The 62917-nt window shown below is 39.9% G+C and overlaps 1 protein-coding gene across 1 annotated transcript; it reads right to left on the bottom strand.

Moving 5' to 3' along the window:
* Positions 1-2368: 2368 nt before the first annotated feature.
* LOC306894382 (uncharacterized protein) lies at positions 2369-48410 on the bottom strand. The gene is made up of 13 exons (XM_079456885.1): positions 46443-48410; positions 46207-46299; positions 45971-46045; positions 45680-45793; positions 45448-45579; positions 42515-42595; positions 35509-35607; positions 6599-6694; positions 6085-6180; positions 5794-5892; positions 5606-5634; positions 5437-5502; positions 2369-3976 (listed from the first exon to the last, which is right to left on the bottom strand). The coding sequence occupies exons 1-13, from the start codon at positions 46597-46599 to the stop codon at positions 3923-3925; spliced, it is 1191 nt and encodes a 396-aa protein (XP_079313011.1). The 5' UTR covers positions 46600-48410; the 3' UTR covers positions 2369-3922.
* Positions 48411-62917: the final 14507 nt, after the last annotated feature.

The raw sequence follows: 62917 nt of genomic DNA, 5'->3' as shown, positions 1-62917 counted from the left end.
AGCATCTTAAACCAGCACAAACCTGCAAACCAGCACAAACCAGCAAACCAGCTTTTTTAACAGGGGTGTCATGGAGAAGCGAACAGGGACCACACAAGCAGACAAGCAAACATTTGGAGAGGGCTTTCATCTGAAAATGTATTAATCTAGATAGAAATATATTGTAACAATATATTATTACATATTTATTTACAATAAAATATTATAAAGTAAAAGTCATCTTTTTGGGAAATATTTTATTACAAACAACAACAGAAAATACATTTGGATTTAGTCATTTAGCAGACGCTTTTATCCAAAGAGACTAGATGAGGAAACATTGGAAGCAATTATTACAACATATGCAACAAAATGCCCATTAAAGCTTAGCACAGTATACAAAGCTAAGAATAGTTTGGTTAGTACAACGAAGGGTTTACTTTAAGGTTGTTTTCTTCTTTTTTCTCAAAGACAGAGACAGAAAAGAATTAGAGATTAAAATCAATCAGCTACATCCTGACAGAAGAGATGTGTTTTCAGCTGATTCTTTAAGATGACTACAGAATCTGTTGATGTTGTAGTAGCAGGCAGATCATTCCATAAATGTGGAACAGATCCAGAGAAGGTGCGTGAGAGAGATTGTTTCCCTTTTTGGGATGGCACCACATGACATCATTCGTTTGCAGAGCACAGGGATCTGACGGGTACATAAGTCTGTATTAGGAAGTGAAGATAAGGCGGTGCTGAACCAGTGGTGGTCTCGTAGGCCAAGAGCAAGTGCGTGATGTGGCTCGAGTTACCGGAGTGACATATACGTCAAATACATTTTGAAAATAAATGTAAAGATATACATTTATAAATATTTATAAAAGGAAGTATAAAGCAGGTTTTTTTACTCAAACTGTTGATGGATGATGAAACAAAACACGAAAAAAGAACGCCCAATTTTATAATTGAAAAAGGAGCGCATATTCTTATATTTACTACTATAATACATTTAACCTGAAAACTATATTAACTTCAATCAACAACATTATTTAATATAGGCAGTAATTTAGAGAGACTTCTTTACTTAAGGTATACAGCCGCTTCAGAGTGAGGTTAACCTCTGATCTGAGATCAGAAACTCAATTTGTACTACTTATGTGTGAAAATGCGTCTATTTCCGGTCGAAACAATTTACAGCAGTTTTAATAAAAAGTTTTTTGACTCGACTCGTTCCAGACCAGAAATTGTTTTTTAACAAACTCTTTATTGAACATTGCACTTAACATCAAAAGACATTAAAAACACAATTTGTAAGGGTTTGGAGAACGTACGAGGGATACATCAAGCATCCTGTTCATTTTTTGTTCCTTTTTTTTTTTTTTTAATCCCAATGAGGATCAGTGAGTTATTTAGGAAAACCACAAGCCACAGTATCAAGCGCTGTGGATTATTTGTGGATTAATAGGTGTAATAGTTGTGGGTTTATAGGAGTAAATTGATCATTTGTTTACTATTCATTATATTTATTAAAGTTGAATGATTTATAGCATTTATTGGTCATACTGTAGGTATAAATATTGACACCCCACCTCGGACCTCACTCAGTTTCAAACCCTGGTTATGGCCATGCCAGGATATAATAATCTTTATCTCTTTTCTTCCATGAAACCTCTTCAAGGTCTTCAGGTGGGATGTGAGAGTCCACAGAGCGGTTCAAAGTCACATCCTCACTCACATACAGATAAAGACTGATCTGATCCAGACACCATCAGACGCTCTGAAAAACAGTCAAAGCATACAAAGTAAATAGGAAGAAAAATGTAAACAAGATATGAGGAAACAAATGCCTCCCAGAGGAACAACCTGACCAACCCTTCACTATAAACCTTAAGTACAAAAACATTGCTGAACTCATGAGAACACGATTCAACGCTCAATATCAAATAGCTTTGTAGCTTTAACAATCAGAAAGTAAAAATTTATAGTTTTCAGTGTAATTCAGTTGCATTCAGCGTTGTTTTTCTTCACGTTGAGCTCAATCTCCTCATTTGAAACATAGAAAAATAAGATACATTACAACCCATCAGACTCGAGCTGTTATAATAAACAAGCTCATTTTCACATCGAACAGTGATCTTGTTATGTTCTTGAAGTAAACTGACATTTCCTTTTGTTTTCATCATGTGGAGATAAAACTGCTGTACCAGATCCAGATGAACCTGTTCTTATCACATGACCTTTCCTCATTCTTAACACCTGACATTTATAAGATGCATTACAACGCTCGAAGGAAACTTTGAGTCTTATTACAATCAGAGAGATTTATCAAATTCCTACAACACACATCTACACAAACACTCTTCTGTTATGAGACGTTTATATATCTGAAGAAATTCGAGTTACATTCAATAAATGCCTCTTTATTTTATATAACCAAAATAAAAAAATGCAATGCAATTCAATACAGATGCAGTTCACATGAGCATCAGTACACAAACCCTGGCAGGTATAGATCTGCACACACTGAACTTTATACTCTAATAAACATTATACAAAGTGAAACATTATTTATTCTGTGCATCCCATAATGAAGATGTAAATGTAGCTATATTTAAGTCATGATTGAACACATTAAACCATTTTTCACATCTAATACACAAAGTTTGTGTAACATGTTAAATGTTGAGGAGCCGTGAAATCCTAAACTCAACTAAAGCCTGAAAACATGACTTAAATATGGTTTTAAACAAATGTATGAAAATATGACTTATAAGTTTAAATGACACACAATATTACGATGACTGTAATGGTTAACATCATTATCTCAGCACAACTCATCAAAGTAATGAATGTAAACATGATTCATGACATCAATAGATAAGAAGTTTGACCTTACAACAATGAATTCAACTAAGCAGTGGAAACAGATCCTGTATACAGTGAACAAGCAGAACAAACCTCCACACAAATAAACATTCATGTCATAATAATGTTGTGTATGATTGTGAGTTGTTGAATGCTTGCTAAACACACTGATATGAATCTTCAGATGACGCCTGAACACTTGTGAAGAGAAGATGCTGTAACACCAGCTCTGGATCATCACACAATTCTGTCAAATTATATATTTAGTTTTCTTTATGATCATCGTATCATTGCTTTAAAATGCACATTCACAAACACACTTTCTGAAATGACCTCTAATAAAAGACTGATCTGATTCTGTCTGATAACAAATAAACTTGCATTTTCTGTAAAGCTGCTTTGAAACACATTGTGAAAAGTGCTACACAAATGAATGTGAATAAATATAGTGAACAAAATACATTTGAGTTCAGTTATATTTTGTGTTTAAATGAATTTATATGAAATAATAATCCACAACATTTCACCTTGAAGACATTTTTAATAATTCAGCATCAAAACATAAAAAACTATTACAGCTTCAGGGTCGCAAACGGATTAAAGACTGATTGTTGTGACACGTGCGTAAATATTTACAATATTAATAATCTCTCACTGAAATGATCAGTATGGATGGAAATGAGCCAGAAACTAAAGATGTATTGATCCTGTAAAATCCTGTCGTGACATCACTGTGAACTTGAGACCTAAACCATGAACTCTGATAATATACAGCGACCTCCACAATGTTTGGAAAGTCTGTCGATGTTGAAAGATTTGAACTAATGTTTTGTTTTTATTTATACTGGTGAAATTCACAGCTAGAATTAGTCTTAATGAAAAACTCAAAACAGCTCACAGTACAAAAGGACATGTATATTATAAATAAAGAACGAGACTGAACTGAGGTCAGTTCTCAGCTCACGAGAGTTTGATCTAACAGTGTTCATGAATGATCTTCTCTCATGTTTGTGAGATCACTGACTCAGGCTCAGTTTCTTCTGTAACTTTACGTCCTCCAGCGTCCTGATCTTCATCGTCATGACAGGTTTCAGTTCTGTTGGGTTCTGGTCTGATCCAGTAGCTGTAGACTCACCTGCTCCTGCTGTTAAACAATATGAATAATTAAGAATATTAAATAGATCAGGCAGGGCTGCATTTCCCAATAAAGTCATTTAGCAGAGAGTTTACACATTAACTCAAGTTAAACCTTTTCTGGGCATGTTCACCGATCTATACCTATTGAGGTTACTTAAAGTAAACCTTCTTAAGTGCGACGTTAGGTTCATATCGATGCCTCGAGAATCGATTGTTCGCTCTAGCTTACGTTATAGAGTGGGTGAAGTATTGAGAAAACAATGTTTATTATAAAATACATTTATGAGGGATCACTGAAATAGGTAAAAAAAAAAAGAAATATGTGTGTGTGTGTGTATTTATAATTTAGCAAGTGTCCGATCCGCCACCCTTAGTTAACCAGCTACATTAAATGGCTGTTTGGTTTCGCTTGTTTTTGAAAGGGTCATTTATATTCTCATAGTTTGCAATCGTGTTTTAATGTTTTTCATGATTTGTGTTGATTCACATTATTGGTGTAAATCACATATTTGTGTATCGGGATAAGTGTCCCATCCAGAATGCCAATAACTCGCGGGACACCCACAATGGCATTGAAGCCTTGATGTGCCTCCATCACGTCGGGCCTGGTGAAAGGCATACGTATATAACCGGTGGCATGACGGAGCAGGATGTTTGTCACTGAGTGAACGCACCGTCACACCGAGGTCTTTCTCAGCCCATATTCATCCCCAAACCCCTCCAGAAAACTCCCTACGGCATAAAACGAAGAGCCGCCATGCAGCAGCTGATTCTCGGGACTGAGGGTGTAGCTCCGTCCAACAAGATTTTTGTCCAACAAGAAGTTTTCTCTTCTGACATACTGACTAACATGTTCTCTAATGAAATTGTGCAAATACACTTATTAACTGGCTCCTCGGATGGCGCGTCTTTGATTTAAGACAACTATTTGCTGTCTCGCTGCCATAGTTTGACCAATCTCCCCATAACATCCATTCACTTTAAATAGACTCCTAAGCCTTTCCTGTCAAATGGTTTGCCAGCTGATGTGCTTTGGGATAATAGACTGTGGTTAAAAACGCAAACAACCATCAGTGTATGACAATTTTATTCATGAAACACTTCAATAGCCTACACTGAGTGTGTTAAACCTGAGTATTTTATTAAAAACTAAGTTAAAGCAAAAATGTAAATTTAATACTAAATAGAATTTTATATTAAATTATTATGTTTATATATCAAATTAACTGCGATGTAGAAAAGCGCTATGAACCATCAAAGGCGATAAGGTATAGCTAAGAGCGCTCCAGATCAACCTTAAGAAAGCATGACTTACAGAAGGTATACTGAACTAAGAAGGCTTCAGGAAACACGTATTAGCGATAAGATACAGCTTAAGGTATAACTTAAGTACGACGTAACGTTCAGAAGGTTTAGGGAAACACAGCCCAGGTCAATAAAATCCATGAAATCTTATAAGATTCTCACCGGTGAATGTTGATTCTGCTCCTGCTGTGATCTGTTGGCTGAAGTTTTACAAGACCTCATTCTCGTCTGTGTTAAGAGCAAAACATGTTATTTAAAGAGTTTGATTTCCAGGAAACATGTATGAAGCTAAAAGTCTCACATTAAAGCTGATTTATTACATGATACTGACCTGACAAGACTTCAGACACGCTTGAATCTCTGTGAGATCAGAGAGAAGAGTGAGAGAATTTAGTGAAGATATTTAGTGCATCAATCATTACTTCATTACCACACGCACACACACACACACGCACACGCACGTACACACACACACACACACAGACACAAACAGACACACACACACAGACACACACTCACTGGATGAAAGTTGTCCTGAAATCACCACAGACAATAAGAAGAAACATTCAGAGGGAAAGAGAATAAATCTCAGATCCATCACTGCACGCTCACCATTAACTGATCAGAAACAAAGAGAAGACATTTATATTGATATATTATCATCACAGGAAATATTACACATTTTACTACAGATGAGAAATTATAACTTCAATAATTTGAGATGAAAAATCTATTCAGTGTCTCAATAAAGACCTACAGCACTGAATCTTGTTTAGAAACACAGATATGAAAGTGTTTGTGTTTTCTCGCCTGTTTTCAGTGTCAGTTCTGTGATCAGAACAACAGCGCCGATGAAAACAACACCGACTGATCCAAACACATACAGAGAGACAAAACGATGAAAATCTGTAATGAAAGACAAAGATCAAGACGTTACTGCACAAATCAACAATACTTTAATAACATTATCATTTATACACGGACGTGAAATACTTATTCTACTATAAACTGATGAATGGATTTTGAGGCCACAGCCAATATATAGATGCAGAAAAACATCACACAAATAATTTCTGACTCTTATGTAATAGGCTTTTATTAGTTCATGTTACGTTTCATCTGTGTGATATTTCAGTCCTTTTAAAGTCAAATAAATATTTGAATGTGTTACAGTGTGAAAACACAAAAGATCTGTTTATAATAACACTGATCTCTGATATTATAAAGTCTATAACTGCACATGTAGACAAACTGATGGAGATTAAAGCAGAGAAACACAGAGTCACACAGAGAAGATGTCTGAAGTAGATCATCAATACTGTACCCAGAGAAATAGAGAGCCAAAAGCTCTGATCTGAGAATCTGACAACTGCCCAGAGAATCTGCAGAAACACCATCACACAGGCCCATCCAACAGGATCTGTGAATTAAAAACAACAAGATATTTATGACTTCATAAGATTGACAGATATACAGCGAGAGAGCGAGAGCGAGAGAGAGAGAGCGAGAGAGCGAGAGAGAGAGAGAGAGAGAGAATGAGAGAGAGAGAGAGAGAGAGAGAGAGAGAGAGAGAGAGAGAGAGAGAAAAATACTTCGCACTTTTATGTCTGTATTGATATAGAGTGAGAGAGAGAGAGAGAGAGAGAGATTTTTTTGATTTTTAAAAAAATACTTTATTACAATTTTCCGCATAAAACACTTTCAACAAGTGTTCACAAGTCAACCTTTATCACTTTACATCTACCTTTTTTTTTTTTTTAAACCACAAGGAAAACAAAACAAAACAAATCCTTTTTTATACTAACAAAAGAGAAAAGAATATTTTTCCATCAATAACAGAGCACAGAGCCCCATTCTTACACCATTTCATTTCAAATGTAAGAACATCATCCATGGATGTATAGAAATGGAAATCAATGAGTATTCTTGATTTTACTGTGGCTAAAAACAGAGTATTAATATCTTGATCTACACCTTGTTCTATCTTGTTTTTTCTACTCATATAGATTGCTAACTTTGCTTGACCTATAATAAAATTTAAACACTGACACATAAATCTCTTTCTTCTAACATATTTAAAACCACCAATAAATATATCAATAGAAAAAGATTCATTAAAACTATCAAATAAATTGTGTAACAAATCAAACAGTCTTTTCAGTCTAAAACAGTCCATATAAGCATGAAAAACAGTTTCTCGCTTCAAACAAAAAAGGCATTCTGCAGTAACAGATAAAAGCATTGACTGCTAATGCACCATGTAAAAGTCTCCACTGTATGTCCCCAACTCTTTTACTTAAAGGTGGCTTATACAATGATCTCCATTCTATTTTCTCATCATCACACAATTTTAAAACAGCACGCCATGGTGTATCAACCCTTTTATCAAGCGTTTTTTGGTTAAAAACAAGAACACAAGCTTTATAAAAAGATTTACTAGTACTTGAAAAAAAATTAAGACATAGGGATTTTCCAGAGCTTAGAAACTTTCCTGAGACATCATCTAACACAGGTAAAAGAAAAAAATCTGATAAAACATCTCTTTCATTAGGCACATTTTTGCCTTCACAGTAGTCCAATAAAAGTTTCAGTTCATCAGGAGTGAGTCTTTCTTTCCATCTTTCTAATAAGTGAAACACAAATCTTCTTGACCTAATCTTCAGACTCATAGCAACTCTTTCCACATCTCCAAAAACTGGTCCAGATAAATTAACTAGACTCCCCATTGTACATATTTTGGAAGCCACAAGTGTTTCAGTTAGTCCAGGAAATGTACAGTCACTGTGCGTTAAATCAAAGCATGCTCCATGTATTAGGGGTTCTTCAAGGAGCCAGTAAAGCGATTCAAAATGTCCTTCCCTTTGTACTTTGAACATGTTCCACACTCTAAAAAGATTCTGATAAAAAATAGGCATTCCATTGATGTTCAGTTTCGACAGGACCATAAAAAAGAGATTTCTGTCCAATTTCAAATTTCCAAGATTTTGTAGTATTTTACACGCAACTACTTTCCAGCTTGAAGTTACTGATCCACTAAGAAGTCTTTGCAAAAATTGTAAACGGAAAGCTGCTGTTCTACTTCGAAGATGTACCAATCCTTGACCTCCTTCTTTCATGGGTAGAACCAATATACTCTGAGGAACCCAGTGTAACTTGTCCCAGAAAAAATCAACTAAAATCGCTTGAATCTCTGCCAACAAACGCAAAGGAGGATCTATACAGGTTAATTTATGCCATAAAGATGAAGCTATTAAATTATTTATAACTAAGGTTCGACCTCTATATGACATATTTGGGATTAACCACTTCCATTTCTCAAATCGACCTTTTACTTTCTCAATAACTCCTTCCCAATTTTTTTGTACAGTTGCTTCATCTCCTAGAAAGACTCCCAGATATTGAAACCCTCCTTTCTTCCATACTAAACCAGGGGGAAGGGAAAAACACCCTCTTTTCCAATTCCCTATTAGTAGAGCTTCACTTTTTTCCCAATTAGTTTTAGCAGAAGACAGTTTTTTTAAATCCTCAAGTACACTCATTAAAACCTTTACATCACTCTGTTGGCTAACAAACACTAAGACATCATCAGCATATGCAGAGAGACTTATACTTTTTCCCAGCATTGGCACATTAAAACCTTGTACATTTTTTCTTAATTGTTCTAAAAAAGGTTCAATTGCCAATGAATATAACATTCCAGAAAGCGGGCATCCCTGCCTCACACCTCTAAGAACTTTAAAAGGAGTGCATAAGCCACCATTAATTTTGAGTATACTCTCAACATCACTGTACAAAACTTGAATTTTATCTATAAAACTTTTACTGAAACCAAAAGCTTTTAGCGTTTCCCATAGGTACATATGTTCAACCCTGTCGAATGCTTTTTCTTGGTCTAGCGAAATCAATCCAATGTCACTATTTGATAACCTAGAGACATCATAGATATCCCTAATAAGGGAGATATTATCAAAAATAGACCTTTTGGGGACACAGTAGGTTTGGTCCGGATGGATCACCTCATTCATGACTTTTGATAATCTGTTTGTTAAAATCTTGGAAAGAAATTTATAGTCACTGCACAGAAGTGAAACAGGTCTCCAGTTTTTTATCTCTGTGAGGTCTCCTTTTTTGGGAAGGAGGGTTAGGACCGCTCTCCGGCAACTCAAAGGTAGAAGACCTTCGTCCAAACTACCATTGAGTACTTCTAAGAGATCCTCTCCCAAAATATCCCAAAAACATTTATAGAAGTCTATTGGTATGCCATCAATTCCAGGCACCCTTCCTGATTCCATGCTCTGAACGGCCTTATGCAGTTCTCCCAGGCTGAGCACCCCTGAAATCTCTGCATTAGCTTCATCAGACACCTGTGGTAAATCCTTGAAGAATACACTCTCGCTGATTTTGTCTGGTCCTAATTCACTTCTGTACAGTTTCTCATAAAAACCAATTGCCCTCCTCCTAATAGCTACAGGGTTGGACAACAGAAAACCTTCCTCAGATTTCAAAGCGTGAATTATTCTCTTTTGTCCATTTTTCCTTTCAAGATTAAAGAAATACTTTGAAGGTGCATCCATCTGGTCAAGACTTATAAATCTTGACCGGATCAAAGCTCCCTGTGTTTTAACCCCTAATAATTCTGCCAATTGATTCTTTTTTTTGGAAAGAATTTTTAAAAACCCTTGTTTTGATTCTGCCAATTCCTGTATCTTAATTATATCAGTCTCTAAGTCTCTCATTAACTGATTTAAAACTTTAGTGCTGTTGTGAGCATACTGCTGACAATACTCTTTAATCTGTATTTTTCCAAAATCCCACCATTTTTGCACTGATTGGAAAGATGCTTTTTTTGATCTGTGATCAGCCCAAAACAGTTTAAAAGTGCGTATAAAATCCTTGTTTTCTAACAAAGTTAGATTAAAATGCCAATAAGCACTTTTAGGCTTGACAGAATTCAATATAAAAGAACACTGTACCATACAATGGTCCGAAAGACCAACAGGAAAAATACAACAATTTTTAAAAATACCAGCATGATGCTTAAACACATAAAATCTATCCAATCGTGCCAGAGATAAAACATTATCACGTGCATGTGACCAAGTATATTGTCTCTTATCCTCATAGAAAGACCTCCATACATCAGTTAACCCATGTTTATTAATTATTTGAATGAGACGTTTTCTTGAAAGCATATGGGGTTCGATATGATTCCTGTCACAATTACTCACTGTACAATTAAAATCACCTCCCAAAAATAAATAATCATCATTGGAGACATCTTGTAAAACAGAACATAGTGTATCTAAAAACAACATCCTATCAATGGTTGAGTTGGGGACATACACACAAATAAAAACAAATTTATAATTGTCCACTTGTGCCCTCACTTTTAAAAGTCTACCCTTCAAAACCTCCTCAACTTGGTATGAGATCGGATTAAAGGTTCTTGCAAACAAAATTGCTACTCCTCCACTTAACGTGGTATTGTGGCTAAGAAAAGATAACCCTTCCCATTCTTTCATCCAATCATTTACATTGTTCACATCACTATGCGTTTCTTGAATCAAAGTAACATCTATTTTTTTCTGCTTAATAATTTCATACAGCTCAGCTCTTTTTCTATGATCTCTAGCACCATTAATATTCAAGGAGGCAATCTGCACTTCCGCCATACTGAAATAAATAAACAAACAAAAAAAACCAAGCAAACCCAAAATACTTATATTCTTAATCCTCATTTTCACTTAACTCCATGCCAACCTTCCTCACAATTTTTTTTAAACGGTAAAATTCCTTGTTTGAAAGGCACCCTTCTGCTATAAGACTTTTGGCTTTGTCATAAAACTGCTTTAGATCAGTGAAATATTCCTTTACAATCACACCTCTTTTGTTTTTTGTGATACTAAGAAGGCGCTTTATTTCTTCAGCATCATAGCTTCTGCTTATACCTTCAGTCTGAGACAACACTACACTTGAATCAGACATTTCACTTTCACTTTCTGACTCTTCCTGTTCTTCAAACGCTTCTCCTTTTTTAAAACACTTTGCACTACTGATCCTTCCCACATTTTTCCTTTTTGTCGGTACTTTGAACATCTTATTTTCCGCTTCTGTCTCAGGCACAGCTTCTTCCCTCATTTTTTCTACTTCACTGTTCAACAATTTAGTTTCAGCATTTAAGTCAGTTTCTGAAATATTCCTACCTTCACTCATTGATTCTGTTGAGGTCGATCCAGCTTCAACAGGCCCCACAACAGATGTTCCTTCCCCAGCAAGTTTGTCTACGATCAGCACTGCTTCGGCCAGACCGACCTCAGAGGATTTTGCAGTAGGCCCATCTTTCTCATTTGCAACACTATCCTTACTGCCTCCAGCTGCATTACTCTTGTCAAGGCATGAACGGATTAAGTGCCCTGATTTATTGCATCCGAAGCATTTCATTTTATCAGTGGTTATAAACACTACATATTCAAAATCATCCACACGGAAATTTAGTGCCAAATCAAGTTCAGCGTCATCTTTGATTACCATGAAAGCAAATCTCCTAATTGAGACAATATGTTTCAATAAAGGAGACTCGCACCCGATCGTAATCGTTCTAATCGGCGAGACCAACTTTCCATAACGTGAGAGCGCCTGTGTCACAATATCATCACTAAGAAACGGAGGGATATTGGATATTGTGACTTTCTTTGATGGTAAAATAAGAGGCAAAACAGGTGTCAGTATTTCGTCAATGATTATACCTCGCGCAACCACCTCGTTTGCTCTTTCCACTGTATTCAAAAAAATCATGGTCGCGTTATTCATTCTGGATGCAGAGAGAATATTTTGATGGCCAACAACTTCTCCGACACCCAGACAGCAAGCCTCCACATTCGCCACGGATAGCCTACTATCTTAACTCCGTGACGCCGTGTGAGGAGATCAAGCCCATTCCCACCCTGAGCTGCCATGCTTTCAAAGAAAGCAGGCAGCACGAACAAAACAAACACACTACAATAAACAATATAAATAAACACAAACTACGGATAAGAAAACAGAAAAAAGAAAAAAGAAACAAATACACGCGCTCACACTCGCTAAGCTTTCGCACACGCTCCACAAACGCCCACGCATGCGCAGAGGGAGAGAGAGAGAGAGAGAGAGAGAGAGAGAGAGAGACAGAGAGAGAGAGAGAGAGAGAGAGAGAGAGAGAGAGAGAGAGACAGAGAGAAAGCGAGAGAGACAGAGAGAAAGCGAGAGAGACAGAGAGAAAGCGAGAGAGTGATAGAGACACACAGAGAGAGAGAGAGAGAGAGAGAGACAGACAGAGAGAAAGCGAGAGAGTGATAGAGACACACAGAGAGAGAGAGAGAGAGAGAGAGAGAGAGAGAGGGAGGGAAAAGGGAAAGATAGTGAGTGAGAGAGAGAGAGAGAGAGAGAGAGAGAGAGAGATCGATAGAAAGAGAGAGAGAGAGAGAGACAGAGAGAGAGAGAGAGCGAGAGAGACAGAGAGAAAGCGAGACAGTGATAGAGACACACAGAGAGAGAGAGAGAGAGAGAGAGAGAGATACTTTTTTGACTTTTACACCCACTTTATTAGACCATCTATTAGCCATTGTATTGTAACCTATCTACTCAAGAAACACGAACAAGGGGAAAGAATGTTAATAATAATAAATAAATAAATAAAAATAATAATAATAACACGTTGAACATCTCCAATTAAACAATATCTCTCCATCTTCACAAAGTGACAATATAACACCATTTACACACCATTTGAATTCAAATTCAAAGGCGTATTGCACGCCTGGAGGGGGAAGAACGAACACGGGCCCGCCAAGCAGAGCTTGATCTGCGTCTGCAAGTCCGTAAGCTCGCAATTGAAGCTGATAAAGAGGTGTAGCTTCGTAAATTGGAGATCGAAGCTGCTAAGGTTACTCCGGTCTCCTCTGAGCAATGGAACTTCTCGTCGGTGAGGGATAATTCGGGCAATTCGGGTTCTACCACATTTGATGTGGGAAGGCATATTGCATTGGTTCCGAATTTTAGAGAATCTGAGGTGGATAGTTATTTTAACGCTTTTGAGAGAATCACAACTTCTTTAGGTTGGCCGAAGGATGATTGGCCATTACTTTTGCAATGCAAATTAGTCGGTAAAGCATTGGAAGTGTATTCTACCCTGTCCTTGGAAGATGGCCTTAAATATGATGTAGTTAAATCGACTATTCTCCGATCTTATGAATTAGTACCAGAGGCTTACAGGCAACATTTTCGAAATCGCAAGAAAACTGCTACTCAAACTTTCGTAGAATTTGCACGAGAAAAAGGAATTCTCTTTGATAAATGGTGCACTTGTAGTAAGGCTGACGATTTTAATTCACTCAGAGAACTTCTGTTACTTGAGGAATTTAAGCAATGCCTCCCTGAGCGGATGGTGCTGTATTTAAATGAGCAGAAGGTGGCGACACTTTCGCAGGCTGCTGTGCTGGCAGACGAGTTTGTGCTTACGCATAAAGACGTTTTTCATGTAGCAAATGCTGAAAGGAGTTCCTTGTCCAGGTCTTTAGTGAATGGTCCGACGCCTAAGCTAAATAATGAGAAATCTAAAGAGACTTGTGACTGTTTTTACTGTCATAAGAAAGGACATGTGATAGCTGACTGCTTATCTTTGAAGCACAAACAGAATTTTCAGAGGAAAGAAGTTGCATTGGTAAACTCTGTGAATTCATGCTTGCTTTATGAAAAGGGAGCTGTTATGCCAGACCCTACTTATTTGCCTTTCTTACTAAAAGGGTTTGTTTCCTTAACAGGCAAAAAAGAGGACCAGGTGGAGGTCCAGATGTTACGTGACACGGGAGCTGCGCAGTCTTTTGTATGTGCTGACGTGTTACCCTTTTCAGGTCAATCGTCAGTAGGATCTAGCAGACTCGTGCAAAGTTTCAGTATGGAGATTACGAAGGTACCTGTACATCGTATCCATCTCCAGTCTGACTTAGTGACCGATTTTGTAGAGGTAGGAGTACGTCCAGCATTGCCGGTGAAGGGGGTGTCTTTCATTTTAGGCAACGATTTAGCTGGGGGGAAAATAAAACCTTTACTTGAGGTGATGGATGCTCCGTTGGTCCATCTTAAGACAGATGAGCTAGCTCAGAAATATCCGAGTGCCTTTCCTGTGTGCGTCGTCACACGCGCCCAATCTAAGAAAGACCATGATATAGTTTTATCTGACTCTTTCTTCTGTGCAGATGGGGAGACTAGGGAGGTTGTGGAAACCCAGTTTCATGACAGTGACCAGGTGAAGGATGTCGGAGTGAGTGATTCTTTGTCTTTAACTCGCGAACAACTCATTGAAGCTCAGAGAAATGATCCCTCTTTGGCAAAATGTTTCAAATTGACAGAAAATGAGAAATTGGACAACGTTGCGTTCTTGGTAAAAGACGGTTTACTGATGCGAAAGTGGCGTAAAAGTAATACCTTAGAGGATGAGTGGAACGTAGTCTATCAGGTAGTGATTCCCACTACCTTTCGCCAGCAAGTGTTGTCGTTGGCCCATGATCATTTGTTGACGGGACATTTAGGTGTAACAAAGACCTATAACCGTGTCCTGCAACATTTCTTTTGGTACGGGCTTAAACGTGATGTAATTCAGTATTGTAAGACCTGTCATGTGTGCCAATACGCAGGAAAACCTAACCAAGTGATACCACCAGCTCCGTTAATTCCAATCCCTGTGTTGGGGGAACCTTTCGAACACGTAATAGTGGACTGTGTAGGGCCTTTACCAAAGTCATAATCTGGTAATCAATTTTTGCTTATAATCATGTGTACTGCTACCAGGTATCCAGAGGCTATTCCATTGCGTAATATTACAGCCAAGGTAGTTGTTAAAGCTTTAACCAAGTTTTTCTCCACCTTCGGATTACCAAAGATTGTACAAACCGATCAAGGCACTAACTTTCTATCCAAGCTGTGCTCACAGGTTTTTAAGTCACTAGGCATCACACACCGTACATCTAGTGCATATCATCCCCAAAGTCAGGGAATGCTGGAAAGGTTTCACCAAACCCTAAAAGCAATGTTACGGAGGTATTGCATTGAGACGGGAAATGAGTGGGACGAAGGAGTTCCATTGCTTTTATTTTCAATTCGAGAAACTGTACAGGAATCTCTCAAATTTAGTCCATCCGAGCTGTTTTTTGGTCATACGGTTAGAGGACCGTTGAAGGCTCTGAAAGAGAGGATTTTAGGTATCGAGAATGAGGAGAAAACCAATGTGCTAGTTTATGTAAGTAAGTTCCGTGAACGACTACAGAAAGCTTGTGCACTGGCTCGAGAATCCTTGTCTAAAGTTCAGGGACAAATGAAAGTTCGTTATGACAAACATGCTGTGTCTAGATCTTTTTCAGTTGGAGATCAAGTGTTGGTCTTACTTCCCATCCCTGGATCTGCATTATCGGCACGATTTTCTGGACCATATGAGATTCTAGACAAAAAGAGTGAAACTGATTATGTGGTGAAAACTCCTGACCGGAAACGTCAGAAACGAGTATGTCATGTTAATATGATAAAAACTTATTATACTAGAGGTGTCTCTGAGGTAAAACCTCTTTCCACGAAAGCTGAAAGTCCGGTTGTCTCGTCAGTTGGTGTTGCGTGTGAGACGAATCCAGTGGTGGAGCATCATGGGTTTGATCTGGATGGAGTCTTGGAGGCCGATACACCGTTATTATCAGCTAGGCTATCAAACTCTGAAACTCTGGCAGATTTACCGAACTTCTTAGCACATTTTGAGGTGGATCAAAGGCAAGATGTGGTCGAACTTCTGGGCAGATTTACTTCTGTGTTGGGGGATGTTCCTACACTTACACACGTGTTGCAACATGATATTCAGATAAGTAAGACGCAACCAATTAAACAACATCCTTATAGAGTTAATGCTTTTAAAAGAGCTATAATGAAGCAGGAGACCCAGTACTTGTTGGAACAAGGATTGGCCAGTCCTAGCATTAGTCCTTGGAGTTCCCCGTGTCTTTTGGTGCAGAAATCAGACAGAACTAAACGTTTCTGTACTGATTATCGACGGGTGAATGATATAACTATTCCAGATTGCTTTCCGTTACCGAGAATGGAAGATTGCGTGGATAGTGTAGGTTCGGCAAAGTTTGTGAGCAAACTCGACCTACTTAAAGGGTAATGGCAGGTTCCATTGACCCCTAGAGCATCAGAGATTTCGGCATTTGTAACACCAGATTCCTTTTTGCAATACAACGTTATGGCATTTGGATTGCGAAATGCCGCTGCTACGTTTCAGAGGTTGGTCAATTTCGTACTTGTTGATGTTCCTAACTGTCAGGCATATCTGGACGATGTGATTGTTTTTTCACAAAACTGGTCAGAGCACATGGCGCTATTAGAAACTGTGTTAAAGCGTCTAGAGAATGCGTCTTTAACACTAAATCTTGCTAAATGCGAGATTGGAAAGGCAACGGTGACCTATTTAGGTAAACAGGTGGGGCAGGGTGAAGTGCGCCCTTTGTCAGCCAAAATTTCGGCAATTAGCGATTTTCCTGTGCCAATTACCAGACGTGCGTTGCGTCAGTTTTTAGGCATGGCCGGGTATTATCTGTGTTTTTGCCGGAATTTTTCTTCTGTTGCAACTCCCTTAACCGCTTTACTTAGCCCTGCAACTTCATTTGTATGGTCACCTGAGTGTCAGAATGCTTTTGACAACATTAAAGCGTTGCTATGTAGTGAACCCGTGTTGTCTGCCCCAGATTTTTCCACACCATTCAAGTTGGAAGTAGATGCCAGCGAGGTGGGAGCAGGTGCGGTATTGTTGCAGGAGCGTAAAGATGGAATCAATCATCCTGTCTGTTACTTCTCAAAGAAGTTTAATAAACATCAGCGTAACTATTCAACTATTGAGAAGGAGGCTCTAGCGCTACTGTTAGCACTTCAACATTTTGATGTGTACGTTGGTTCCACCGTTCTTCCTGTAACCGTTTATACCGACCATAATCCACTTACTTTCCTTCTGCGCATGTACAATCAGAACCAGAGGTTGATGAGATGGTCTCTCATCATTCAAAATTATAACCTGGAAATAAAGTATAAGAAAGGTGTGGATAACGTGGTGGCAGATGCTTTATCTCGTGTTTGAAGAGAGTTTAGTTTCTTGACCATGTGTTTTGTCAAATTCTATATTATGTATAGAAGTTTGTTCTTAAGGGGGTGGGTGTTGCATCCGCTATGTATTTTGGTTGTTTCCTTTTTCTTTCTCTCTATCATTCTCAGCTGTCATTAGTTCTTAGGTCCGCGATTGGCTGATCCGTACATCAATCATCGCCAAAGAACCAATTGGAGCTCACCTTCCCTGTATAAAGTGGAAGTGACCAGAGGAAAGAGGGAGGAGCGGATTTTCTTTTGTTTGCATTGACATTCTTGTTGTTTGTTTGCTAGCCTTCCCGATTGATGTTTTGTTGATGACACTGTGTTTTGGGGGATTCTTTTGACTACATTTTTAAGGTTGACTGTTGGATTGCTTGCGACGTGTCTACTGATCATTCACAATCTCGGACTCAAGAGTGATGGGACAGTAGCATGTCACGTGACCTACATAACACAACACTTAGAACCTAAGTTTGTAAATACACACCAGGTAAGGAGCGGGTGCTACTTTATGTATTTATGTTAGTTAGTTAGGGTAGCTTAGTTGTGTAAGGTGTTTATTTCTGTCTTTATTTCTAAGATAGTTAAGTACGTTATTTTGATAAGTTAGTAGATGTTTTGTTTTGATGATTTCTTTGCTTTAGCCCCGCTCATAGTCCCTCACTTTTGTGTTCCGTGTATTTGTTTACAAGTTGAGTATACCTTCTGTAAATATTATTTTCTAAGTTCACAATTACTTTGTAAATCGATCGGGTGTTTTCTTATGATTTTGAATTACTAAATTAATTATTAATTCAAATTTGTCTCTGCCTGTTTCATCACATCACACAATTTTTCAGTAACTGAACCCGTTCATTTATTTCATTTCAATTTATTTTACTTTAATAAATATGTTACAGACCCTATTTTCTCCTAGATATATTTTAAATAGGGAGACGTAACACCATTGTATTGTAACCTATCTACTCAAGAAACATGAACAAGGGGAAAGAATGTTAATAATAATAAATAAATAAATAAATAAAAATAATAATAACACGTTGAACATCTCCAATTAAACAATATCTCTCCATCTTCACAAAGTGACAATATAACACCATTTACACACCATTTGAATTCAAATTCGAGCAAGTTATCAGTCATTTGAAAAAAGCTGTGCTCAACCCTTATTCTAGATTCCACCAAAGCAGTGAATAGTTGAAGAACATCAACATTTCGCCCTTCAGCAGCTAGCCTGCCAGACTTCCATATGGCTAGTTTGGCTTGCCAAGTAATGAAATTAGCCACAGTGCACTGTCGTATGTGTGATCGTGAGTACTTGCAACCAAAAACAAAAAGGACCTTATTAAAAACAAAACCCAAATTGCCGATTAAGCTTTCTAACAAGGTAAATAGCGGCACCAGTCTAAAACACTCTGTGAAAACATGAAAAACTGATTCCAAAGCAGGACAGAAAGGACAACCCGCTGAAACATCCGGATTAAACTTGGAAACGTGAGTGTTGGTGGGCAGCACACAATGCATTATCCTCCACTGTAAATCTCCTGACCGTTTAGGAAGAGGACCCTTATAAAAAAGCCTCCAAGAAGGAGAGATATCCGAGGAAACAGTGAGAAATTCTCTCCATTTTGTGTCACATCTGTTTTGAATAACATCAAAATACTCAGCTTTAACGCAAATGTGATAGAGATCTCTTTTTCCAGCAACCTGGAAATCAACTTCTAGTAGACTAGCAAATGTCAGCAGTTTCCCGTCACGATCATCTTCTGTAAAAATCCTTGGAGAGACAACAAGCTTTGGGAAAGAAACCCTAGAAGGACCCCCAGACAGAAAAATGCTTACAAACAAGCGGAGGGTTGCAGGAAAAGCCGCTTTCAAACTGCCTACAAACCGCTAAATGGTCCTAACTGACCTATAGCCTGTTTGATTACAAATGTCTGCCATTGAGCTCCATGTTTTAGATGAAAAATCTATTAAATCAGAAATTTTAGTCAATCCTTCATCCATAAAGGATTTAACAATTGTGTTAGATGTGCCAGTATTACTACTTAAAAACGAGTTAAAAAACAGTGGTTCATCAAGGCCGAAATGATGGTTTTCCTGGCGAAGTAGTTTAAAAACAGACCAGGAGTTTAAAACAGAAGCATAAAAAGTTGCAACTGATGAAAACCGATCACCATTAAGAGACATTAAAAACAATTGTCTATCAAGACCAAACCCACCAAAAGTTCTGAGAAAAGTCAGACCAAAAGTTTAAATTCCATTGGGTAAAGTAGGTTTTGAGCTGTCTTTAGCCTCATTGCTTTCACCTTGGTTGCTAGATCAATCAGCCGGCAGAAAAAGAATCACAGGGGGAAGCCAATGGTACCCGTCCCAGAAAAAGTCCACAAAAGTCTTCTGCAATTTTTGTAACAACTCTTTTGGTGGATCCAGAACATTTAGGCGATGCCACGACATAGAGGCTGCTAGATTATTAACAATAAGCACCCTAGCCCTATATGATAGCTGAGACAGAATCCATCTCCATCTCTGCAAACGTCCGGACACTTTTTCAACAATATCCTCCCAGTTCTTCTGATTATACTGATCCGTCCCAAGGAAAACTCCCAGCACTTTGAACCCCTCTAAACACCAGGAGCAGTGCTGAGGAAGTACAGGAGGACCTCTACCTTCCCAGTCACCCAGCAAGAAAGAAGCACTCTTTTGCAAGTTTATCCGAGAGGAGGAGGCTTTCTGGTAGACCTCAAGAGAATCTCCCAAGTTTATAATGTCCTCAGCTGATCTGATAATGACAGTGACATCATCAGCGTAAGCACTAAGTCTCACAGTCACTGAATCGGAGGTGAACAGGCACACAATTGATACCCCACCCAGCTTGTTTCTTAGAGCTACCAATAGTGGTTCAATGGCAAGACCATACAAAATACCTGAGAGATGCCCCTTGTCGTATGCCTCTACTTACTTTAAATGGTCTCGTAAGGGAGTCATTAATTTTTAATATGCTATAAATATCTGTGTACAGCAGTTTAACATAAGCAGTAAAAGACGGACCAAAACCAAATGCTTTAAGACACTTAAAAAGGAAGTCATGATCAACCCGATCAAAAGCCTTCTCTTGATCCAAGGAAACAAAACCTAGCAAAAGCAAAAGAGATCATGTCTCGAATCAAAAACAAATTATCAAATATAGTTTGTTCTGGGATGCAGTATGACTGGTCAGTATGTCACAAGGTTCAGCCCGATAAAGGTCCTCATAAAAACTCAGTGCATGGGATATAATGTCATGTTCCTCAGTAACTTTTCCCCCTTCCGGCAGTTTCAAACAGTTCAAGATTTTCTTTTCCCCCGTCTTCCTCTCCAGGTTGAAAAAAAAGGTTGTTGGGGCATCTATGTTATTAAAACTCAATAATCTTGCACGAACAAGTGTCTCCTGGGCTCTATCCTCCAACAGATTCCGCAGCAGGAGCCTATTTCTTTCCAATGCTTCTGCAGTATCCACACGGTCCCCTTCAAGATTGAGTTGTAGGATTTCTTGTTAAATCTGTGTCATCTTCTCGTGAAGGATACTTTTGTTGTATGCAGAATATCTCTGACAAAATAGTTTAATTTGGACTTGCCAATGTCCCACCACTGGCTCAGAGACTTATACTGCTTTTTTCTCTCTCTCCAAACCTCCCAGAAAAACATGAAGGAGTGCACAAAGATGTGATCTTGTAATAGCCTACAATTGAATTTACAATAAGGGTGTTTGAAGGTGCTCTGTGCAGTGGTGACATTAACAGACAGATGATCTGATAAGGCAGTGGGAAAAATGCTGCTATTAAAGAACTTATCTCTTGCAGTTTTCTGCACATAAATTCTATCTAGCCTCGCACCAAAAATCCTATTGGCGTTCATTCTCAGCCAGGTGTATTGTCTAACCTGAGGGAAAGATTCCCTCCACACATCTACAAGATCGTGGTATGTAATCAAAGCCCTAAGCACATCAGCTGATTGACTGTGGGGTTCAGCATGGTTCCTATCTAAAGTGTGATCCAAAGTGCAATTAAAATCTCCAGCAAGAACAATAGTCTTCTCATTAGGAACAGAACTTAACATAGTCTTAAGCTGTTCAAAAAAGGAAAATGCGCTCTGGCCCAGTATTAGGAGCATACACATTAATAAAAGAAAAGTTGACCCCCTGAATTGTCGCATCGACTCTCAGCAGGCGACCAGAAATCTCCTCAAAAACATTTATAGGTTGACCTTTAAACTCAGGTGCCATAAGTATCGCAACCCCTGCACTCACGCTGGAGCCATGACTCAATATAGCCTGACCCTTCCACTCACTCAGCCACTGTATCTGATTATTAACATCAGTGTGGGTTTCCTGAAGAAACACTACACTAATGCTCTTTAGCATGACATAATCTAAAAGACTGGTCCGTTTAACAGCATCACGACATCCATTGATGTTAAAAGAGTCAAGTGTCAACGGTGCCATGAAAAATAAAAGAAATACTCAGTAGTGGCAATACACAGAAGTACGCCTGAAATGAACATACCCAATTCATTTTTTACCATGTGAGTTCAAAGAGCTTCTAACATTACTAAACAGCTTCTTAAGACGGTACCGTTTGGGCCTATCAAGCTCGTCATACGTGGCCTTTTTCATAGCCAAAGTACAGGACGCAAGAAACAGTTTTTAAATCGGCAAAATGTGACTGTATTTTGGGTTTGCGATGCCCCTTCGTAGCATCCAGAAATTTATTAATTTGCTGTACGGAGTAATATATGATCTTACCTCCAGAAATCAATTCCATTGCGTCATTTTCAGTGATCTGAATGTCCTCATATTCATAGTCCAAATCTTCATTTTGTGACTCTACATCCCTTAGCTCCTGAGATACGATATCCTCTTGGCTTTGTTTTAATAAGTCATCTGTGTTTTCGATATCAGTTTTCACGTTCGCCTCAGTCTCGGGCACCTGCTGCGAGGGAGCTCGGCTCACCTTTGCCGACGGGACAGCGGGGATATGACTCGGCCCTGCCAACTCCTCGGCCGCCTTTAGGCCGTCATTTGGGGCAACCAGCCCCGGTCTCCCCTACGGCGAGTCAGCCGGCACGGAAACCGCCTCGGCCGGCTGGGGTGGTAAAGCCACAGCGGCCGCAGCGGCATCCGCGCCCGTCACTCGCTCACTATTCTCCGCCTCGGCAGCTCGAGTCGCATCAGATACCGCTGGCCTGTCCCGATTTGTGCATGTTTGCCTGATGTGTCCAAATGCACCACAGATAAAACATCTCATAGAGTCAGAGCTAATGAATATAGTGTAATCCTTGCTATCAATGTTTAGTTTAACCGATAGATTTAATGAATCACTCTGAGGATTTAAGATCATGAAAGCCTGACGCCGGAAAGACATAACATGCTTAATTTGTTTTTTTTTACATCCAAGCGGAATCATTTTGATAGGACTCGCTATTTTTCCGTACCTCTGGAGTATTTGCTCTAAATGTTCGTTTTTTAAACGGGGGAACATTAGATAGTACGACTTTTTTTGACGGGCTTGATAAAGGCAAAACAGGTACAAAAGTATCTTTGATTACTAGTCCAGATTCGATTAAATCATTCACCATTTGACTTTCACTCAAAAAAAACACAATGGCCTTATTCATACGGGAGGCCGATCTGATATGACCGCCTCCGACCGCCGCACTCACGGCTATCAGACAATCCTCCACAGATACCGCGGCATCAGGCATGCACTTGCAGCCATGCCCGAGCATCAGCTGCGAAAAATCCCCCATTACCCCCACACGCTGACCGAAGTCAGTAAAGGAAGTAAAGTAAACCTACACTTAGCTTAAAATCTTAATACGAAAAATAAAAATTAAGATAAGATACACAGCGAGATACTCTCACTCACACTCACACCAAACCGCTCCTTCCACTCGCTCCCAGCACGCACTCAGAGAGAGAGAGAGAGAGGGAGGGAGAGAGAATCTCGAATCTTGATAGAGAGAGAGAGAGAGCAATAGAGAGAGAGACAGAGAGAGACAAGGCACGAAGAGCTTTTTATGCTATCAAAAGGAATATAAAAATCGACATCCCAGCTGGAATTTGGCTTAAAATAATCCAATCCGTTATAGAACCAATAGCACTTTATGGATGTGAGGTTTGGGGTCCCCTCACCAACCAAGAGTTCACCAAATGGGACAAACACCCAACTGAGACTCTGCAAACAGAAATGTGTAAAAACATTCTAAGGGTACAACGCAAAACCCCAAACAACGCCTGCAGAGCAGAATTAGGACTATATCCTCTAATAATTAAAATACAAAAAAGAGCGATTAAATTCTATAACCACCTTAAGAACAGCGATACAGAAACACTTCATCACAAAGCCTTACGTCATCAGGAGCTGAACCCAGAGAAAAGTTGTCTCATCCAACTGATCTCAGAACTAACTCTAAAACCCCAAACGTGTCCAACTGAACCCCAAACTCCAGCCAGAATTAACCAAATGATAAAAACACAAAAAGAAAAATATCTCAAACACTGGACAGAAGCAACAGCTCAGCAAAGTAAACTTGAATGCTATCGGTCATTAAACAGAGAATATAAAGCGGCAGAATACCTCAAAAGCGTCTCAGACCCTAAACTAAGAAAAGTGTTGACCATGTACAGACTCAGTGAACACAAGCTCACTGTGGAGACGGGCCGACACAGACAGACATGGACTCCAAGAGAAGAGCGACTGTGTCCACACTGCACACAGAGACAAGTGGAAACAGAGCTGCACTACTTAACCTCGTGTCCAAACTATACGGACATCAGAGAAACATTCTTCCCCCAGTTTCATAAACTTCCACAAAGACTTCAACCAGTTTCAACAACAGGACAAGATCTCATACATACTGGGAGAAAAGCCCATCAGCTCAAACCTGGCGGCGAGATACTTCAAGTCCTGTCACGACAGAAGAGCAACAACCAGCACAACACACACAAACTGACACTTATGACAGGATCCTGTCACTTTCACTAAGAACTTTTGTCAATACTTCGCACTTTTATGTCTGTATTGATATGTACGTATTGTTTATATATTCTTATATAGGATACTTTTATTTTATTTTGTACAGAATGTTTATATTTCATTTTCCTGCTTTGGCAATGTAAAACACTTTTTATCATGCCAATAAAGCTTTTTTGAATCTTGAGAGACGGAGAGAGAGAGAGACAGAGAAACAGAGAGACAGAGAGAGATAATTTAATTACAGTTTCTCAACCCTTTCACAACACTTGGATTTAAAATCCAAAAACACTCATTAGAAATTGGAAAAGTAAAGTTTTTTTTCAATAACAGAGCACAGAGCCTCTCTTTGACACCATATGTCTTCAAAGACTAATAAACAATCAATTGATTTATAATAAAGAAAATCAATTTGCAACCTTGATTTAACTAGGGCAGCGAAAACTTAGACCACATTGAAAGCAATTTTTTTTTCTATTTTGTCTTTTCTACTCATATAGATTGACATTTTTGCCTTTCCTAATATAAAACTTATAATTGACATTCCCTATGTTGTGTCCTTGTATACTTAAAACCAAGAATAAAAAGCTGCGTTGAGAATTCCACATTAAAACTTTTTAAAACAGAAAAATAATCTTTAAGCCCATCACAAAGTGCAAAAAGTGTGGAAAATGGACTCCCTCTGAAAACAAAAGGGACATTCTTGACCAACATCTGGGTTCAACACAGAAATAAAAGCATTAACTGCAATGATGCCATGTAAAATTCTCCACTGTAAATCTCCTTTCTTTTTAGTTAATGGTGGTTTATAAAAAGATCTCCACTGTGGTTTTACATTTTCTTCAACACTTAAAAAAGAACGCCAAGGTGTATCTACTTTCCCATTTAAAATTTCCTTTTTAAAATCTTTGACACAGGTTTTATATATTTTCTTCCCACTCACTTCCTTCAATTCTAAATGTATAAATTTTCCTGACTCTAGAAAAAAGCCAGTATATTCATCCAGTTTTGGTGATAAAAAGATCTTTGGGAATTCGTCTTTCTCTCCGGGAAGAATTTCCTTAGCACTATACTTAATTAACATTTCATTCTCTTCCGTTGTAAGAATGGACTTTAAACCATGCACAACTTTACTTATAACTCGTATTGAATTAAAACCCAACAATGCTGACAATTTTTCCACTTCTGTAAAGTTTGGACCTGTTACATTCACTAGATGTCCAAGTGTTATAACTTTAGCTTTGATAAAATACTCAGACATTGAAACACCACCATAACCTCTCATAGATTTAATCTAGCACCATTAACCAACGGCTCTTGGAGAAGCCAGTATAAGGACATTGTTCGCTTTCTCTTTCCACTTTGAAAGTATTCCAAACTTTAAAAAGATTTTGATAACACATAGGTAGTTTTTTAACATTAATATTTGTTGGATTCATTAAAAATAATGTTTTTTCAAATTTAGTCCACCAATAGTCTTTAATATAGCAGAAGCCACTGGTCTCCAATTTACAGCTTCAGGTCCAGTCAAGAAACGTTGTATGAACTGAAATCGAAATGTAGCAGCCCTGCTTTGCAAATTTATGAGTCCTTGGCCACCTCCTTCCTTTGGTAAATATAAAACACTATGGATTATCCAATGCAGTTTGTCCCAAAAAAAGTCTACAAGCATTGATTAAATTTTCGCCAGCAGATATGATGGTGGATCTATGCAATTTAGACGATAGCAGAGTGAAGACACAACAAGATTGTTAATAACAAGAATACGCCCTCTATAACATAGTGATTGTTTAATCCATTTCCACTTATCCAGTCCCCAAAGAGACCCCTTTCAAAATTTTTCTTAATCTATGTAAAAGTGGTTCTATTGCCAGAGTGTACAACATTCCAGACAATGAGCATCCTTGTCGCACCCCACGTTCAACCTTAAAGGGAGCACGTAAACCACCATTAACCTTTAATAGACTCTCAATGTCACTGTATAAAACTTTAATATATTTTATAAAATCTAAATTAAAACCAAAGGCATCTAATGTTTCCCACAGATAATCATGCTCGACACGGTCAAAAGCTTTCTCTTGATCAATGGAAATCAAGACAAAATTTAACTCGCTCAGCTTCAAGTACTCCATTAAATCTCTGAATGTTAAAAATGTTATCAGATATTGATCTTCCGGGTACACAATAGCATTGATCAGAGAGGACGATTTCCTCCAAGACTTCCCCTAACCGAATTGCTAATGCTTTGGACAATATTTTATAGTCTGAGCACAAAAGCAGACAGGACTCCAGTTTTTGATATTACCCAAATCTCCTTTCTTAGGTAAGAGGGTAAGAACTGCTCTGCGGCTACTGAGCGCTAATAGCCCTCCGGCTAGACTATCACTGAGAACTGTTTGCAGATCCTCTCCAATAATACCCCAGAAAGCCTTATAGAACTCAAATTGGATACCGTCTATCCCTGGAACTTTTCCATTCTCCATACTCTGAAGAACTTCATATAGTTCTATTGTGGTGATGCCTTTACACAATTTCACATTGGCTTTTTTGGAGATTTTTGGTAATCCTTCAAAAAAATCTGTTTTTAACGTCTGATTTTCTTTGTACTCAGAACTATACAGACACTTATAAAAATCATTTGCTCTTTTTCGGATTTCAAAAGGATCTGATACCATGATTCCAGTATCCGAGTGCAAATTTTTAATATAACGTTTCTGGACATTCTTCTTTTCTAGGCCAAAGAAATGCTTTGAATCCATGTGTTCTACACCTTGAAATCGTGATCTAATCATTGCTCCTTGTGCTTTTTTCCTATATGACTCTGATAAGGCAGTTCTTTTTGAATAAAGAACTTCAATTTGGTCTTGATTCCCAGTTATCTGTATTAACTCTTGAGCCTTTAAGATATCATTTTCTAAAGTTGTATTTGTTTCAGTTAATTTTTTTGTGACATTTCGAGTATATTGTTGGCATAATTGTTGTATTTGCACTTTTCCAATATCCCACCACTTTTGTATAGAATCATGTTTCTCTTTTTCTTCTTTAAATTGTTTCCAAAAAAATTCAAAAATTTCTTTAAAGTGTAAATCGTTTACCAAAGTTGTGTTAAAATGCCAATATGCGCTCTGTGACTTCACAGAGCTCACAGTTAAAACACAAATCACTAAGCTATGATCAGAAAACCCCACTGGTAAAATGGTTGCTAAAACAATAGAACCTGTCCAACCTTGCTAGTGACAACCAATTATCACGAAGATGTAACCTAAGATGTTTTACATTTTCATTAAAGTTTCTACAAAGATCACATAGCGCATTGGATTCTATCATTTGTATTAGCTTCTTCCTTGAAGTCATATGTGGTTCTATGTGGTTTCTATCTATATTTTTTTCCACACAATTAAAATCTCCCCCCACAATCAATAGGTCATCACCATTGCATTTTCCTATTTCTGTATTTAAACACTCTAAAAACAACATTCTATCTATTTGCAAGGTTGGTGCATAAACACAAAAAAAACATGGTCTTCAAAATCAGCTTTGACCTTTAAAAACCTCCCTTTTACAATTTATTCTACTACAAACGATGATGGGCTAAAATTCTTATTGAACAAAATTGCAACTCCTCCACTTAAAGTAGTATTATGGCTTAAAAAAGAAAGGCCAGTATGCTCTTTGGCCTATTCAACCGCATTATTTTCATCGCTGTGTGTCTCTTGAACAAAAAAAGACATCAATTTTATTATGTTTCATTACTTCATTTATCTCTGCTCTTATTCTGTAGTCCCTAGCTCCATTCACATTCAATGTGGCAACGCGAATATCAGTCATTTTTTGAAAGGAGGAAGAGACTGCAACAAAAAGAAAAAGACACTCTAAAAAATCAAATTAAGCCATATCATCATCATCATCATTGTTTGACTGTTTTTGAATGTTTGTCACCATTTTTCTTAGTCTAAAAACTTCTTGTTCGTCAAATCGACCCTCACCCATCGAAACCTTTATGGTTTCTTTTTCCACTTTTCTTGCCTGTTTTACAACAATACTCTTCCTTTCCTTTTTCCTCTTTAAAGGTGCTTTGAACACAACCTGATCCATATCCATTAGGGAATTTTCAATATTACTCATACTTTCAACCACTGACTCTACATCAGAACACTGACTCATAGTAGCCTGTGTATCAATTGGTTCCTCACTTTCATCACCACCAGCTTTATCCTCATTTTCAATGATAATTTCAGTGATCTCACTTTGTACATTGTCAGTTTTTGTCAAATTTAAATCGTTTGACTTCATCTTTTCATTTACAGTTGGTGTTCCCTGATCACATGTGCTAGGGGTTGGGTTATTATTTGTTATTCACAACACCAACAAGTTCTTCATTTTCAGTTTCTACTGCAGTTTCATTTTCCTTTCTTTTTTCTCTAGTTTATGAATCTTGGGCTCAGGGCACTTGCTAATCAAATGTCCAAATTTTCCGCACCCAAAACATTTCACAATATCCGTGGTAACAAACACGGTGTAGTCAAAACCATCTACCCTGAGTTTCATATTTGGATCTAGCTCAGTTCTATTGCTGTCCAAGATCATAAAAGTAGATCGCCTGAAGGACACCACATGTTTAATCAGGTCCGATTTACTTCCTATATTAATGTTCCTTACTGGAGCGATCACTTTACCAAAATATGATAATTCTTTAATCACCATCTCATCTTTGATAAATGGAGGGATGTTTGAAATTATTACTTTTTTGCGGGGGTGGAGAGAGGATATACCGGAGTAAACAAACCTGTCCTATCACTTCCCCTACTGCCAAAGTGCATTGTTCTACACTCCCCGCGCCCGTCACTTTAACTCCGTGACGTCGCGTGAGTGAATTAAATCCGCTGTGAATTAAATCCATTACTCCCAGCAACCCGCTGTTTCTGGCGACCAACTCAGCGAAACTTTACAATTATATTAACGAGATCAAATAGCAAGAAAGGAAAGAAAATTAGTTTTTTGCCACAGCGGGCACAAAAACAATCACGCACTCATCAGCCGCTCACTCCACTCACCCGACAAACGCTCACGCATGCGCGGAGAGAGAGAGAGAGAGAGAGAAAGAGAGAGAGAGAGAGAGAGAGAGAGAGAAGAGAGAGAGAGAGAGAGAGAGAGAGAGAGAGAGAGAGAGAGAGAGCGAGAGAGAGAGAAAGAGAGAGAGAGAGAGAGAGAGATTTTTTTGATTTTCAAAACCCATTTATTACAATTTATATAAATAACAATATTACGACCTGCCAGACAACACCATTGAATTAAAAAAAATAAACCTTAACAAAAAGAAAACAGCAACTCTTCTTCAAAAATCTCACAAAGGACCTTATTTGAACACCATATTACCTCAAACGATAAGAGATCATGCATTAATCTATAATAATGATAATCAATCAAAATCCTAGATTTTACCAATTTTTCAAAAATTGCTGTCAAGCTGTTGCAAACATTTTGCTCAATTTTTTCTTTTCTTGTGATATAAATCGCAATTTTTGCCTGACCTAACAAGAAATTCAACAATTGACACACATGGCGAAATTTTTTCACATATTTAACCCCACAAATAAACACTTTCATTGAGAAAACCACATCAAAGGAATCGAAAAGTGTTTCCATAATATCAAATAGAGGTTTCAACCTCACACAGTGCATAAATGCATGAAAAACTGTCTCTTTTTGCAAACAAAAAGGGCAACCTTCAGTCACTTCAGGATTAATGAAAGACACAAAAGCGTTTACTGCAATGGCACCATGTAACACTCTCCACTGTAAATCCCCAGTTTTTTTGACCAATGGTGACTTGTACAAGGCTCTCCATTCAGGTTTTTCATCGACAGCAAGATTAAGTGTATTTCGCCATGGTGTATCACACTTGTTGTCTAAAAAATTCTTATTAAAAGCTTTTACACAAACCATATACAATTCTTTTCCAAATGCAACATTTGAACCCACAATCATTACTTCTTTACACTCTAAAAACATACTGTTATGTTCTCCCAAAATGGGAGAGACACCCAACTTCGGAAAAGGGTCATTACAATCAGGATTTATTGACCCCTTTGAGTATTCATCCAACAGTTCTGTCTCTTCCTCTGTGAGAGCCGATATCCATTTTTCAAGTGCTTTTGTTACTATACGACATGATTTGAGACCTAACTGCTCAGCAATTGCGGTCACATTCTTAAAACCAGGTCCTGCTTTTTGAAGTAAATGATCAATCACTGTCAACTTGGCGTTGCACAAAGTCCTTTCTGGTATGGGAAAGGAAAACTCACGTGATAAGTCCAAATGTGAACCACCGACCAGAGGTTCCTGAAGTAGCCAAAACAGAGATGCAACATTGCTTTCCCTATTTTTCTTAAATAGAGACCAGACTTTGAATAAATTACGATAAAAAACCTGGAGATTTAGATAGTTTTAATCTTTGAGAGTCCATCCAGAATAAAGTTTTGTCCAATCCTAGGCCTTCAATATTCCGAAGAATTGCACAGGCAGCTCCCATCCAACTCGACTCTGAAGCGCACTTCAAAAGTCTTTGTACATACTGCAGACGAAATGCAGCCGTTCTGCTCTGCAAGTGTATCAAACCAAATCCTCCTTCGTCTTTTGGTAAATACAAAACACTTTTTGATACCCAGTGCATTCTGTCCCAGAAGAAATCTATTAACATTGACTGGATTTTCACCAGTACATCTACCGGGGGATCTATGCAGGCTAGGCGGTGCAGAAGTGCAGAGGCAACCAGATTGTTTATAATCAAAATTCTTCCTTTGTAAGAAATTTCAGGGAGTAAAAACCTCCACTTATCCAGTCGCCCTTTGACCTTTTCAACAGTCACTACAAAATTTTTTTTTTCAACATTTTCATTTCCTAAAAAAACTCCTAGATATTTAAAACCATCTCTTGCCCATTTTAAACCATCAGGAACTCTTGGTTCACCTTTTGGCCATTTTCCAACCAATTATGGCTTCGCTTTTTTTCCAGTTAACCTTTGCGGAAGAAAGAGTTTTAAAATCATCTAAAATCTTCAACATCACATTGACATCATTTGGTTCACTGATTATGACAATTACGTCATCAGCGTACGCTGATAACTTAAAAACATTAGCAAAATTTGGCAAACACAGACCACATACATCAGTTCTTAGTTTATTTAACAATGGTTCTATGGCTAAGGTGTATAACATGCCTGACAGCGCACAGGCTTGTCTGACACCCCTGTACACACTAAATGGAGAGCATAAGTCACCATTAATCTTTAATATACTCTCAACGCCACAATACATCATTTTAATCATTGCAATAAAATCTGAACTAAAACCAAAAGCTTTTAAAACACTCCATAAATAAATATGCTCCACTCTGTCAAAAGCCTTCTCTTGATCGATTGATATCATACCAAAATCTACGTCAAAAGTTTTCCCACAGTCTAAAATGTCTCTAATAAAAGAAACATTATCAAAGATCCTTCTTCCTGGTACGCAATACGACTGATCTGGATGAACAATTGATTCAATAACTTCGCCCAACCTGATTGCTAAAGCTTTAGACAATATCTTATAGTCATTACATAATAAACTTACTGGTCTCCAATTTTTTGATGTCATTTAAATCTCCTTTTTTTGGCAATAAAGTAATAATTGCTCTCCGGCAGCTTCGCGGCAGTTGTCCATGTAACAGACTCTCATTAAAAACTGTTAGTAATTCTGGACCCATTTCTACCCAAAAAGATTTATAAAATTCAGTTGTAATGCCATCAATACCTGGTGCTTTTCCATTTTCCATTTCTTTAAGGGCATTTTCAAGCTCCACTAAACTCAAAGTATTACTAATTTCCTCATTTGCATTTTTAGTTATCTGTGGTAAATTTCCCAAAAAGTCCAAACTACCATCTTGTTCTTCGGAAATTTCACTTTTATACAAATATTTATAAAAATGTACAGCTCTTTTTCTAATATCTGAGGGATTTGTCAATAAAATTCCTTTTTCAGACCGCAAGGCATGAATAAACTTTTTCTGACCATTCTTTTTTTCTAAACTAAAAAAGAATTTTGAAGGAGCATCCATTAACTCTGCACTTTGGAACCGGGATCTAATGATAGCACCTTGTGTTGTACAACCTAGCACATCAGCTAACAAATTATTTTTCTTTTTTATGCGCTCTATATAGGTGGCATCATGTATGGACCCTGCAAGCTCTTGTAACTTCAACAACTCTTCTTCTAACACACTCATTGAGCTATTTTTGTCTCTTGTGGCGTTGCGATATATTGTTGACACAATTGTTTGATTTGTATCTTCACAAAATCCCAATACTGCTGCAATGTTAAAAAAGAAGATTTCATAGCTTTAGCATTTATCCAAAACTCTTTAAAAACTTCTCTGAAAAAAATGTCACTTAATAATTTATTGTTAAAATGCCAATAAGCACTTTTTGATTTCACAAAACTTTTTGTTACCACACATTTTATCAGGCTGTGATCAGAAAAACAAACCGGACTGATTGAACATTCTCTAAACATACTTAATTGGTGCTTAAAACGTAGAATCTATGAAGCCTTGCCAGCGATAACTGATTATCATGAGCATGAGCCCAAGTGTACTGTCTCTGTGAACCATGGAAATTTCTCCATATATCAATTATGCTATGAGACTTTTTTAATTGAATTAGCCTCCTTCTTGATTGCATGTGTTGTTCAACATGATTCCGATCTATAACATCTTCAGTACAATTAAAATCCCCTCCCAACATTAAAAAATCATCATTATTACACTCATTTAAAACATCATCCAAAGTGTTCAAAAAAATCATTCTTTCCAAAGCCATAGTTGGAGCATATACACAGATAAAAACAAAAGAACTATTTTCAAATACAGCTGTAATCTTCAGCAACCTTCCTTTAATTTTTTCCTCTACAACATACGAATATGGAGTACAATTTTTTGAAAATAACACCGCAACTCCACCACTCAGTGAGGTATAATGGCTTAAAATCATTAATCCATCAAAGTCTTTAACCCATTCTACAGCATTTGACACATCGCTATGGGTCTCTTGTACAAACAACACATCAATTTTTTTATGTTTCATTAATTCAAATACTTGAGCTCTCTTCTTAAAATCCCTTGCTCCATTAACAGTTAAGGAAGCAAAAATTATTTCCCCCATAAAGGATAAAAAAAGAGAGCAAAAGAAATAATAAAGCCATAAAAGATGCATCAAATTATCCATTCTGGCTATTTTCACTGGCCCCGCCTGACGGACTACTTAACTTTGTAAGAATTTTCTTAAGACGGTAAACCTCTTGGTTAGTGAAACAACTTTCACTTCTAAAAAATTTTACCTTCTCAATGAACTGCATTATGTCTGGAAAATACTCCTCTAATTTGACCTTTTTCACATTCTTCGTCATTTTCAAAAAGGACTTAATATCCTCAACAGTATACGTTCGGCTAGAGAAGCCACCTAGGGGCAGACTAGCAGTGACACTACATTCTGAAATGTCACTCTCGCTCTCAGTGTCAGTCTGGCTCATGTGCTGAATACCATCTGTTCTTTTTGCTTTTTTTTCAGCAAAGTATTTTAAAAACTTCCTTTTTTGGGGGGTTTTAAAAAAACATTCCCCATCTCCCAACACAGAACCCCTATTTTCTGGATTTATCATAGCCTCGTCTTCACTGTTACTGCCATCGTCCGAATCACAAACTGCTTGTTCTATCCTCTGTGAAACTATGACCTCTTCTTCCCCAGCTACAGCTACACTTGCTTTTCCAACAATTTCTTCTTCTTTTTCCAAAACCTTCTCCTCTTTTTTTGGAGCAACCGACGCCGTACTTGGTCCCGGCATCTCCTCGACAACCGCGGCGATTTCCTCCTGTACCGTTACTTCAATTACATATCCTGCCGCAACAGTTTATACAGTTTTATTTATGTTTTCCTCTCTTTTTGGACAACCACGAATAAGGTGTCAATTTTCACCGCAACCAAAGCACCTCATTGTATTAGTTGTAGCATATATCACGTAATTAAATTCTTCATGTCGAAAACTAAGAGTCAGATCAAGTTCCTCAACGTTATCTTTCAGTACCATATAAACATAACGCCTGAAGGACACCACATATTTCAACAACGATGACTTACTTCCGATTGGAATCATTTTGATTTGCGAGACCGGTTTCCCATACCTCGAGAGCATTCCAACTAGAACTTCGTTTTTGATGAACGGTGGCACATTAGATAACGTCACTCTCTTTGACGGCGTAGAAAGAGGCAACACTGAGGTAAAAATACCGCCAATCTCTACGCCACTCTCCACCAACAAGTTCGCCAAATCGATCGTCTTAACGAACACAACAATCGCGTTGTTCATTCGCGACGCTGATAAAACATTCTCATGACCAATTACTGCACTCACCGCTAAACTACACTCCTCTATACTTGCAGTAACATCGATTTTCACCCCATGACGCCTCTTGAGAAACTCCAAACTTTCCGCACCTGGAGCTGCCATTCTCCCAGTACACCGACTGGGAGGGAAAAAAAACCCAAATAACCACCTCCCGCACCAATATTTCCCAACACTCAATATAAAGATTAAAACCTAAACCAAAGATAGAAAAGGGTAGAAAAAAAGCTTTCAAACACTCGTACCTTACACCGCCGTCACTCACTCTCCATCAACGCACCTCACTCAACGCATGCGCACACACACAGAGAGAGGTAGAGAGAGAGAGAGAGAGAGAGAGAGACATCTGATCTTTATTTACAGAATATCTTCAGTATGAGTTTCTTATTTACTGCACATTTAATGAAGTAAACTGATCAATATTAAGATGATTTGTACTTTAACACAATTTCACGTCACATCATTTGTTCACAAGTGTCTTAAACCTCCACACAGGTCTGTATATTCCTGTATGTAAGTGTTGTGTCTACAGAAGAAGTTCATGAAGTGTTTGTAAAGTCTGATTATATTTTTTTAGATTAAGAAAACATTATGGTTCAATATCTTATGTTTTCACAATATTTTCTTACCTGTTTCATTTTCCAGTGTAAAGATGAAAAAGCCGATCAATAACGCATTCATCACTAATGTGACGATGAGCAAAACTGTTCTCATGACCTCACGTGACCCTGAAAAAGTGTGAGAATGTTTTCATGAATAACACTTTACATACAAACACAAACAGTGTTCATCAGAGTTTAACACTCAACACAAGAAGAGGATCAGATATCAGATTAAACACAGATCAAAGTCATTTATTAATGAAGACTGATAACTGTCATGATTCTGCCGCATCATGTCATGTTTCTCTTGGTTTAGTGGCAGGATCAGGACAGAATCTCATGTTTTGTGTGGAGATAGGTATTTAGGCCCTTTTGGCCTTCCATACACTCCGGTCTCGTCTCTGTTCCCATCCTCTCGTTACCTCGTTATTGATTAAAGCCCTTCACCTGTTCCCCTCTTGATTTGCTCCCTTATTTAATGTCCTTGTGTCTTCTGACTTGTGCTGGTTCAGTGTGGTTGTGTGGTGAGTCCATGTGTCTTGTAAGTCTAGTGTATTTGTAGTTCTTGTTTTGAATCGTAGCGTAGTTAGTCCTAGTCCTAGTCTGTCATGTTATTGTATCCATGTTTTGTTCTGTTACCCCCTTGTGGGTCTTTGTTTTGTTGTTATTATTATGAAATATCTGACATTTCATAATAATAACAACAAAACAAAGACCCCCAAGGGGGTAACAGAACAAAACATGGATACAATAACATGACAAAACAGGACTAGGACTAACTACACTATACTATACAAAGACTCAAAACAAGAACTACAAATACACTAAACTAGACTGACAAAATACGAGGACTCACCACACAACCACAATGAACCAGCACAAGACAGAAGACACAAGGACAAATAAGGGAGCAAATCAAGAGGGGAACAGGTGTAGGGCATTAATCAATAACGAGGTAACGAGAGGATGAGAACAGAGACGAGACCGGATAGAGTGTATGGAAGGCCAAAAGGGCCATAAATACCTCTCTCCACACAAAACATGAGATTCTGTCATGATCCTGCCACTAAACCAAGAGAAACATGACATGATGCGGCAGAATCATGACAGAAGCCCTTCCTTTAGGAGCAGCAACCTGATGCTCCTCAAGGTACAAACAAGACAAGAAAGAATGTGACATTGGCAACATGACAATACAATAAACCAAACTTGTGGAAACAAGAGTCCGAGGGAAGGGGCACAAAAGAGTCCAAAGGGAAGTCCAAACATGGGCAGACACGGACTGGGTAGCTCCGGCAGACACGAAAACGATAGCCTGCAGACACGAACAGGATAGCCTGCAGACACGAACAGGATGCACTGGGCAGGAATGGCCGCACCGGGCGGCAATGCCCGGCTCCACCAGGCGGGAATGCCCGGCTGCACCGACCTGGAATGCCCGGCTGGGGATCTTTGGTGGCCACAGGATTCTGGCGGCTTCGACCCTGGAAGGAAGACCGGTGGCCTCAGCCCTGAGCGGGAATCCGGCAGTCTCTACCCTACAAGGGAGTCCGGCGTTCTCGACCCTGGAAGGGAGTGCAGCAGCCTCTAACCCTGGAGGGGAACCTGGTGGCTTCGACCGCTGCCGCATTGATCCCTCAGTCTGCTGGGTCCGATTTTGGCTGGTTCATTCTGTCATGATTCTCGAGTGGTGAGACAATGACAGAGGACCCAGGTGCAGACAGTGGGCTGGGTCCTCTGTCCTTGTCTCACCACTCGAGAATCATGACAGATAATGATAAATATATGAATAATCAGTGTTGGTAAACTGATGTATATAAATCTACTACATATATAGCTGTATATATATCACATTAAACATCATCATAAAAACACACTGATGTAAAATCACGTTCACTGTAATTGTGTAATATTTCATTGACACTGAGATAGAGACGCTCTCATACACTCATTACGTCTCTTTAAAGGTTCTTTAATGATGGTTAAGTTTCTTCTGAAGAACTGTCTTCTGCTCAACTGCGTCTGTGTTTTGGGAAAGGGTTCTTTATTCTCGCCTCTTCTTCTTTAAAGTAAGTCACTTATTAAAATGCTGCCTCCTGATTGTTGTTTGTCCTGATTTAACTTCCTGCTGAGGTACTTCAGACTGACACATCACACAGGAAAACTTCAGACTGTTTTAATCATATATTTTATGTTTTTATTCATTTATGGGAATCTGCTTTACCAATTACTATAGTTGAAATGTATATATGCTCTACTTAATATTTTAAACAAATATTATATTTATAATATTATCCTATAGCATCAATCCTTATTTACTTCTACTGGTTGAACTTCCATAAACCATTTTTCTAAAATATTTTCATGCACTTGATCTTGACGTTTCTTCAACAGTATGTAGTCCAACATGTATTAAAGTTTATTTCTTGATATTTCAGAGTTTGCTATGTGACCTTGTGCTGGGAGTGAACTGGGAGAGACGAGTATTTCTCACGCTGGTAACCACAACTGTGTCATACTTAACGTTTTAAAGGTAAAATATTCATGTTCGTTTAAATGACTTTACAGTTCAAATCATTATAGAAATTAGGTTTTGTGTGTTCTTATAGTCTCATATGTACATGTCCCTGTTTCAGGTGAATAATAAGCAAAGCTCTAAACCACTGCAGGTCTGACTTTGATGGTTCAGGCAAATTCAGTGACACATTCAACAGTAAGTTATCAACATTTACAAATGAATCTTTAGCCAATAATGATCTTTAAATACTGCAGGAGTCAGAGATCAACCAAACTTCTGCCATGACATCATTTATACATATGAGAGTGACCTCTACACTAACATCAGCTTGTTTTGTCTCCAGGCTCCTGAAAACACCTGTGACTGACAGACACAGCTCTGGTTCGGCCTGATGCTAAAGGATGATGACTGCAGCCATAGATGAAAGTGGTGGGAATCTGCAAATATGAGCCCCATGCCAGACCCTACTTTTGTTTCGTCAGAAACTCAAAATTATTATCACACATAAAAATAATAAATAAATATAGTTATCTGCACAGCAAACAATCTAAGATGAAATCCTTGTATTGCCTGTCTGACGTATGATGTACAAATATATTGAATGTTGCATGACATTTAATGATGTGAGTAGGAAATAAAAGTATTACTTGATTTACATGTCTTGCTTATTGTTTTTATACGATTAAATGGAAATAGAAAATGATCAAATAAAAATACCTCAATTGAACCCCTGCTGTTTTCTGATAAAGAAAGGGTTCTTTATAGCACCACTGAGGTTCTATGTAGCTCTTTTCAAAGCAGGGATCTTCATGGAACCTCCTAAAAAGGGTTCTGCTATTGTTTCAAGCCGAAGAATCCTTTAAATTATTGTTTGTTTATTTAATTAAAAGCTTGTTTTACGTACGCAGGTTCCCGCCTCCTTCCTTCCTTTTATGGAACTTTGTTATGTTATTATCTTGACACGTATTGTTATATTGTCTAGTGATTATCATTATTTTTTGTCATTCTTTTGCATTTTGTAATTTCTTTACATATGTATATTTTTGTATATGTAGCAGTAAAGTCTATTGTATTGTGTCTATAATCTGCAGAGAAAAGTTCAGGAAAGGTTTTTCATGCACAGTACTTGTTCATTTGACAATAAAGAACTTTGATAGAGAAATGAAAAACAAGAGATATATCTAGTCACGAATGCAGAGAGCCCCAAGCTGTAAACAAATGTGTTTTTTTTTGTTTTGTCAATTTGTATTCTTTAATACAGGAAAATAATATGACATAACCAGCAAACCTCTATCAGACTTGTCTGTCATAAGGAGATATTCTATATGAAATATAATTATCATTATTGTTTTTGTTAAGTGCCTATGTGGCCTGTATCATGAAGCAATGTGAACAAACACTGAGTTGCAGGGTAAGTTGAGTTGACAAAACCAGACAAACCCAACCTGGAATAGATCTGGTTCAGCTGTAGCACAACGCTTGCTATGAACTTTCTCTGTCAACTCCGGTTTGATCCAGAGTTCATGAGGCACGAGCACCTGAAAGTGTGACACGTGCGGCAAACAGCCAATCACACGCAACATGGAAAGCATCATCAGTTTGATTGACGTCTCACGATTATCAGCACAATTCACTTTTATGTTGACGATGACGAGATCATTATGAAAAATGTCATGAATTGAAACACATTTACAAGGCCGGAATAAACACGGCTGCAGTGAAAGAAAAGAAGTATATACACAACAATACAGAATCAACTGAATTTAAAGTATTTATATAGATTTTCAATAAGATCAATAGATTATATACACTTCATTACTTTAAAATGCTTTATATATTATAGTTTGTTTTTATACAAATATAGTGATGTTAATTGAAATGCTATGTTTAATAAAGCAATAAGCCCCAAGAAGCAGTGGGTTACAGCTAAGGGTGGTGTGTCACAGAGTCATTAAAACCCCCCTAGCTGTTATAAAACATAATGCTTCTTGGAGCTTATTGCTTTTATAAAACGGTTATTACATATGCGTAGCAAGGTTTCATTAAATAAGGTAAATAAAATGATAGGGGTATATAAATAGGGGTATTTTATAACGGCTTAGAACTCGGCCCAGCCAATCAGAATAGAGCACCGGAACTGACCGTTTTATAATATGAATTAATAAATATTAATATAATAATGATATACATGTTTTAGATTATAATCAATAAATGTAAATATACAATACAAATAAACACTTTGAGGTAAAAGATTTTCTTATCACTTTAAAGTTTTTTAATTTGGAGCGAGAGATACGAGGGGGTGACTTCACTGCGTCAGATATACGTCACGTTCTCAAAGCTGATTGGTCCAGTTTGGGTTTGTGATCTGCAACCCAGAATAAAACCTGCTCTGGAGCCTTAGTTACCATGGCGACGAAACCCATTCAAAACCAATCCACCTTCTCGAGCCCAAAACTCAGAGAATGCTCAAACTAAACGTGAACTTATCTGGGTTAAACCCAAACCAGCTTTGTGATACAGGCCACTTGTGTGAGTGTGTGTGTTTCTTGTTTGATTAAATAACAAGGTGAGTCAATGATCCAGTCAACATGATCCTTCACTTCATCTTCCATCTCGACTCTACTACAGATCAAACTCTCCAGCTGATCGTGTCTCATGTGCAGGTGAATCAAAGACTGTCTGTCTGACAGGAAACAGCACGTGAGACTGAGAAACATGTCTGTGTCTCCAGAACTATCAGCACTGACTCCCTCAAGTCTGTGATGTTTCTGCTCTTCTCTCTGTACACCAACAATCTGTCAAACTACTGAAGCTTGTAGACCACACCTCCCTCACTGGGCTCATGTCTCTCTGATGGAGATATATAGTCTGCCTACAGGAGTCAGATTGTCAAAATAATCTGGAGCTCAACGCTGTGAAAACAGTGGAGATGATGGTTCACTTCAGGAGGAACCCAGCACCAGCCGCCCCATCACTCTGTGTGACTCCTCAGTCGATACGGTGAACTTCTTCTGTGTACCTTCATCATCATCAGGACATCAAGTGTGAGCTGAACATCAACTCTCTGATAAGATCAAAAGACCATCTGGGGATGTTCTTCCTACAACAACTGAAGAAGTTTGACCTGATGATGCACTTCTACACCTCCATCATTGAGTCGATACTCTCCTCCTCCTCCTCCTCCTCCATCATCATCTACACTGACACCACTGTTAAAGATCAAGACAGACTGCATTGTGTCATTCATTCTGCTGAGATCTGTTCATCTGTACACTTCCAGGACCCTGAAGAGAGCAGTTAGGATTGTGTCTGACGTCTCTCACCCTGAACACAAGCTCTGTGATAAAACTCTCCTCCGGAAAGAGACACAACTGCATTTGACCTCATGGACAACCCTTACTGTATACCTGCTCTCCCACACACACTACACACTACACTTTACACAAAACACAAATATTGTCTCATATACACAGAACTGTTCAGATTCATCTGACTATCACATACTGTGTGTTCTTACACTGAGCCCACTTTATACCTCCGCCGGTACTCAGTCAATGTCTCTTTTCTTGATATTTGAACATAATGTCAATGTTTGTATCCTTTAAAAAAGTCAAAATCTTCTCATGTATTGTTTTGTACATGTGAATGTCATTATGCACAAACACACTAAACAAAGTCCTTGTACAGTTCAACCCACAGCACTTGATAATACATTTTCTGACAGTTTTAGTTATTACAGATCAGTGATACGTTTGAAAGGACGTCTTTCTCTCACTGTAAGAGGATGAATGAGTCTCTATGAAGAAAGAAAATCTTTCTGAATACATTCAATAATAATATGTTTTGTTGACTGAAACTGGTTGTCTTGTTTATGTTGCTGTATCTAATAAATGTCTTTGTTTGGTAAATTGTGCAGTTGCTTACATTCATTGATATTTGCTTGCTGTGAATGTTTATGTGAATGTATTAACATCAGTTAATGTTAAAATGAAATTATGATCAGAGAAGCATGAGATTCATATTAATACATACAGACTGTATAATCTATATATTCTGTTTTGTGTTCTTCCTTTCAAAATCAAACATAAGTAAACTGATAAATGTTGTGTCTCTATCTCTCTCCAGACACACTGATACTGTAAATGTAGTCAATGTTGTAATCGTATAATACTGTATAATAGTCGTCACACTTAAAGCTTTTAAACGGGATGACAGAGCAGATGTGTGTGTATCAATAATGAATAAATCTGTCTAATAATCACTAAATCACAGACAGATTAAATACTGTTCTTCATATTAATATTCATTATTATTCTCATAGAGGTGTTTTAACCATGTCACAAACATGTGTACAGTAAATACAGTAAATCACATAATCTGATTACAGGAATCTCAGATGAAACACAACATTATATTTGATTTCTGTGTTAATGAGAAGAAATAATCAGATGACTGAACTGAAACATATGAATTCACTTTTAACAGTCACATCATAATTCATCAGATACTTACAGCCAAACCCGTAGCATTTCCGAAACATTCTTTCATTTGTCAGTGTTAGTAAAACTGGTAAAATGGCAACAATGATGATTCCTAAAAACAGAAGAGAAATGATATTATTAATATACAGAAGATGTTGAATGTTAATGATCAGATTCAGTCTGTGTGTATAATGAGTGTTTTTAAAGATTATTCATCATCATCTCTGATACATCACTGTCCTGATCCACCTGCATCTCTACTACATACATCTACTATCAGAATAAAATAATATATTCAATTTATATACTAAGAGAATATTACAATCCTCTTCAACTTTCTGTATGTATTTACAGTTATATTCTTTGAATTCATTGAATTATTGTTGTTTGACTTTTCTCCAAGCTGATTCTTACACAAGCGCTACACTTGTTTTGTGACCTTATTTAATAAAATGTATTTAAATTATTGTATTTTAGCGCAGGAACAATATTTGAATTTGATGCACAAAAGTAAAAGTAAAATAATTGTTTTAATGATAATATTGTTATATTTGCTGAGATAAAACCCCTTAAACATTACGTATAAGATGACATAAAACAGGTTAAATAAAATAGCTTAATTCATAAATAATATACCGTATATTTAATATAACATATTCATATAGTTCAAATAACACAAGTACAGTAGCTACAGACACTTGATAAATCTTTTGAGGTAAATGAAATGTTGTTTATATCATTGATGTCTTCTTGTGGTTGAGACACTGGTGGTTCATAACATGAGAGAAGAAACATTTATTTACATGTCCTCAGATTTACAGTCGTGTGTTATATTTGATAGATTCAGGGTTAGAAGAGAATTGCGTCTCTCAACTGTATTTTACTCCTTAACTGTTATTATAATAAAGTTTAGACATGAACAGAGCTGGTGAAGAGTGAATATACTTCATCATCACTTCATCACTTTATGTGCAGATGAGACAAACTCCAGATAAATCAGATAAACTTGTCATCAATGTTATTCTTCATGTTGCTAGAAATCTATTACTCTGCTTATCTTTAAGACCTGTTAACCTGCCAAGGGAGTTTGGGAACATTGACATGTTTACATTTCATTTTACATTTATTCATTTGGCAGAAGCTTTTATTCAAAGCGACTTACGAGTAGTTTTTTAAAGTGGCACATTCCTGCAGAGCAATCAGGGGTATGGCGCCTTGTTCAAGGGCACTTCAATCATGACCTGCTGGCACTGAGATTCCAACCTTCTGATAACAAGCCCAATGCTCTAACCACTAGGCCAAAGCTGACCATTTGTGCGGTATATGTTCCCCCGGATGACAAAGCTTTGAATGCCGCAGCTCAAATAAACAAGACACCAGGAGCAGCAGTTTGGGAGATTTTAATCAGTGCAAACTGGAGCAAGTGCTAAATGCTTTCGATCAGTTCAGTGTGTTACACGTGGCCAAAATATTTGAGAAAAATGTTATGTAATATATATTGCTGGATCAAAACCACCATTGGGACATTCTGACCACAACATCATTAATTTAACTCAGATATATAAGACTGTGTTTAAATCCAGAGAACCACAGACTATTTCTGTGTGGTCTGAGGACAGCTTAGAAAAACTAAAGGGATGCTCAGATGTGCACAGATCGAGATATATTTCACTTCTTGGACATAATGTGGTTACATATCAAATCTTGGCGGACAATGTGTAGGAAAAAAAGTGTCTGAATATTTATCCAAATAATAAGCCATATATCACAATGGAGATTCAAAACTGTATTAATAGGAAATAACTGGCCTTTCGTGAACATGATCGAGTGGTGATGAGATTAATACAGAAGGAATTTAATTGACTATTAAGGAATGCAAGGAAAAGACAGAAAGAGATGAACAGAGTCTCATATCAGCTAATCATTAGAAATTATGGGACACCATGAAAGTCATAACTAATATAGACACAGGGAGTAATCGTCTTATCACCAATGACGACGAAGGAAAGGTAATGAATGAAATGACTTTTATCTCAGGTTTGACACGCAGGATTGTGCATAGCACCACAGAGAAGTCAATTATAATGGAGGACACATCTGATCGGGTTATTGTGGATACGCAGACTGTTGTTAAATCTTCAGTGGACTGTGTACTGAGAAGTCCACTGGTCCTGATGGTATCTTTGCTTTATTGTTAAACTCTTATGCAGAGGAACTGTCACGAAACAGGTAGGTGAGAGAAGAACCCAAGCGCAGGCAGCAATAAGGGGTAACACGGATTTTAATAATATAACAGAAAACAAAGACAGCAAAAAACAGGAACGAAAAGCTCACGGAGGGTAACAGAACAGGATGCTAACGCTGGGAAACAGCGTAGGGCAGTGTTTCTCAAACTTTTTCTCCCATTCCCCACTTTGGAGGTAGGGAAGGGGTCCGAGCCCCACCTGTCCCCGATAGCCAAAAACAAAAGGGTAATAAACTTTAGGTCCTCAGTCTGTCTTGGTTTTCTCTGCTGGTGCAGATAAATGTAAGGCTTACATTTAAATGTCATTGTTTTGTTTTGAGTGTATGGTCAATAATAAAGTAATTAATAGAGCTGACAAAATGTCCACCCATTTGTCGCGCCCCACTTGTCATGTCTCTATTCCCCACCAGTGGGGCCCGCCCCACACTTTGAGAAACACTGGCGTAGGGACAACTCCTCAATAGAGCAGTAACACAGAATAACTGTGGTTTATCTGGACGTCACATGAATTGATTTAATCTTTATTTCACTGCATTAGTTATGGGCCTGGAGATACAGAGACAGCTTCTGTTTGAATTGACTCGACAGCTTTAAAGATTTGTTGCATTAAAGATCAGCACAAATACATTTAATGAGTTTTATGATCATCCACACACACTTGATTCTCAATGAAAATAAAGCATTCAATGAATCCAGATCAGTGATAAATGTGAACTCACCTCCTTTGGATGCAAATGTGTAGAACAGAAGGATGAATTGTAATGTCGGCAGAAGTTCAAAAGTCAGATCAGCAACAATGTCAAATATTTTTGTTATTTTTCCACTTCTGTTTCCAACCTTTGCAGCTAAAACTATAAGAGAAATATTAATATTGACGTGATTGAATAACATTACTCAGTATGTCACTGAAATATGACGACATAAGAAAGATATTCATACAGAAACACTTACTGTAAACGGCTTTGCAGGAAAAGCACACAAACATGAGAATATAGAGGAATAATATCAAGACTCTGTCAAATACTGCTAAACTCTGAAGTTTCTGCCAAGTATTTGCAAAAAGAGCTGAAAGACAGAGAAGATAACATTTACAATTCTACTTTATTAGTAGAATAAATACATTATTGAGTGAAAATCCTTTATAATAATATGTGTCTCACTGTAATTCTGACAGTAGAAACTGTAAATCCACAATATAATGTGTTCATGATAATGTCTGTAAAGTGTGTTGGTTTTGTTTACCTGAATAAACAACAGCTGTCAAAACAAAATATTCTGCAACATGACTGTACTTCTGTATGAGTGTTTTATTTCTGTCTGTAAAACAGAAAACATGTAATTGTTTCATTTATAATGTCATTCATAGAGAGATTATAAAAAGTTTCAGTTATGCATTAAGAGTGAGAACAGATTGAGAATATCTCATAATATAATATATTCTGTACACAAACTCTCTGATACACAAACAAACATCAAACCTTTAAAGTCATTTATATATGGAGCCGTCCAGAGTAACAGGAGAGGTCTGAGAATATGAAGAGCACAACAACAGACCGTCTCACTCACAGATCCTGAAACACAAACACATATTAATGATGACAAACATTAAAGAACTTTGTTTCTAACTGAAAACAAACAGGTTTTGATTCTTTACTGTAGAATGAACAGATATGTAGTGAATATACTGTGTGATATAAAGATTATAAACACTGACCTTCAGAAACACCCCAGAAGACAAAAGCAAAACACATGATGAGATTTGGACAGAAGACCAGAAACATCTGAAGACGGTAAACTGAATCTATAATTGAAAACAGAAAGTACAACAACAATAAAGATAATATAACGTTCATAAAACAGTTTATTAACATGTATACCTCCCATTTCAGGCAATACAATTTTTAGGGTTTCGAGCACGAAGGGCTGAAAACCTATTGTTTTTATAGTGATTTTTATTAGGGTTCGAGCCCAAAGGGCTCAAAGGGCTAGAAACCTATTGTCTTTGTAGGTTTTATTAGGGTTTCCTACACCGAGGCGTTCCCAGGCCAGCCGGGAGACATAGTCCCACCAGCGTGTCCTAGGTCTTCTCCTGGGTCTCCTCCCGGTCGGACGGGCCCGGAACACCTTCCGGGGAAGGCGTCCAGGAGGCATCCGGAACAGATGCCCAAGCCACCTCAGCTGACCCCTCTCGATGTGGAGGAGCAGCGGCTCTACTCCGAGCTCCTCCCGGGTGACCGAGCTTCTCACCCTATCTCTAAGGGATCGCCCAGCCACCCTGCGGAGGAAGCTCATTTCAGCCACCTGTATCCGGGATCTTGTCCTTTCGGTCATGACCCAAAGCTCATGACCATAGGTGAGAGTAGGAACGTAGATTGACCGGTAAATTGAGAGCTTCTCCTTGCAGCTCAGCTCTTTCTTCACCACGACAGACCGGTACATCGACCACATTACTGCAGAAGCTGCACCGATCCGTCTGTCAATCTCCCGTTCCATTCTTCCCTCACTCGTGAACAAGACCCCAAGATACTTAAACTCCTCCACTTGAGGCAGGAACTCTTCACCAACCTGAAGTGGGCCAGCCACCCTTTTCCGACTGAGGACCATGGGCTCGGATTTGGAGGTACTGATTTTCATTCCAGCCGCTTCACACTCTGCTGCAAACCGTCCCAGTGCATGCTGAAGGTCCTGGCTTGAAGGGGCCAACACGACAACATCATCCGCAAATAGCAGAGACGAAATCGTGTGGTCCCCAAACCTGACACCCTCCGGCCCCTGGCTGCGCCTAGATATTCTGTCCATAAAAATTACGAACAGAACCAGCGACAAAGGGCAGCCCTGCCGGAGTCCGACATGCACTGGGAACAAGTCCGACTTACTGCCGGCAATGCGAACCAAGCTCCTGCTTCGGTCGTACAGGGACCTGACAGCCCTTAGCAAAGGACCACCGACCCCATACTCCCGAAGCACCCTCCACAGGATGCCACGAGGGACACAGTCGAATGCCTTCTCCAAATCCTCAAAACACATGTGGATTGCTTGGGCAAACTCCCATGAACCCTCCAGCACTCTGTAGAGGGTGTAGAGCTGGTCCAGCATTCCACGGCCCGGACGAAAACCACACTGTTCCTCCTGAATCCGAGGTTCTACTATCGGCCGTATTCTCCTTTCCAGTACCCTGGCATAGACTTTCCCCGGGAGGCTGAGAAGTGTGATCCCCTGTAGTTGGAACACACCCTCCGGTCCCCCTTCTTAAAAAGAGGGACCACCACCCCGGTTTGCCATCCCAGAGGCACTGTCCCCGACCGCCACGCGATGCTGCAGAGGTGTGTCAGCCAAGACAGACCCACAACATCCAGAGACTTAAGGTACTTAGGGCGAATCTCATCCACCCCCGGAGCCTTGCCACTGAGGAGTTTCTTGACTACCTCAGTGACTTCGGCTTGGGTGATGGACGAGTCCACCTCTGAGCCCTCGGCCTCTGCTTCCTCAGTGGAAGACGTGACGGTGGGATTGAGGAGATCCTTGAAGTACTCCTTCCACCGTCCGACGACATCCCCTGTTGAGGTCAACAGCTTCCCACCTCCACTGTAAACAGCGTTGGTAGGGCACTGTTTCCCTCTCCTGAGGCACCGGACGGTTTGCCAGAATCTCTTCGAGGCCAGTCGATAGTCCTTCTCCATGGCCTCACCAAACTCCTCCCAGGCCTGAGTTTTTTGCCTCCACCACCACCCGGGCAGCAGTCCGCTTTGCCTGCCGGTACCCGTCAGCTGCCTCAGGAGTCCCACAAGCCAACCAGGCTTGATAGGACTCCTTCTTCAGCTTGACGGTTACCCTTACTTCCGGTGTCCACCACCGGGTTCGGGGATTCCCGCCTCGACAGGCACCGGAGACCTTACGGCCACAGCTCAGAGCGGCCGCTTCGACAATGGAGGTGGAGAACATGGTCCACTCGGACTCAATGTTTCCAGCATCCCTCGGGATCCGGTTGAAGCTCTGCCGGAGGTGGGAGTTAAAGATCTCTCTAACAGGAGACTCGGCCAGGCGTTCCCAGCAGACCCTTACAGAACGTTTGTGTCTGCCTAATCTGTCCAGCTTCCTCTCTTGCCATCGGATCCAACTCACCACCAGGTGATCAGTTGACAGCTCCGCCCCTCTCTTAACCCGAGTGTCCAAAACATACGGTCGCAGGTCAGATGAAACGACCACAAAGTCGATCATCGACCTGCGGCCTAGGGTGTCCTGGTGCCACGTGTACTGATGGACACACTTATGCTTGAACATGGTGTTCGTTATAGACAAACTGTGACTAGCACAGAAGTCCAATAACTGAACACCGGTCGGGTTCAGATCAGGGGGGCCGTTCCTCCCAATCACGCCCCTCCAGGTGTCACTGTCGTTGCCCACATGGGCGTTGAAGTCCCCCAGTAGGACGATGTAGTCCCCGATCGGAGCACTTTCCAGCACCCCTCCCAGAGACTCCAAGAAGGTCGGGTACTCTGCACTGCCGTTCGGCCCGTAGGCACAAACACAAGTGAGAGACCTAACCCCGACCCGTAGGCGCAGGGAAACGACCCTCTCGTTCACCGGGGTAAACTCCAACACATGGCGGGAGAGCTGGGGGGCTATAAGCAATGGGCGCCTCTCACCATGGGCAACTCCAGAGTGATGAAGTGTCCATCCTCTCTTGAGGAGTGTGGTTCCAGAGCCCAAGCCATGCGTATTGGTGATCCCGACTATCTCTAGTTGTAACCTCTCAACCTCACGCACCATCTCAGGCTCCTTCCCCGCCATCGAGGTGACGTTCCACATCCCTAGAACTAGCTTCCGTGTCCAGGGATCGGGCTGTTGAGGCACAGTCCTTCCACTACCACCCGATCCACTATGCACCGACCCCCTATGGTCCCTCCCGCACGTGGTGAGCCCACGGGAAGGCGGCCCCACGTCGCTCCTTCGGGCTGAGCTCGGCCGGACCCCGTGGGGAAAGGCCCGGCCACCAGGCGCTCGCATACAAGCACCGACCCCGGGCCTGGCTCCAGGGTGGTGCCCCGGTAGCGCCATACCGGGCGACGTCACGGTCCTTGATTTATTAAGCATCATAAGGGATTTTTTAACCACTCTTAGTCTGACCGTCGCCTAGGACCTGTTTGCCTTGGGAGACCCTACCAGGGGCATATAGCCCCAGACAACATAGCTCCTAGGGTCACTCGGGTACTCAAACCCCTCCACCACGTTAAGGTGGCGGTTCAAGAAAGGGGGTATGCACATTTTCCCGCTAATTTGCATTTTATGAAAAAAAAAAGATCTACTCTACCCTGGATTTTTGCCCGATCGGATTCAAACCAACGCTGATGAATTCCGTGGAGTGTGAATGTAAATATTCATTGAAAAAAAGTGGAAATTTTATTTCAGGGTCGCTAGGGGGCATCAAAACGTCTGAATCGAAAGTAGCCTATTTCACTAAAATGGCCATAACTCGTGAACCGTTTGAGATATCTTCACGGGGCTTGGACCCCATTTGTAGACTCCCAGTCCAGTGTCACAGTAAAAAGGAGTTGGCGTTTGGCTACTAGGTGGTGCTATAATATACATGAACTCGAAAAGGGCTATACCTACCCAACCGTTTGCCCGATCGACTTATTATTTGGTGTGGTGTGTCATTGTGTCATGCACCATGACTGTATAAAAGGACTTTGGCGTTTCTCAAAAAGCATTGCCGCCATCGGCCAATTTAATTTGAGCACTCATTAGACAGGGTTAACGGAGGCCGATCAAAACGACACTCTCTGGGCTTGTTCAATTCATGGTCCTGAAGGTCTGTAAGACATATGAACTCATTCGGCCACCGGGGGGCGAAGTAACGCTTTTGGAGTGCATAAACAATTCTGTATCACGTCACATTTGACATATACGCAAACTATTTACATCATATGATAGCTCTCCTCATTTTGAACAACTTTGCCTCTGGACACACTCTGTGAATGTAAATAACCATTGAAACAAAGTAGAAATTTGTATTCATACACAGTGGCGGCGCCGGGGGAGGTCTTGGGGTCTCAAGACCCTTCCAAAAAACGCCTTGACCCCCCATTAGACCCCACACCCATTCCTGATTAAAAATATTTTATATATATTAAAATATATATATCCGGGATAAAGATTTAAAAATTGTTCTCTTCAAACTACGCAGAACAATAGTAATTAATAATTTAATCGGCATATAAAAAAATATATGTCGCTGCGCCTTGCGTCATTACGTTCAAGGCGCTGTCGCGAGCCCGCAAGAGCTGCTATGCGCTTTTCTTGAAGCTAAAAATTTATCGTTTTGTAACACCTAAAAAAGGGCGGAGGAGACAGGTGAGCAGATGGATAGAAATGGCGCCTCATCTAACGCTACAGTGGGCACGGATGGTGGGAATCCTGCCGGCGGAGAGGATTTAACTGGGGATTTAATCCATGGCCCAGCCGAGAAACCAAGACAACCTCAACTAAAATCATACCCGCGTCGTTCTTTTGGATTGCGAATATGTTTTCTGTCATGAGTGTGGCCAGCGCCGCCGCTCCCACGCGCATCACGCGCTTTGCGTTAGGCACCAAGTGCTGAGGCGCACCAAAAATAGCGTAATGAAAAAAAATTTTTAAATCTAATTTTATTTCATTAGGCTATAGAAAAAATATTAGACAGGCACATTTCAGCCATGTATATGTAAAAAAAAAAACGGCCGAACATTCCCATATCACCACCACCCGCCCATGTACGGTCCGCGCGGCAGCGCCGGTTGATCTGGCGTGCACCTGACGCAGTTTGACAGACGGTAGTCTAGGCAACTTATTTGGAAATGGCCCCGAAAAGACATTAGGAGTCAAGATCAGAGAAAAGAAAGAAGAAGAAACTGGGAGATGATGACCGTGCATCACATGCAGGTATGTCCATGTTTAATTAACTCAAATTCGGGAAATGTGGATGTGTTGCTACTAATTCTGTTTACTGAAGAAAAGTTTGCACTTTCAAATGTGTAGTGTGTGTTGGCTATTCTACATATGTTTACAAAGTCAGCAAAGCTGTGAAGATTTTACTTTCTCTATTTAGTGTTCCTAGGTTTTATACTGCGATGCTGCTATTGTGTTATTGGTATTGAGTTATATGTTTGGTAATAAAAAGTTAAACTGGCAAATTTCAGGGTGGGGGGGGGGTCATCATAATGGAATTATGCTTAGGGCACCAATATGGCTAGCAGCAGCACTGGGTGTGGCAATTAAAGTTCGAGCATATTGTTTGCAAACTACAATTGATAAATTAATTAAAAATAAAAGAAGTTGATATGCTGTGTTGTTTTATTTGTTTAGTAGCATTCATATGCAGCTATTAGCCGTGTCCACTGTATTTTCTGTCGGTGTTCATGAGACCCCCCTTTAAATGACCAGGACCCCCCATTGGCCCCCCAATCAAAATTGTCTGGTGCGCCACTGTTCATACAGGGTAGGGGGGCCAAAAACTGAACTGGGCGGAGCCTATGACACTTAAACAAACGTTGTTAGAGAAGAGTTTGAGCTTCACGGTGCTTAAAACATATGTGTAGACCATCGCTCTGAGCTCATGGTAAAAAATACCGTCGCAACCGTTACTCCGATCGAGACGAAACCAAGATAGGCATTGTGTCCATTATAGCCACTAGATCGCAGCAGAGCATCACTTAGTGGTTCTTAGTAAACAACAATACATTTTCGATTCGAAAACAAATATCTCAGCACTGGAAGGTCGCAGGAACTTCAAATCACTTGCATAAGAACGCACTTTAGCCCCTTAACAAAAGACGAAAATTCACGCGGCTCTGATACGCTTTGAAAATAAACGTCTTGGCCCAGGAACTTCCAACTTCTTGAGTTTGAAAGCACCTTCACTTCAATTTAAAAGCCAACAACAATGAAAATCAGATACTCATTAACGAATTGTCCAAATGATTTGACAGTCAAAAAAATAACATTCTTGTAGTATATGTGCATGTTTCTGTAAGCATGCATAGTTTATATGAGTTGATACCTGTCATTTTTCTGTGTATGTGTGTGTGTAAGTTTGACTTTGTGTATTGACAGTGTGTAACCTGTCCATGAATGCATGACTGCTTTTGACTGCCTTAAACTTCGAAACCCGGTAAATGCTGCTTGCAGCTTAAATAATTTTTGTTTTTATGAATGTTAACAGACATCAGATGCATTATGGGTCATTTTTACACCAGCAGAGTAACTGTAATATTATTACAGATACATACTTGTTAAAACTATAACCACAAATAAGTCAAAACAACAAACCCATGTTTGTTGACGTAAAGAAAGAATCAAATCAATAATAACTATTTTCAGGGTTTCACTCTTTCCAAGACATTTTTTTATGTAACACAAGTAATATTTCAGCAATAACATGTGAGAGAAAGATTTATATTGTGATTATTAGAGCTGATGTGATTGACATCATGACTCTGTCTGTCCGTATCAAAACCAGTCACTTCTTCAGTAGTTTAATAATCATCAGTTTGACTGATCTGCATTATTTTATTAAACTTGTTTATTTCATCACAGTCGTGTTAAGAGCAATAAGAAAACACACACTTACATTTTACATTTATTCATTTGGCAGACGCTTTTATCCAAAGCAACTTACAAGTAGTTTTTTACAGTGGCACATTACTGCAAAGCAATCAGGGGTAAGGTGTCTTGCTCAAGGGCACTTCAGTCATGACCTACTGGCACTGAGATTTGAACCAGCAACCTTCTGATCACAAGCCCAACGCGCTAACCCTCAGGCAACAACTGACTTGGAGCCTCTTGTACTCCTCTTGTCAGGATCTCGGGGAGAGATCTCAGGGGAGAACCCAAATGCAGGCAGACACATGGATGAAGGGGTTAACAAGGGATTTAATGAACAAAACATGAACAAAACAAAAGCCCACAATGGGGTAAAATAATATACAAGAACTGGGGGAGGAGGACTTAACTAAACTGACAAGGATATAAAGAACACTAGACAAACAACAACAGACTAACCAATGACTAAAACTCACTTCGACTCAGGCTCTTGGAATATCTCAGATATGACGAGATCACAGTCACAGGCACTGCATCGCTGCGTGATGTCTTCTCTCTGACCGGGTGTCAATTCTCCCGTCTGTCTGCTGAACTGCGTTGGTCAAGAGCTTTCTGTGGATTTCTCGTCATTATAGTGTGATGGTTTTGAATAAGAAATCTGAGTTTTTTGCACCTCAACTAAATGTAGTCTTGATTCTTGACAATATTTCAGTGCTGTCAGCCTATAACAATGTTTATATTTTAGAGTACCGGTCAGATTCAGTGGGAAATCATGCTAACATATAGTCTGTAAATACAGAAATGAAGGTTTGTGAATGGTTGTGTTATCATGGAGATAGTTGTCTAAATGTGGTCAGTTGCTGTAGACACTGTAAACATCCTTTTAGTCTTTGACAAAGTTCTTAAATAATGAAAGCAATTCATCTCAAGGAGCCATAAATGTGAGAGACACATAATGTCATTCAACAATAGCAAGAGACTAATGAAACACTGCTTATCAATTTACTGCAGACACAATGATGTCTGTGTATGGACCAGTTCTCACAGAAGACCAAATCTGACTACTGAAGACATGCAACAATAATCAACCACATAAGCTGTATTACATTTGACTGAATGTATATTTATACTGTCTGAACTGAACATTTAAACCACACTTCATGGCATAAAATACAGAGGAAAAAAAAGGTATATGAATGAAAATAGAAAACAACATAAAATTACGAAAGAAAATGCTGCTTGGAGAAAGAGGGAATAATAAAGAATTTCACTTATATTATTATACTAACTATTAACCTTTTTCTTTTTGTCCGTATACCGGTTGCTCAGTACCGACCTCAGAACTCTTTCAAAGGAAAGTATTCCCACATGAGCAATGCTTTTCAACACTTAAATTAAATTTCAAAAATGCATCTTTTATGTGTATTTTTCCTCTTACTCGTTTGGAGTTCAAAATGAGCATAAAACTCTGTATACGCTTCTGAAATGCACTTAAATACTAAATAATAATGTTCCAGCTCCCTTATACAACACTTTTGGAACCATGTAACACTTAATTGATCAATTTCACACATATACATATATATATATGACATAAACCGTAAAGGAACAATAAGAAACCATAAAGCGTCTTCTGTGAATCACATCAAGCTCAGTTCAATTCCACACTGAAAGATCCATAATAACTGGATGAATTCTGTCAGAGATTCAGTCTTTGCAGTCAATTAATAATCTGACTTCATCTTCCAGTGACGAATGTCTTCCGTGAGAATAAAACTAAAATGTAAAAATGTTGACTAGTAGTAGTCAAATGTGCCGGTTGAATAACAGACCCACTACAGAGCGTCTGGTGAGAGACTTTTACAAGAGAGGATCAGACATTCAGGAGTAAACCATTTATTGTCACCATCACGAATAATAGTAACATAGTAACAGTAATCTCCACACTGAATATTAAGTTACAATGATAAACAAATATTGATTATATAGTGCCACCATTATATGGGAAAGTACACCGCTAAGAATGATTAATACTGAGTGGTTGATATTTGACACCTTTGCGCTCTGAGGACAGAGATGGGACCACTCTATCACATTAGTGCGCATGCGCCCAAAGAGTACTTCAACTCTAGAAGTGAGCAATATATACAGGGCCGCTGTTAGCCATTTTGGTGGCCTAAGCATGATTCCATTATGATGCCCTCCCCGCCTTAAAGGTGCAAACTTTTCTTCAGTAAACAGAATAGCAAAACAAAAAACTTTCAATGTTTAACAGTAAAATCTCAATTCAGATTGCAAGCTGCACCGAAATTAAAGTTACTCGCCCCGCTCTGCATGGGTTTCGAACCGACGTCGGTCCGAATGGGAGACGGATGCTCTAACGAGGAGGCTAAAGCATCTCTGTTGGTCGGGAAGTGAGGTTTACAAACTTACACAAGTTCGACGTGCATTACGATCAGTAGCAGCACATCATGCACATTTGCCGAATTTAATTTGATTAAACATGGACTTACCTACAAGTAATGCACGGGCATCATCTCGCAGTTTCTTCTTCTTTCTTTTCTCTGATCCTGACTCCTGCTGTCTTTTCGGGGCCATTTCCAAATAAGTTGCCTAGGCTACCATCTGTCAAACTGCGTCAGGCGCACGCGCCATCAACCGCGGGGACCGTATGGGCGGGTGCTGGTGTGGATGGGGTGATATGGGATTGTTCGGCCATTGTTTTTATTACATATACATGGCTAAAATGTGCCTGCCTAATAATTTTCTATAGCCAAATTTTTTTTTTCATTAGGCTATTTTTGGTGCCCCCTCAGCACTTGGTGCCCTACGCACAGCCCGTGATTCGCGTAGTGGGAACGGCGGCACAGGCAGTGGCGTAGCGGACGGGCCCACAGGGCCCCCAAAAAATTGACTCGAATAAATAATTAAAGCGTTTTTATAACATGAACGTATAGGACTTTTATTTTGGTAGTAATTGCAGCCTACCGTGTTTGGCAATTATGACCATATCCGTTGTCCTTGTTATCCAATCACGATTAAGAATTTCCGCAACTGTTTAGAGAGTGAAGCTTATGAGCGCAAAATGAGTAAAAGAAAATATGTCAGCGGAGTTAAAAAACGGACTAACCAACACCGAAAAGAGCAATTCAATGCAAAACTACCGAAAATTTCATCCATATTTCTTCCAAATCAGCGGGAAGGAGCTGCGAGAGCGAGCACTGGTAACGTTACTCAGGAGTGTGCTAGCAGTGTCATCACGGACATTACTGCTTCTAACGTGGGCGCGGCTGTGGTGAATGATACGCCAGACATGGACTCAGATGCTAAAAGCGGATCTCATGCGCCAGACGATAACTGTCACAGCACTGAAAATATTACAGAGGAGGCGACAGCAAGAAGCACAGTGGCAAGTGGTGAGAGATCTTTTTCTAAACTAAAACTAATAAAAACCTGCATGAGAAGCACAATGAGCCAGGACAGACTTTCTGAACTTGCGATACTCAGCATTGAAAGCCAGCACGCGCGTCAGATGGACATAACAGACATTGTCAAGGACTTTGCGCAGAAAAATGCTAGGAGAAAGGGGCGCTTTGGAGGATTTTAAAGGTAATATATATTACCTTTATTGAATGTTAAACGTCATGAATCTTTGTTGTATACTGCAGATAGAAAAAATATTTTGACCTCATGTGCTCCCTTGCATTTTAACAAGTTAATTGTAATTGCTGTTTTATTGTTTGTGTTTGTTTATTCTTTTTTTTTGTGAAAAGTTCTTAATAAATAAATACGAAATATTTACATACTATTAAATTTCACAGTCCTAATTCACGATTTTGAATGAAAAGGTGAATCCCCATCTAATTATGCGGTGAGGGGCCCCGCCTCCTCTTGCGGGGGGCCAACGCAGTTTGCGCTAACGCCACTGGGCACAGGATATATATACATTAATGTGGCCGGGTTTGTAATTACTTGGTTAATAAAAACAAAACACTGACTACACATTAACTGGGGTTCTTTTATTCCCGACTACACCCGAAAGGGATGCAGCATTAAAGATAAATTAGTCAGACTTAGAAGAAAATATACTCAATTATGGACATTATATTCAGAATCAGTCAATTGGTACACCAAGTACCAAAGAAAAGAAACAAAACAAAACAAAACAAAACAACATAAAATAAGTCTGCCCGTTCGGTGGTGAAACGAGAATAGTTATCTTAAACCACCCCAAATAAACAACGGTAGTGACTATAGAGAAAGGGGAAACAGAAAAAGATACATCATGAAACATTAAATGCTTACAATTGCAAAACATATACGCACATGCAGCACATCTGTAGCACTCAAAGCCATACTACACTATTGCTGCTTACATATTTCAGGTCAAAAGCATTCACAAATACACATTGAACACAGTTAAATTTCGTTAAAACCAAAAGATATATAAAACAAAGAAACATATCACAACTCACATTGCGGCCCTCTCCCAAACCCGAGTGCTTACATGGACCGCAGCTCACGTGCGAGTAATGGCGCTTCACCTCTCCCCTCTAATACAACACGAGAGTGTAATTAAGTGACTTTTTGCAACTTTAAATGAACACAGACTACATGTGAGTTACACTATTATATATATATATTATAACTGTAAACTGAAATAAACACTCACGCTCTTAACTTCAGACGCCTCTGACGAGCACACTTAATGTGAAGACATCGCACACGAACTAATGAGAAAGCTGAACGGACGTGCAAAATATGCAACCATCCACTGACCAGACCCTTAAGGCTGCAATCAATAAACACTTATAAGTTGATATGTATCACTATTTTAATGTCTTATGAACTTTATCAACGTCTTCTCTCACCAAATCAGGCCCGTGCGCTTCCCAGCTTCTCACACTCGCATCGGCGCTTTCTCCCTCTCTCGCACACACAGAGATAATCAATTAAAGGAGCCGCAACACATTTCCACAGTGAGCAGTAAGTGCACGTTTCACTTATTACCTTCACCTGCCCAGGGAATTAAAACCAGGTAACTATACAGCGTGGGGGCTCTTACTTTCACCCGGTTACACTCTCCCCTGCCTATAGTCATCGTCCTCGGTGACTGCAACTACCATTTAATCATCAGCTACTTGTAATCTCCCAGATGTATACAAAACTACACCAGCAATAACCTGGGAAAGAACATCAGGACTGAAAGAAATAGCATTACAAGCAGACTTTGGCAGCCTGTTCGGATTATTGTTAACACCAGCAGTGGAGCGCTGAGACCTTCGTGGGAAAGGACAGGGTGCTTCGGCTGACGGACTTTTGGTCTGAAGCTTTCGAAGAACTGGGACCGGCTTTGTCACGATCACCTCTGGAGGTAAATCGGTTCTTTCAGTTTCAGACTGGATAAGCTCTCCGACACAACCAGCCTCATTAATCCCTTGCACATCCTCATAATTTTCCTGTCCCCCCTCCACTACAGCTTCCGCACCATCCCCTGGTTCTGCACTGGCCTGCGGAAACTCCACACATGCTGGGTCTGCCCAGTTCTTCTCAGTCCTTCTGGTTTCCTCCACGAGTACACACTCCACTTCTGATGAAGGCCTGTCTTCCATTACCTCCGGGATGGGTACTCTCACAGTGGTCGCTCTGCTCCTTGGCATCGGCACTGGAACACACTTTGGACAGGGCCTGATGTTGGACCTATGGACTCTTTTAGCAGGACCTCCCTCCACTGGTTCCACAGTGTAAGTTGTACCATGAACCTCCACCACTCGATAAACTGTAGGTGCCCACGCGTCCTGGATCTTGTTGCGTCCAAGTGGACGATATCGTAAGTACACATGCTGACCGATGGCCACTTCTGGACAATATACCTCATTCTCACGCTTGGCAACACGGTCCGCCGCTTTCCTTTTAGCGTACTCTCGCGCTCTAGTATGGGCGTCCCGAAGCCGCTCCCTGTGGATGGCCAACCAGGTAGGCTCTTTTTCTCTTACTGACTCTTGACCCAATAAGGCATCCACTGGTAAGTGTGGCTCCCTTCCAAACAGCATATAGTAAGGAGAATAGCCAGTCGAGGCATGGGGAGTCACATTATAGGCGTACACCAGCTCGGGTAGGTACTCCGGCCATTTCCGTTTCTTGTCAGGTGGTAGTGAGCGCAAAAGGTCGTGGAGCGTACGGTTAAATCTCTCACATTGCGGATTACCTTGCGGGTGATGTGGTGTAGTGCGAGACTTCTTAATCCCATACAACCTACAAAGCTCTGCAATAACCGCACTCTCGAAATTCCTTCCCTGGTCTGAGTGAAGGCGCTGTGGCACACCGTACTTGAGGATCCAATCTTTCAGAAGAATTTTGGCCGTGGTGTCTGCTTTCTGATCTTGGGTAGGGAACGCCTGGCTGAACTTGGTAAAAACATCAGTTATGACCAGGACGTTCTCCCGCCCATCCGATCCAGGCTCCAGTATGGTGAAATCCATTGCCACTACTTCTAATGGCTGTGAAGCCAAGAAGGGAGTCCAGGGTGCCCGAATCTTAGGTTGTGGCATTTTGGCTAACACACATCGTTGACATGACTTCACCCACTTCTCCACTGCATCATACATTCCTATCCAATAGCAGCGCGGCTTGAGCAGGGCTAGCGTCCTCTCAACACCTTGGTGTCCCATTTGATCATGAACACTTCGCAGCACCGGTTCTACAAGACACGCAGGGAGCAGCAACTGGAGACATTCCCCATTGAACACATCGTCAACAGCTCTGTACAACAACCCTCCTTTTTCTCTGATCCTGTCCCACTGTTTGAGTAAGGACAGCACTGAGCGAGATAGACTTGTTCTCTCCTGTTTTGTGGGCTTCTTTTCCTTTTTCCAGAAGTTCATAAACACAGTAATGGTGGGGTCTTCCTCCTGAAACCGTTGAAACTCATCTTTAGTATATCCAGGCAACATCAGAGTATTCTCAAGAGTGCCTCCATCATCTTCGTCCCCTATGACAGCCTGAAGCAGCCCTGCTTCTTCCCTGTCCACACACACTGCCAATTCCGTCTCTACAACAGTACCTGTGTGAAGTGCATTGCAAATCGCTACACAGCCATCATACTCTGAATCCTCAGTTACCTCCTCTTCCTCCTCCAGTCCTGGCCTTCTGGATAGTGCATCAGCGGCTGTATTACACCGCCCTGGACGGTACTGCACCTCAAAATCAAACACTGCAAGCTGAGCAACCCACCGTTGCTCTATGGCACCCAACTTGGCAGTGTTAAGATGGCAGAGGGGATTGTTGTCTGTTATTATGGTCAACTTAGATCCCAGCAGGTAGCTCCTGAATTTCTCCACCACCGCCCACTTGAGGGCTAGGAGCTCCAGTTTCATGCTGCTGTAGTTTCTGTCATTATGCTCCGCGCCCCTCAACCTTCGGCTTGCATAGGCTATAACAGTTTTTCTCCCATTCTTGTACTGATACAGCACGGCACCCAGACCCAGGCTGCTGGCATCTGTCTCCAGCACGAAAGGCAAGTTAAAATCTGCATACCCCAGTGTTGGCGCCGTTGTCAATCTCTCCTGGAGGTGCTCAAAGGCTTGTTGGCACTCGGGTGTCCAAGAGAGCTTAAACAACCTATTGGCCTGAGCAGCACTCGCAAGGCTACTGCAGAGATTCACAACATCATGAAGGGGGCCCGCAACCTTGGAGAAGCCCTCAATAAATCTTCTGTAGTAACTGCAAAACCCTACAAAGGACCGCAGCTCCTTCAGGGTTTTAGGGACCGGCCACTGCTGCACGGCACTCACCTTTTCTGGGTCCGTGCTCACTCCCTGAGCTGACACGACGTGTCCCAGAAACTTTACTTGAGACTGCAAGAAGTGGCACTTTTCCACCTTAATCTTTAGCCCGGTCTCCCTCAGCCTCTGAAGCACGGTCTCAAGCCTCACCAAATGGTCTTTGAATGTACTAGAGTACACGAGCAAGTCGTCCAAATAGACAAGTACCATCTGAAACACCAGATCACCCATTATGCTTTGCATGAGACGTTGGAACGTCGCTGGCGCATTACATAGGCCAAACGGCATTCTTTCGTACTCGAACAACCCAAATGGTGTTATAAACGCGGTCTTGAGCCTGTCCTTTTCGTGAACCGCCACCTGGTGGTAGCCACTTGCGAGATCAATTGTTGAGAATATCTTGGCGGCACCCAGAGCATCTAGGCTTTCATCAATGCGCGGTAGTGGGAACGCATCACGCCTAGTTTTCAAGTTCAACTTCCTGTAGTCCACGCATAGACGCAGATTGCCGTCTGACTTCCGAACCAACACCACTGGCGAAGCATATGAACTTGAGCTCTCTCGTATAACACCCTTTTTTAGTAATCCAGCGATATGCTTCCTTACTTCCTCGAATTGGTTTGGGGGTATTCGGCGGTACGGTTGTGAAACAGGAATGTTGTCCGTCAATGGAATTTCATGCTTTACCCGGTCTGTGTAACCAAGGTCCTCATCACAGATGGCAAACACATCCAGGTATTTCATCAGAAGCGCCCTTATCTCCACCTGTTGGGTAGAGGTACCGCCTATTTGTACTCTCTCTAGGGGGCACTGCACATCTTTTTCAACCGCTGTAATTGTTCTTTGGCTAACGGTGACTTCCTCATGCTCAGCAGAGAGCCGCTGGAACTTCACTTCGCAAGAGCTACTCTCCACACAATGGCCCTGGGTAAGATTCCCTAGTCTAACCTTGGGGGGTAGCCACACATCCTCAGGGGAGAGGTTTACTACCTGCACTGGAAACACGCGCTTCCCAGGTGACACCACGGTAGGTACCAGGACCAGACCTCTGGGTAACTGGGTGTTCCCTGGTTCGAACACCACCAAGCCTCTGTTTGCTGTAAATTCTTTTGATACTCTAGCCTGAATTATAGCCAGAGAGGCTGCTGGTATGTGCTCCCTGCCATCTCCTGCTACTCTGACCATAGTTGTTGCCTCAACCAGTGAAGCCTCCTGTACCTTGCTAAAGGCAGCCCTCCAGGCTGAGTCTAATGTCCCCTCTAGGGCATTGTCAAACTCTGACAGAATCATCTGTTTACAACGCTGTGCTATATTCATACCCATTATCCCTGGAGGTGTTGAGTCATCCTCTATGGCATCCTGATCACGCACGATTAAGAACCCGCACCCAGGTAAAGTCAACCCCATCACCTGTATATCCAGTTCAACATACCCCAAGTACGGAAGGGGCAACTTATTAGCAGCGGTAATCTTTAGCCATTTGGTAGTACAATGCATGTCTTTGTCTTCTCCGTGGAGATGCTTTTTAAAGAAATTCTCACTCAGGGTACTCACGTTACTGCCAGTATCCAATAGGCACCTGACAGCTACACCCCTAATGTGAATTTCTACATCCGGGCATTTCCCCACTGCACGTTCTAGGAACCGCTCTCTAGTCAGCGGGCCATTCTTTGAGCCGTCTGACCCTCCTCTCATTGCTCGGCTCTTCACAATGGAGGCGCCCCGTTTCCCTGAACCGGAGATTCTGGCGCAGCGGAGGCAGGATTTTCCTGGGTGCGTGGTGTGGTGCATTGCCGGGCTAAGTGCCCAATGCCCTCACATCTAA

This window comes from Barbatula barbatula, assembly GCF_947034865.1.
Source record: "Barbatula barbatula genome assembly, chromosome: 5".
NCBI classification, from domain to species: Eukaryota; Metazoa; Chordata; class Actinopteri; order Cypriniformes; family Nemacheilidae; genus Barbatula; species Barbatula barbatula.
This window is presented reverse-complemented; position numbering and strand designations above follow the sequence as displayed.

What these genes read in the sequence shown, in the direction of transcription:
- LOC306894382 (XM_079456885.1), bottom strand. Translation starts at nt 46,599, where the DNA reads ATGTTAATAAACTGTTTTATGAACGTTATATTATCTTTATTGTTGTTG. An exon ending in CTTCTGGGGTGTTTCTGAAG is followed by an intron (nt 46,300 to 46,442) that starts GTCAGTGTTTAT and finishes TTTGTGTTTCAG; the next exon opens with GATCTGTGAGTGAGACGGTC. An exon ending in TTCCTGCAAAGCCGTTTACA is followed by an intron (nt 45,580 to 45,679) that starts GTAAGTGTTTCT and finishes TTTCTCTTATAG; the next exon opens with TTTTAGCTGCAAAGGTTGGA.